Below are 64,673 nucleotides of genomic sequence, written 5' to 3'. Positions count from 1 at the left end.
TTTGGACTAAGGAATGAATATGGACAACCCAATAACGGGCCGAAGTCTCAAAGCTGAAAAGCCGTCTGGATCCAAAGATTTCGGTCTTGACAATAAAAATATAAATAAATAAATCTTTTTTATGAGTCCAAACATTTCAAGCTTTCCAACCATGAAAAAAAATCATTACAATAACAATTGATGTAAATCGTTGAATAATGACATTATGCCTCAGCAACTCAACATCAAGTCATAAATCCAACAACACAGAAAGATTAAACAATATGAAGCATTATATCAGCTTTATTGCCGACGGAAGGGAGAAAAGGATGAGTCCAATCATTTGAAGCTTGCCAAACATGAAAAGAAACCATTACAATAACAATTGATGTAAATCATTGAATAATGACATTATGCCTCAGCAACTCAACATCAAGTCATAAATCCAATGCCAAAGGTCTTGTGGCTGAATCGGTACCTCCCCATGTACAAAGTGTTTAGAAATCTAAGAGAGAAAGGGTTCGAGCTATGAGATTAACAGTATGTTGTAATTATTTCTAAAAAAAAGGGTCATAAATCCAACAACACAGAAAGATTAAACAATATGAAGCATTATATCAGTTTTATTACCGACAGAAGAGAGAAAAGGAAATGGTTTAGGTGACCCATTACCCATACAATGATTCAAAGGGTAATTATTTAGGTGACCCATTACCCATACAATGATTCAAAGGGTAATTATGCACAATATTTTAGGCCAAGAGGAAAGAATATCTAGTGTGCACATAATACATATTGAGAGAGGGGGATTGTATAGAGACCTTAGTCGAAACCCACTTCCCCTACCTTTTTAGATATTTCAATTAGAGGATTGTATGGGTAGGATTGGGTTGGGTTGAGGAGTTTTTTCAATCCAATCGACCATGGTGGGTTAAAAAAATCCAACCCAACTCAACCCATGTGAATTGGTTTGGGTCGGGTTAGACCCATGGATTGGACAATTTTTATTATTATTTTAATTACTAGTTGTAGGGACTAGGGCCCAAAATAATGTATTGGGCCTTGGGCCTTATCCGAGAACACTAACAAGTCCGAGGAGGAGAAGATAACTATTAAATGACTCCCATTAAAAGTCTCATTAGTGGGGGATAAAGGGAAGGAGGTCCAAGGAGGAATTCCTCCTCGGACACGACAAATGCAGACAAATTGTGTACTCTAGCAATTGAAATGCGCCCCATGAACGTGTGAGAGGGAAGGAAACTCGAAATATCTGAGGAAAAGCTGCTACCACCGCATTAAGTGCACTGCAGCTACTTTCAATGTGGAGAGGACCTTTGAACAGTGCTGTCCTGTGTTTAGAAATCTAGGAGAGAAAGGGTTCGAGCTACAAGGTTAGCAGTATGTTGTAATTATTTCTAAAAAAAAAGTCATAAATCCAACAACACAGAAAGATTAAACAATATGAAGCATTATATCGTTTTATTGCCGACAGAAGAGAGAAAAGGAAATGGTTTAGGTGACCCATTACCCATTCAATGATTCAAAGGGTAATTATGCACAATATTTTAGGCCAAGAGGAAAGAATATCTAGTGTGCACATAATACATATTGAGAGAGGGAGATTGTATAGAGACCTTAGTCGAAACCCACTTCCCCTACCTTTTTAGATATTTCAATTAGGGGATTGTATGGGTAAGATTGGGTTGGGTTGAAGAGTTTTTTTAATCCAACCGACCATGGTGGGTTAAAAAAATCCAACCCAACTCAACCCATGTGAATCGGTTTGGGTCGGGTTAGACCCATAGATTGGACAGTTTTTATTATTATTTTAATTACTAATTGTATGGACTAGGGCCCAAAATAATGTATTGTGCCTTGGGCCTTATCCGAGGACACTAACAAGTTCGAGAAGGAGAAGATAACTATTAAATGACTCCCATTAAAAGTCTCATCAGTGGGGGATAAAAGGAAGGAGGTCCAAGGAGGAATTCCTCCTCGGACACGACAAATGCAGACCAATTGTGTACTCTAGCAATTGAAATGCGCCCCATGAACGTGTGAGAGGGAAGGAAACTCGAAATATCTGAGGAAAAACTGCTGCCACCGCATTAAGTGCACTGCAGCTACTTTTAATGTGGAGAGGACCTTTGAACAGTGCTGTCTTGGCTACCATAACTCACAAAAGGTTGAAAGGGGTGTCTGATGGGATGGGTACTCAAGTGGGGATTCAGATGATCAACAAGTGTAAGGTCTAGATGATTAGAAAGGAGCTATATAATGTAGAAGAACCCCCCTGAGTGTGGGGTGGAAAAAGAGGGAGAGAACACTGTAGCATACTAAATTATCATAATATTCAATTGTGATCAGTATACGTTAAGCTTTGGCCTCCTCGGACTAAAAATCCATTGACACCAATGTCTTTTATTTGTGCTTGATTGTCTCTTAACTCAACATTAGCCGTTGCCCAACTCATTAAGATCTAGTTCTTTGACCCATACTCTACAAATTCATTGTATTGGGCTTGTTAGACCAGAACTCCATACATTTGGGTCTGGGCTCCAAATCGTGCCCTTACACTAGTATTATTATTAAATTGAACATTATAACAACACCAATAAGAGCAAATTTATATCCAAATAATCATGAGCATTACACCAAATAAACACAAACTATATGAAGAGAACTTAGAGTTTGAATTTTATTTAGGAAAAGTGGCAAAAAAGTACATAAAAAAATTATATAATATATTTTTTAAAATTTTAAATATATATTAAATATAGGTGGGTCGGGTTTGGTAGATTTATGAATCTAATGACCCGAACCTAACCCTACTCATTGTTAAAATTTTTTTTATAATCCAACCCAACTCACCAACCCTTAAAAACTGACCTAAGCTTGCGGGTTGAGTTGGATCGGGTCAGTTTTGGCGGGTTCATAGGTTCGCTACACACCCCTAATTTCAATTTTATGTTTGATTCATTGAAGATATTTTTGGGAAGTTTGCCTCTTTGGATGCCAATGTTACAATGTATTACATAAATTTATTTTTTGAAAAAGACAAGAAGGAAAAGGCTTCTTTCCCCGAAACCCTTCAAACTTCTTATATTTTTTTTTTATTAGATGTAAATTTTGAAAATCTAACCATTGAATTGCATGTTTTTTATATTCTTAACATGCATGTCAAATTTAGTTTAAATTAGATATTATTTACTATTCGATCCATAAATTTATTTTTTATTTGTAATTTAAGATCACAAAAATTTGAAATTTAAACATTTGAATAATGGCATAGTTATTGTTTTTTGATCTTCATGAAATTTCACAAGCATGGGGGATAAAATAAGGACATGCAATCCAACAGTTATATTTTCAAAATTCACATCCAATAAACATATATAGGAGGACTTTGAAGGGTTTATTTTCAAACTAGTTTGGAAATAAACTTTTTCCACAAGAATTAGAACGAAAAATACCTAGGACCATTTCTTAGAATGATTTGGACTCACTAGGAGATTTCAACAAGTTGAAAAACAGTCATAGACATCAACATATCAGAGCAATGTTATATATACAAAAATTTTACAATAATTAAATTGATAAGTTTTTATTGGTTCTCATTTGAACCTACTGCAAATACTACTTTTTTACCTACCACTAACAATCCGTGTTAAAATGTGAAATTTTTTATGTCTATAATATTTTGTATAATGTATTTTGTCTTGGAAAATGCTAAAAGAATCCATTTAGAGGAAATGAAATGAATTTTATGTGGAGCAGAGGAGACACTTGAGCAATTTTTTCATAGGCTACCCAATATAAATAATCATATGGTCTCACTCACTGAATACAAACCTTCTCCCCTACTTTATAATTCACCAAATCAATCACAACTGGTCATGTAATTGATTTTTTTTTCTTATTAAATTTGGTTATTTTTTAAGTAAAGTCAAATGAATACATAATATGTTGTAATTGGTGAAATATAAAATGGAATAGAAAGTTTGTATTCCTCACCATGGCATATTAGATTCGAGTTGTTATCTAAAACCTTCTCCCCTCTCGCCTTGTGTGTGTATGTTAAAAATACTTAAGAGCCGTTCGGTAACATTGTTCTAGTAATATTGTTTATATTTTTTGAAAATATGTGTGAGTAAAAATGTGTGTGAAAATGCATGTAATGTTATTTGAAAACTGAAAACATGTGTTTAAACATATGTACCTTTAGTATTCTCAAAAAAAAAAAAAAAAAAGATTCGAGTTGTTATCTAGTCATGATTTTTAGTACAACTCTCCGGCACTGTGACAAAATATTTGTCACTTTTTCCTGAATTTATCACTTTTTCTCACCTCTCAGCCACGTATTAGAGTGGTCAAGCTTGTGACACTAGATATTTTGATTTAGATTCTTTGCAATTCTTTGAAACAAAGTTCATCTCCATACGCAACTACATCAAAATGGTCATTGAACTAGAAGACAGGACCATTTAACTAGAAGACAGACCAGGGGCGTCGCTCTGTGTATGGGTGGAGGGCCATCCCCCCACACCACCCACCCCCCCCCCCCCCCCCCCCCCCCCCAATATTTTGAAATTTTATAAAATATATATATAATTATTTTAATGTTTCAAAATTTAGTCTAAAAAATAAGAGTTGGTTCTTCCAAATATTTGATTTAGTCCAATGATGCTCTTAAAAAAAAATAATTGATCTAATAGTTATAGAGACATAACATTATTTTTCACAATTCTATTTTTTATTGTAAAATATGCTCTTATATTTGTTAAATATTTGATAAATTATGACACCAAACATGTTTAGATCTATATCTTTTTCAACCCGTTATGTGACAATTAACAAGTCATTGACTCATTAAAAAAATATTGTCACTAAATCTACACATAAAATGTTTCTTTAATTATCACATAATATTAGAGCAAGATAGCTTTAAATATATTTAGAGCTTAACATCTTCCTCCAAACTTTAAATCATTCATATTTTTAAAAATTTTATTAGTTCAATTGAAATTATTTTACTTACAGTATAAATTTTGATAATTTGTATTAAAAATGAAACTTTTTAAGAATTTCACTGTAAAAATGGTAAAAATGAATTTTATTTTATGAAAGATCGTCATCAAACATAATTTTAATTGAAAATACTAAGTTTAATTTTTTTTGGTGTGTATATATATAACTTATCAAATAAAATAATGTGTATATAATAAAAAAACGTGTATATATATGTGTAGAGTTGTCTTGATAAATATATTAATATTGCAACTTAGTCCCTCAAACAAAAATTTCTAGCCCTGTCCTAGACAGACTAAAATGCCTTCGAAAGAAATGGGAAGATATTTACTCTATGGAAAATGTTACCAAGTAACGTGCCGTGTTTGTTAAGATTTCCCTTATTTTCCTTTTTGAGCCTCACTTAACAAAAAAAAAATTTGTCAAAAAAATTACCAAAAACTGCCAAAAAATCTGAAAAGTTGCCAAGTTGCCAAAATATGTGTTGTTATGTAAGGTGCCCGGTTAACACAACCCTTATTCTATTTACAATAGTACGTTGTGACACTAGGAAAGTTGCAGTAGGAAAGTTCACTACTTACCCAAAAATTACAAGAAAGGGATAATGTTAATTATTTCTTAGCTACTATGTTACATGACCTCGAGCTAATATTTTATATTGCAAGAGTTGAAGAGTTAATATTAAGAAGCTGCAGTTAAAGGAGAATGGTGAGACGCTCCTAGCAATATATGTGGTGGATAACTGTGCTCAGTTCCATGTTGATTCTCTTCATCCTCCTCCTCTTCCTCTTCCTCTTCAGCATCCCAAAGAAACCGAGCATATGAAGCTAAGACATAACTGCAAACAGTAAAGAAGTTTAGATATCAAACTTGAACTTGAACACCAAGCATCAAAGGTCAACTAGAAAAGTACAGGCCACCAAAAAAAATATCTCCTCAGTACCCAAACTATTGTAGAGCCCACTTGGAAAAAAAAAAATCCATCTATAACAGTAATTTGGTTGTTATTAGATCAAAATAGTTCAATACATAAACTGTAGAACTTTATCAAAGCTTTGGATTCAACTTCTAAAACAAATTCATCAGGAGCTTTCAATTTTTTCAAACTTCAGGCAAGAACTAACAATTTGCTCAAACAAAAAGCTTCAATTTTCACTCAGACAAGGAATTATATATTAATCCACTCACAATATAAGCATCAAAATCTACTACTGCCAAAATCTAAGCAAGATAAGTTGAGGCCTTCTTTACCAATCGTCTGGGGCAGTTTTAACAGCTTGATCAAAATAAATCTCAGCTCGATCAGCATCCTTATTTGTTTGCCATATCAAATCAGCATAAAGAGACAAGACATTTCCATCACTTGGGTTAGCCAGAATTGCTCTTCCACAATACTCCTCTGCTTTTCCAAAATCTCCACGAACCTATTCACATGTTAAAAGAAACAATTAAATTCCAAACAAAAATTTTACTTTATATATTGGTCTCAGTGAGTTACATGATCATTTCTTTTATCACTCCTAAATTTTTGTAGCAACCAATCAAAGAAAGTAGTCAAGAACTTAAATTCTAAAAAAACAAAAAACTTGCAAAGAAGCTCTTTTTTATATTACCTCTTTCAAGAATTTTGCATAGTTTCCGAGCAAAAGTGCATTGCCAGGGTTTGCTTCAATCATATTTTGGTAGTAAGCATCAGTGCTATCACTACCATGATCATTACTTTCAAAAAACCCTGAACCACCAACATCACCTCCATCTCCACCATCTGATCCTCTCCCACCACCACCACCACCACCACCACCACAAATCCTACCACCATTGCTCCCAACTCCACCACCCACAACCAGAGTCTGCAAAATACTATCTTTTTTCCCCGTAGGAGAACCCTCATCATCCAAAACACTCTCACCCAACCCAGAGCTTGAAAAAAGTCTCTGAATTGAAGAAGATGATGATGATATTGAATTGGGTTTTAGCTCTTGTTCCATCTCATCACTTTCTTTGACTGTGAGTTTTGGTTGTTTTTTAAGGTTATGAGATATGGGGTTCTTCTTTTTGGGCTTTGGTGGGGTCAGGAAGTCTGATTCTGATGAGTCTCGGGTCAGCTTCTTTGTAGAGACATCAGTGAGAGAATGAAAAGATGATGATGCAGTTGTTAAGGAAACTGATCTGGTTCTTTGAAGCTGGAGAACTTGGTCAGACTCTGGGGATGATGAGTCCTTCGAGTGAGGCAGCCATGAGTTCGAGATTGGTGTTGAGGAGCTTCTCAGAAACATGGTGTATGATTTCAGAGAGAGTATGGGACCGTTTAGTTGGAACTTATTAGAAGAGAAAAAAATAAAAAAGCTTATAAAAGAGATGGACGCGAGAAAAAAAGGAGAGGTTGTGTAAAAAAAAAAAAAAAGCTGAGGGAAAAGGGCTTTTGAGGAAAAAAAGAAAAAAGAAAAGAAACGAATGAGTAAACAGTGAAAAAGTACTTAAAAAAAAAAAGGAGTGAGAGTGATTAAAAAAGGCTGTTGAGAAGAAGCAGACAAAAAAGGTAGCAGTTATTAGAAGTAAAAACTTGTCAAAGTGGGTTGAGACTTGGAAGTGGCATCTTGATGATCTTATAGAAACTGTGAAGAAAGTGGACATGATGAATGAATCTGGGCCGTACAATTAGTAAGGACAAATTAGACAGACCAGTGCATGTGGATTAGTATGTGTTGTCCGCACAGTCTAAGTCCACTGATGAGGCAAAAGTACAGTATCTAGTACGCGTAGCTTTACCACCCCCTTTGGGATCGACACGTTCAAGGTGTCACGTGAAATTGTGACCCCATCACCATCCACCGCTGCTTTTTTTTTTTTTTTTTTTTGAAAATTTTTGGCCCATTTAGAACTCTAACTCAAACACATGTTTTCAAATACATGTTTTCAGTTTTTAAGTTCATGCACCAAATACCCCTTTAACTCTCACAACTCATAACTCCCCCCAGTTGTGAACGGTAGAGATCAAATCATATGTCCACATTTTCACTATTCACAAATCGCAAGCTATGATAAAAATAAATCTAACACCACAATAAAACCCACAACCCATGACTTGTCAGCATGACGATGTTGTGAATCTATGTGAGTTTATAACTCTACTATTCACAACTCACAACTCACAACTCACAACTTGCCACAAGTTGTGTTAATGATAAAGAACAAATGATAAATCCGCACTTTCATTACTCACAAATCATCATGCATCATGTAACAAGTTGACAAGTTGTGAAACTTTATATTTCCTTAACATTACTCAATTTCTTATTATCAAATAATACTGACGCCGTAGCAAAACCCACAATCCACAACTTGTCGGCATGACCCACGACTTGTTGTTGTCGGCATGATGAGGTTGTGGATATATAACTCTACTATTCACAATTTTTTATTATGCAAAAATGGTGAGTTTTGTTATATTACTAATATTATTCCTATTTTTTGTCAATTGGTTTTGGGTTATTATCATTTTATTTTATCTTTTAAAAAATTAGTTTTGGATTGGTGATGGGCATTTGGATGAGTCATCGATCGGCCCAAGACGATTTTAGGATATACTGATAAGGAATATTCGTGCTATGTCGTCTTCAGTGTATAAAAGCAACGGAGGAAACAGCACAGCCAACACTGTTCTAAACGCCAAAGTTGAGAAAGTTGTAGCCATATATATGAAAAAGAAAACAATGACTGATTCATAATATAATATATAAAAATAATATTATTTTTATATTTATTATTTTATGTTTAAAAATTCAAGACTTAGCAATTATTGTTATTATTGTATTTTTAAAATTAAGGAGAAAATTTGGCTATAAAATTAACTATACCTTAAAGCAACAACTCAATTAGACAGTTAACATGACTACATATTTTGAAAATCTAACCGTTAGATTGCATATTCTTTATGTTCTTAACACACATGTAAAATTTCATGCTAATTGAATTTTATTTCCTATATGATTTATAAACTTATCTTTTTATGCATAATTCGGATTTCATTTACTATTTGATTTATAAACTTTTTTTTATGCATAATTTTAGACTACAAAAACTAAAAATGTAAACATTTAATTGATGACATAGCTATTGATTTTTGATCTTTTGAAAATTTTGCAAAAATAAAGAATATAAGAAGAAAATGTAATCTAACGGTGAATTTACCAAAATTCACATATCATATAAAGATATTGAGTGAAATTGTAGCCTTAGGCTATATCTAAACAACTAAGTTTATTACCAAACTCTGTCCAAAAATTAATACATCATTTTTTTTATTAAAAAAAAAAAGTTCCATTTGGAATAGAAATCTGGAATATTGCTAGCATTACTGTATAAAACAAATTGTAATTGTTTTTAGGAATAATAGTGAAAACCTAAAGCACCAGCATAGGTAGCTAAGTAGCCTCCGCTTATCAAAGTCAAAAAATACCCTAGAAAAAGGGGGAAAAAGAACTTGACCATCAAAAGTAGCCTGAATATTTTAAAGTAGGCTTAAGAGATAAAGCTTGATGGGTCCATTTGGATATAGCTGAAAATTGAAAATTGAAAATTGAAACTGAAAACTGAAAAACACTGTAGCGAAATAATTTTTAAATGTATAAATAGTACCGTGGGACCCATTTGTAATAAAAAAATTGCTGAAAAGTGAAATTTATGGGTTCATAAACAGTACATGATGTGTACTGATTGGTCCAAAAAAAGTTTGAAAAGTCAAAGTTTGCGGCTACTGTTCATTGAACAGTGATGAACAGTAGCCGCAATCTGAAAAACGCGTGAAAAAAAAAAAAAACAAAACGCAGACGTATCAGCCCAATCCAAACCAGCCCAATCCAAACGCAACTTTCATCTATACCTCTTTCTTTTAATTAATTACTTTAGAAAAGAAACACGACAAGGTAGCTTTACTGGTAAAGTATTTTGTAGTCGAATAAATAATTTGAAGTTCAAATCTTGTTTTGATATCTTGACCTAATGATAAAAAACAATCACTTCGATTTGACACCTTAAGTTAAATTTCTATCGGATTTATTAAAAACAAGAAGAGGGCAATGCCAGGCAAGCTCCTGTAAGTAGGTTTGGTTTGGTGTAATCTTGAAAGTAACCTAGCATGGCTGATGAACAAATTGCCAATAGGGTATGTAGGATACATGAAACACCAAATTATAAACAGATGAGATGGTGTATGCCTAAACCATTTTCTTTCTATGGGTTTGTGGGTCTGTCTAGTGTCTACAAGTGTCTGTTTGTCTCTTTACATTAATCAACCAGCTCCAACAACCACATACTGACTTTCCAGGTGGGCAAAATTATTCAAAAGAAAATGACAAGTTGCGGCTCTAGCATGTTCTGTTCAATGAAAACTGAAAACCCAACCCAAGAAATGCACCATGTCACATACGAGCTGATCTGCTCCAATTATGTATTCTGCTTTTCAATCTTTCTTTTTTCTTTTTGTTTCCCTTGTTTTCGTTCCTTAAAATCAAATCCATATTATAATAGCTATATGGTTTAGTTGCAATCCTATGGCTATCTTACTTTGGATAAATCCACCTATTTTCCTCTACTAGCTATATTACTAGCTAATTTTTATACGTGGGCTCCAATTAACTTAACTAGTAAAATCTCTTGTCATCAAATAAGAAATCTGAGACTCGATCCCTGCTTACACCAAAAACCAAATAAGTATCTTAGTCTGATAATAAAGAACAATCATCAGGAGCAAATGTCATGACATAGGATGTTACTATTTTGCTATCATCTTCCTAAACCTAAACCATATTCTGGGCATAGTACAACTCAATGGAGGCATATCTCCCCAGGCCTCGGTCAATAATCAGTGTTCGAATATCTTTTTAGGAGTTACTGGTTCTATCCAAGTTTGTTCATATTGCATTTGTAGTTCAGAATAAAGGAATTTACTGTCTAGGCTTTCCATAATATACTGATTATTCAAATTGAATAAGCTTTGGATGTTTTCTTGATTTTAATCCTGGCTCTACATTTTGTCCAAGTCTCTTCATCTCAATCCTAAAATGACTTAGAGTGGCTGCAACCTTGAGGCTGATCAAAATCTTTTTAAGTTCTTTGGGTAACTCCTATCCAGTCATTTTGAAATGGGTGCATTATATTTTACGAATTCATCAATATTTGAAAATTCTTGATTATTATCGTGTTAGTATCTATTTAATTATTTATCATATGAAAAACTCTAAACCACTTATTTCCAAATTGATAGATAAATCTTCTAAACCAATTCAATTCAATTTTTTTTTTTTTTTTGGGGAAATTTCCCACTAATGCTTTCAACTTGGTTAAAAAGTAAAAAGCCTCAATTTTGTTACAGCTCAAAATAAATCAGATAAAAAAACTCAAAAAAGCAAATAAATTAACGCAGCGTTTGGCAGCACAGAATAGTGTGCACAGAGTGGGAATATGAATTGTGATAAGTAGTCAATAAAAAGATTTAAAAGCACATACGCACAAACAAACCCTATGGAAATGTAATTAATTCAAACTAATTGAATTGAATTATTTTAAAGACTGAATCCGAACCTGGGGGCGGGTCGGAGTCTGGGGGAGGATCCGGTGTGGCGGACGCGTGGCAAGGACGATTGGGGGATGGACGGTGGAGATGAAGCGAAGAGGAGAAGAGGTGATTGGTGGAGTGAGAACGGGTGCAGGGGAGGTGGAAGAGAGGGAAGGCCTGGTTTGTGGATGTGAGTGGTTTATAAGCGTACAGAATGGAACTTGCGTGTGAATGTGAGTGAGAGAGAGAGTGAGTTTCCATTTTTGGGAAACTAGTAGAATCTTTCTTTTGATTCTTGGTTCTGAGAGCTTGAAGGAGTTTCCGTTTTTGTGAAATTGTTTGGGGGGGTTTTTATAGCAAAGGAGTTTTGTAGTGGGTTTTAGGTTGGGCTTATGGTGGATGTGGGCTTACAAAAACAAACCTTTTTATTTTTATTTATTTATTTTTTTAAGAGAATCAACACAGAACTCTTTTATTAAGTAGTTGCAGAATCTAAAATAACAAGTTGTTCTATGTAAGATGGAACATGCTCCATCCACACTAATAAAGGAAAATAAATAATTACTCTCTTGGCTAAAGTATGGGCTACACAATTTCCCTACCGCCTAGTATGAGAGAAAGAAAAGGTTCTAAGCGAATCCACAATAGACAAAGTGTCTTTGATAATCTGAACAATAGACTGGCGGCCCCAATCTGCTGTCCGCAATGCCTTGCACACCACCTCTGAGTCCCCCTCAAATTTAGACAAAGAGATACCCAGTTCAACAATAAATTTTACAGCCCTTCAATAATAAATTTTATAGCCCTTTTTGCAGCTAAGGCTTCTACCATCTCCACTGACCCCAGATAGGTGATTTTTTTAGCAAGGGCCGCAATTACCTCCCTTTTGCATCTCGAACTACAACTCAGATACTTGCCTCACCTGACTCACTGAACACAGTCCCGTCATAATTTGTTTTATACAACTCACCCAAAGGAGGTCTCCATTTTATACTTCCCTTGGAAGGTTTAGTTGGAACTTAATAATAATAATAAATAAATAAATAAATAATAAAAACCTGAGGGAAAGGGCTTTTGAGGAAAAAAAGAAAAGAAACGAATGAGTAAACAGTGAAAAAGTACTTAAAAAAAAGAGGAGTGAGAGTGAGTAAAAAAGGTAGTAGTTGAAAGAAAAATGCTAAAACTACGATAAAATATTTAGGAGTGATGTACTAAAGAGTAGGATAGGTAGATTACAACAACCTAGTAAATACATATATTTATATTTTTATGTGATTTGGTGAAGTAAAATTTGTCATACTCATAATATCTATAAATTAGTATATTGCTGTAAATGAAAATGAAGTGCATGAAGCCTGGAATATAAAGAAAAATGGCTTTTGATGCCAAGCAGGAAGAACAGGGAAAAACCGTTTTGAGAGAAAAGTAGAGTGAAAAAACTTGTTATTAGAAGGAAAAACTTATCAAAGTGGGTTGAGACTTGGAAGTGGCATCTTGATGATCTTATAGAAAGTGTGAAGAAAGTGGACATGATGAATGAATCTGGGCCGTACAATAATTAGTAAGGACAAATTAGACAGACCAGTGCATGTGGATTAGTATGTGTTGTCCGCACAGTCTAAGCCCATGGATGAGACAAAAGTACAGTATGTAGTACGCGTCGACGCGATAGCTTTACCACCTCTTTGGATCGACACGTTCAACTTCAAGGTGTCACGTGAAATTTTGACCCCCTCACCGCCGCTTTGTCTAATTATTTTGGGGAAAATTTTAACTCTCACAACTCAAACTCCCTTGAGTTGTGAACAGTAGAGATCAAATCCCACATTTTCACGGCTCACACATCGCAGTGTAATGAGTTGCGACAAAAATTATAAAATTTTATGTGTTTTTAACATTACTCAATTTTTTATTATCAAATAATACTAACACCACAATAAAACCCACAACCCACTACTTGTCGGCATGACAAGGTTGTGGATCTACATGAGTTTATAACTCTACTATTCACTACTCACAATTTGCCACGAGTTGTGAATAGTAGAGATCAAATAATAGGTTCATACTTTCATTACTCACAAATGGCCACATAACAAGTTGTGACAAAAATTGTGAGAATTTATATATCCTTAATATTACTCAATTTTTTATTATTAAATAATATTAACACCACAACAAAACTCACAATCCACGACTTGTCGGCATGATCCACAACTTGTCGGCATGACAAGGTTGTGGATCTATAATTCTACTATTCACAAATTTTTTTTTATGCAAAAATGGTGAGTTTTGTTATATTACTAATATTATTTAGGGATGACAATGGGGCAGGGTGGGGCTGAATGATGGGGTCTTTGTCCTCGTCCCGCATGGTTTTGTTTTGCTCCATTCTCGTCCTACCCCACATGATGGGAAAGACTTTATCATCTCATCCCCGTCCCTTGGGGCCCCGCGAAGTCTCGCCCCACCCCATAAAACTTTACTTTTTGTTAATTTGGGCTACAATTAGTACAATTTTTTTTAATTAAACTTATTTCATTAATGAAATGCTAAAATGCAAAACTGACCCTCTAAGTTTCACCTTTTGTCATTTCAGTCCTCTAAGTTTCAGTTTTGTCATTTTAGTCCTTTAAGTTTCAAATTTTGTCAATTCTGTCCTTCGTTATCTTTCTGTTAGGTGTTACCGTTTATTAACCAAAATGACGTTGTTTTGGAGGATTTTTTTTATAATTTTTTAATTTAATTTTACTGAAAAACTTTAATTACCAAAAAAAAAAAAAAAAAAAAAAAAAAAATTAGGAAACAACGTCATGAAGGAGAATGCCCCTGGGACATCATCGGCACAATCCCAACCACAACCCGACCCGACTCCAGATCCCCTTCCTCCGTTGCCTCTACCCTTAGTGGTCAGAACCCGAGTCCATTTCACCAACTAGGAACACGCGATCGAAAGGGTATGATGGTTCTTCAAGCCTGCGAAATCGCCGGCGACAATATCCTAAAGGGCATGACGGTTCTTCAAGCTTGCGAAATCACCGGCGACAATATCCCTTGATTCTATTACCATAGTCGCCTCTTCATCGCCGGAAACTGCCGCATGTGCTTTGTCGTTCAAGCCTGGGAATGTGCTGATGATGTACTCGGGGCATTTTCCTTCACACGTTATTCCTCAGTTTTTTTTTTTTTTTTTTTTTTTTGGTAATTAAAGTTTTTCAATAAAATTAAATGAAAAAAAAAAAAAAAAAAACCTCCAAAACGGCGTCATTTTGGTTAATAAACGGTAGCACCTAACAGAAAGGTAACAGAGTACGAAATTGACAAAATTTGAAATTTAGAGGATTGAAATGACAAAACTGAAACTTAGAGGACTGAAATGACAAAAGGTGAAACTTAGAGGGTCAGTTTTGCATTTTAGCCTTAATAAAAATATACTTAAAATTACAGCTAAATTTATCCCATCAAATCAATTTTTAGAAAAATTTGAATAATATATCCAAGTGTTTAACAAGACAATCACAAGAAAAAAAAAAAAAAAAAAAAGGGCTCATAGATAACACATAACAAAATAATGGTAGAGAACCACATTGGGTAGAATAAAATAAGCTAATATTAATATGTTTGTTTAAATAGTAGGCTTTTAGAGTATGGAAAATTTACAATTATAACTCTTAGCAATGCGGGGACGGGGCAAGACAAGTCTATAAAGTCTAAACCCATCCCCGCCTCGCCCCGTGGTGCGGGGCTAAAATCTTGCTCCATTCCCACCCCATCACTTTTGCGGGGTGGGAAAAACCCGCACGGGACGAAGCAGGGAGGGGCGGGTTAGGCAGGGCGGGGCAAAATTGTCATCCTTAGTATTATTTCTATTTTTTGTCAATTGGTTTTGGATTATTATCATTTTATTTTATCTTTTAAAAAATTAGTTTTGGATTGGTGATGGGCATTGGATGGATCATCAATCGGTCCAAGACGATTTTAGGATATACAGATAAGGGATATTCGTGCTATGTCGTCTTCAGTGTATAAAAGCAACGGAGGAAACAGCACAGCCAACACTGCTCTAAACACCAAAATTGAGAAAGTCGTAGCCATATATATGAAAAAGAAAAAAAAAATCAATTATATTAAAAATAAAATAAATTGATATGATAATGACTGATTCGTAATATAATAAATAAAAATAATATTATTTTATATTTAAAAATTCAAGACTAAGCAATTATTGTTATTATCGTATTTTTAAAATTAAGGACAAAATTTGGCTATAAAATTAGCTATAACTTAAAACTACAACTCTCACTTAAACAGTTAACATGACTACATATTTTGAAAATCTAACAATTAGATTGCATATACTTTATGTTCTTAACATAATTATTGTTATTATCATATTTTTAAAATTAAGGACAAAATTTGGCTATAAAATTAGTTATAACTTAAAACAACAACTCTCACTTAAACAGTTAACATGACTACATATTTTGAAAATCTCACAATTAGATTGCATATTCTTTATGTTCTTAACACACATGTAAAATTTCGTGCTAATCGGATTTCATTTACTATACGATTTATAAACTTATTTTTTTATGCATAGTTCGGATTCATTTACTATTTGATTTATAAACTTATTTTTTATGCATAATTTTAGACTACAAAAACTAAAAATGTAAACATTTAATTGATGACATAGCTATTGATTTTTGATCTTCTGAAAATTTTGCAAACATAAAAGATATAAGAAGAAAATGTAATTTAACGGTGGATTTGCCAAAAACAAAGTTTGTTACCAAACTTTGTCTAAAAATTAATACATCATTTAAAAAAAAAAAGAAAAAAGAAAAGAAAAAAAGCTCCATTTGGAATAGAAATCTAAAATATTGCTAGAATTACTGTATAAAACAAATTGTAATTGTTTTTAGGAATAATAGTGAAAAGCTAAAGCACCAGTATAGCTGTATAGTTAGCTTCCGCTTATCAAAGTCAAAATACCCTAGAAGAAGGGGGGAAAAGAACTTGACCATCACAAGTAGCCTGAATATTTTAAAGTAGGCTTAAGAGATAAAGCCTGATGGATTTCATCTATACCTCTTTCTTTTAATTAATTACTTTAGAAAAGAAACACAACAGGGTAGCTTCACTGATAGAGTATTTTGTGTCGAACAAATAATTTGGAATTCAAGTCTTGCTTTGATGTCTTGACCTAATGATAAAAAACAATCACTATGAATTTGACACCTAAAGTTAAATTTCTATTGTATTTATTAAATACAAGAAGAGGGCAATACCAGACAAGCTCCTGTAAGTAGGTTTGGTTTGGTGTAATCTTGAATGTAACCTAGCATGGCTGATGAACAAATTGCCAATAGGGTACGTAGGATACATGAAACACCAAATTACAAACAGATGAGATGGCGCATGCCTAACCATTTTCTTTCTATGGGTTTGTGGGTCTGTCTAGTGTCTACAAGTGTCTGTTTGTCTCTTTACATTAATCAACCAGCTCCAACAAGCACATACCGACTTTCCAGGTGGGCAAAATTATTCAAAAGAAAATGACAAGTTGCGGCTCTAGCATGTTCTGTTCAATGAAAACTGAAAACGCAACCCAAGAAATGCATTATGTCACATATATACGAGCTAATCTGCTCCAATTATGTATTCTGCTTTTCAATCTTTCTTTCTGTTTCCCTTGTTTTTGTTCCTCAAAATCAAATCCATGTTATAATAGCTATATGGTTTAGTTGCAATCCTATGTCTATCTTACTTTGGATAAATCCACCTATTTTCCTCTACTAGCTATTTTACTAGCTAACTTTTATGTGTGGATTCCAATTAGCTTAATTAGTAAAATTTCTTATCGTCAAATAAGATATCTGAGGCTCGATCTCTGTCTACATCAAAAACCAATTAAGTATCTTAGTCTAATGAAAAAGAACAATCATCAGGAGCAAATGTTATAGGTTAGACTCTCTTAAAAATAAAAATTAAAAAAAAACCTATCTTTTATGTTTTTGGTTTTAAGTTTTTATTTGGGTCACCTTTTCATTAACATGCTCTTTTAATTATTAGGTTTTTTTTGCATCCTACCTCTGCTGAAATACAAAGCATGAGAGACATTAATGACAAGCAAAGAGTTTGTTACTATTTTGCTGTCATCTTCCTAAACCTAAGCCATATTCTGGGCATAGTACAACTCAATGGAGGCATATCTCCCCAGGCCTCGGTCAATAATCAGTGTTCGAATATCTTTTTATGAGTTACTGGTTCTATCCAAGTTTGTTCATATTGCATTTGTAGTTCTGAATATAGGAATTTACTGTCTAGGCTTTCCATAATATACTGATTATTCAAATTGAATAAGCATTGGATGTTTTCTTGATTTTAATCCTGGCTCTACATTTTGTCCAAGTTTCTTCATCCCAATCCTAAAATGACTTGAGTGGCTGCAACCTTGAGGCTGATTAAATACTACACCCTAGATTAAAATCTTTTTAAGTTCATTAGGTAACTCCTATCCATTCATTTTGAAATGGGTGCATTATATTTTACGAATTCATCAATATTTAAAAATTCTTGATTATTATCGTGTTAGTATCTATTTAATTATTTATCATATGAAAAACTCTAAACCACTTATTTCAAAATTGATAGATATAATTTTAATAACTCCATGGTGAAACTATTGTAAGAACTCTAAAAAATCCAATCCCTACACCCTATGGCTGTACAATTGTTCTAAGACAATCTCGAAAACATGAGAATAATATTTTTACTCAAAATAGTGTGACACTAACTGTAGCTCGTTGCTACCTCTCATCATGGATGCATTGAGATTTTCCATTGACAACTTATTTTGTAAGGTTTCAGTAAGAAAATTAAGGATAATTTTATTGGGACCGGCTTCCCTCCCGTTACAAAACCTCCTGTTCTCTCCATTTTTTAAACAGATGAAAGACTCGTGTTAAATGAAAGATCTAAGGGCAGAAAACAAAGCCACCTAAAAACCCAATTTACCTCTGTCAACCAAACCTTTTAGCAACCCATCTCCCTTGGTAAGCCCATCGGACCACTGGCAACTTCCTATGGCAGACCCACTGCCACCTATACACCAATACTGCAAACAAATTCCAAATGTTTTCCTTTAAGAGAATACATTAGGTCCGAAGCTGGCGTAAAGCAGCTCTTTTATGCCACCAATAATAATGTGCCACGTCAACCAATAACTTTAAACTTAATACTCCTTATTACACAAGATTATAACCCATAAAATATCCCAAAACTCCAGTGTATTCTTCTCTCTGATCCCTCTCATCTTTGTTGCTCTCTCCCTCTCATCAAAACCCAGCACTGATCTGCCAGAGCTTCTTTGACCAAAGCATTTAAGCTTTATATTCCACATTCTAACATATCATCTGTGAGCATTGGAAGGCCAAGTACAAATTGCATGTTTCCTTCTTTTTTGGACAATATAGAATCCGAATTGAGCCAGCAAACACAATCAACAAAACCCCCTAATCATTCTGTGCATCTAGCAACAAAAACCTCAACAAACCAACCAACAAAAAACCTAGCAAATCCAACAAATTTTAGCAAAAATGAAGAAGAAGAAACGAAGCCCCAAATAATAAAACAAAACATAAAACAGCCCCACCCACTCAGACACACACACTCATTCATCACTTATTATTGTAGGACTGTTTATTGTTAAAATCACTCATCTTCTTATTCTTCTTATTGGTGGCAGATCTAGTAAGTTGGTGACGATGGTAGTGAACAGGAGGCCGATGAAGAGGATGAAGAGGAGGATCTTTGCCGATCTCTACGACTTCCATACCTTCCCCACCACTACCACCACCAACACTGACGACGAGTAGCCCTTTAGAGTAAAGATGAGAGCTTTTCTGGAAAAACATGCTCACCCCACGCTCTCGCACTCTGCCACCGTGCTTCTCGATTTTTTGGACTCAGTTGTTGGAGCATCATCGTTGGGTGATGGCAGATCGGAGGTGGTGTGGGTGATGGTAGACTGGCGCTGGGTTTTGATGAGAGGGAGAGAGCAACAGAGATGAGAGGGATCAGAGAGAACAATAGGCGAAAATGGGAATTTAACCATAATTTTCCAACTATATAGTTAGTAGTCCTAGTTCCCAAACTATATAATTTACTAACATCTCGAGTCTCAAAGACTGGATTTTGGGCCTATAAATCGAGTCTTTGAGGCTCGGTTTTCCCAGTTTGATGTGGCCTAATTCCACGTGGAGTACACATGGAAATCGAGTCTCTAAGACTTGATTTCAAGTTGGGTTTTTTTCAAAATTAACGCCTCTCACACAGATCAGACACTCTCCACTCTCACTCACCCTCTCTCTAACACAGAGCAGACACTCTCACGCTCTCACTCTCACACTGAACCTCAGCCTCTCTCACTCACTCACCCTCTCCACTCTCACTCACTCACCCTCTTCTCTCACTCAGTCTCCATTCTCAGTCTCCACTATTTCACATTCATCGCCTTTGCCAAAAGATTTGATAAAGCCACAACAAGGTGTACAGAGCTTTGAGTTACTTCAGTCTACGCGGTCTCTCAAAACTAAAAAAAAGTTGAATCGCTTTGTACAAAGTTTAGTGTTTGGTTGCCGAGAAACAGTGGGAAAAATCAAAGAAACTTTGGTTTCACCAAGTTTTTTTCTATTTTAGTTTCTTTATTGAATTTCTAATAGAATTGTTAAAAAAGATCGAAGCTTTATTGTTTTTTGAGATTGACTTGGTTTGTGGGTTTGATTTATTTTTATTTTTTATTTTTTTATGGTTTTGTTTTGCGCCTTGTTCTGTTCGTGGGTTGATATCAGGCAAATTTCAAATTTCTATCTTGGACTATGCATTCTTCTGCAGTGATGATGTTAGTTTTTGTTAACTGGGTCTTTGTTAAATTAAATTGTTGATGTTAGGGTTTGTTAAAGTTGATGATTTAGTGTTTAATTGGATCCATGTTACTAAAAGTTTGATGACTTTCTTCTTGCTAAATTTGATAATGTCAGAAATGATATTTTGTTTATTAATGTAATGTTGCTGTAGTGTTATTTTATTTGATTTTATTTGCTAAGTTCTTGCCTTGCCTACATTTACTGTGTTGGGATATTTTATTTGATATTGAATTATTGTTTTGTTTACTTCTATCATCTATATCATACCAGTCCTCCCCTAATTAATTGGCTGAATAGGTTACCCTTTCCATTACTTTTGGTTGTTTTTGCTGATTGCCTGCTCTACTTAAGTTTTTATTTATATAAAGTTCTTCAAACTCTAGTAAAAAGCAATTGTGAACTCTAGGGCTGCAATTTAGACTTGCAGTAGAGTGTATGTCAGTTATTTGACAGAGAATGTCAAATTATGGCTCTTGCTATGTGACAATTAGGCATGATATTAGATTAGATCATCAAGTTATGAAATTGGTTGGGTAAGAGAGTTTGAGGTCAATGATAAAGACTGACTGTACTTTCTTGGCTTGGAGGGAATATGCCCTCATGTTGCTCATAGAAGGTTAATTTTAGTGCTTTGTTGGTTGCTTCTATGATGAGATGCAATTGTTCACAAGTCTATAGAAATTTTGATTGAGTTTATGTTTAATGGTGTGATGGCACTATGTTTTAATTAAGAGAGAAAGCTCCAGTTATTTTTTGTGATGTTTTTTTCGCCCGGTTTTTTTTTTTACATGGATGCTTAAATTGTGAATTTAAAATTGTGTAGAGGTCAGAAAAATACAATATGTTGCTCTGAAGTTCTCAGTTATTGATATGTGTTAAAAATAAGGCTGAGTTTTCAATGTACTTATATGTGAATGTTGATACTTCAAATTATAGTAAATCTAAAGTGGTTTTGGAGATTAAATTTGAAGAAGTGTTTCTTTTGTTTAGGGAGCTTTTTTGTTTACATTTTTTATGCCATAGAGCCTGCAAATTTACATTTGGTTCACCCCTAGAGAAAAGAAACAAACAAAAATTGTAAAGCAACCTCTCTTACTAGTATATAGGCATTAGTTTGTATTATATTTATATGTAGTAATGGAAGTTAGTGGCAAGATGAAAGCTATGCATGGGGTATCTTTCAATCTTTGTGCATTGCAAATTAACTGATTGGTGTAAAATGCAATTCTATTCTAAGACACTGTATGTTTAAGAATTAGTGTGATCAGATGTGCAAGTGGAATCGGTTGATTTCTCGGGTGAATTCATCCTGCTTGGGTAATGATTCAGAGAATTATAGCTAGGATTTTAATGTTTATTACCTACTGGAATTTTTTCTCCTTATAATGAACTCTCTTGCTTCATTTTTTCTTAAAAGATTATGCATCAGGCATGAGTAAACAGTGGTTACAAGAAGTAGGTCTTAAATGCAAATTTAGTTTATAGCATCACCTACCTATTTGGATTTTCCATGATATGAATACTCTGTAATATTGCTGGCAACTGATTATGTGACGCATGTTTGAATGTTGATAACCATTGAATCAAGCCATAATAAAAATCTTAATTGACAAATTGTTTCGATTTATTGCTTAATTGGTTTAGTAATAGAAATTTGATTGCTTTATGTCACTTAGCAAAAACTGGGGAAAAAAAATGAATTAGGAATAATAGTGTGTGTTATGTACTTAAATGTGTTTTGTTGTGTTGCCTATTTAATTCAAGTTGTTGAATGAGGAATTTAGTAATGCATTGAAATTATGTTAATTTGGGATAAGTTCTTCTTCCTTTTTTTTTTTTTTTTTTTTTGAGATAAGGCTATTCTCTTCTATGTGTATATTTAATGTTTCTAATAAATAATAGCATTTTGAATAATCAAAAAAAAAAAAATTGTTTTATTGTGAATGTAGATAAATAGAAGTACTCTTTTTTTCTTATTGTGATAGTAGACATAAATAGAATTTCTTTTTTGTGTGCGCATTGGAATTTATTCTTAAAAAATCTCATTTATTTATCTCTTTCTTCCATTATTTTTCATGGCAAAAAAGTGATGATAGACAAGTGGATGATAAGAATAAAAATCAGTCAACCACTTGTTTAAAAGAAAGATAAGTTTTACTTTTGTGATCATCCATTGTGCCATTCCTTTTTTTTCCTTTGGAAATTGAGCCAGCTTGGTCCCCATTAATTGGACAAGTTTGTCAACTAGAAGAAAGCAAGTTCATCATATGCTCATCAATTCATCATTGACCTTGTTTGGGGCCCTAGTGTTTAATACTGGTTTTATATATATATATATATATATATATATGTATGTATGTATATATACGCCTAGTGTTTAATAGTTAATACTCTATCAAGTAACTACAATATGAATATCATACTTATCAACAAACCAAAAAAAAAAAAAGTAAGTACAATGTCAAACTTTGTTATTTTTGCTTGCATATGAGGATGGGGCTTGATTAATTACTCATTACCAGAGGAAATGATAATTCTTAAAAAGGTATTGTAAGGGAGTGCCTTAAAGTATAGGTTAAGAAATTATATACTTCCACTCATTCATGAGCTCACATTTTGATAGAAGAAGGAAATGTACTTGTTAATAATTCATTAATTTATAGGCACGATGTGATTGTGTAGATTTCTTTTTTGAATATATGTATACAATTTGATTTTTTATTTCTTGAAAAAAAGCTCCTTACCATTGCCCTTAGGGCATTTATTCTCAAAATCATTTATCAAGCTTAATTTGTAATTCAAGCTATGCAATTACTGAAAGCTAGACATAGTACAACAAATTTAATCAAATAACCAACACAACATCATCATCATCATTGTTGAGTCAGTGGCTATAATTTGGTCTAACATAGAGTACTTGTTGTAATATAGCGGTCTATAGTAACCCTTGTGCTATGTTAATACCCTAGCTGACTTAATATATATACATATATTAAGCTAGTGCTGCGGCAATTCATTTAGGGAAAAGTAGAATTAAATTGGGGTTTGGGTCGAGAGTGCTTGTGTTACTATTGTAATCTTCTTATTTTATAGTGAAACTTTCTTTGTCACCGCCAGTGGATGTAGGCATATTGCGAAAATTCTCGTGTCTATTTTTCTTCTCTTTTCTTTAATCTTGCCTAAATGGGTTTATTTTCGCAACAATCATCTTTAATAGGGAAATGATAAATAATCAAGAGTAGAATTTGATGTTTGGGAAATGGAGACTTTAACTATTTGTACAATTATTACATGTAGCATGGTGAAGTTTAGATTTTGATCCAGCCAACTCTTGCATCTTGCTTCCTCCCCTTCTGTTGTGTTAACTTCTGTACATCTCTAATCATAAAGTGATATACAAAGCCTAATAAGCTGTGTTGTCTGTGGCTTGTTTTTTGAGAATCTTTCTTAGATTTTTTTTGTTTTTGTTTTCAATAATATATATTACGTGCTAACTGCTTATCATTTTTCTGCAGTATGGCTGCTGCAAATGCTGAACGGATTAACTATGCAGAGCTTGGACCCATTGACGAAGCGGTGTTGACACAGCAGGCCAACCATCGATCCGAAGCTATTTGGAATCGGCAGGTAAAATGCAACACTAAATCTTTAACTAATGTACATGCATTTAATTCATACAATGTACATGCATTTAATTCATACAATGTACATGCCACAGTTGTCATATATTAATCCATGGTTATGTTCTGTGCAGGATCTAGGGACCCTTACCTTCCGCAGTCGTAGTTCAGAGTTCTCCAATCGAGAGTCAATGGTGGACGACCGAGTCGTTAACATCATTAAGGCACTTGGTTTGGATGGACTCTTCTGGGTCTCGGGTAGAGAGATTGACCATGACCTAATAACGGCCTTAGTGGAGCGATGGCGGCTCGAGACTCACACCTTCCACATGCCACATGGTGAGGTCAGCATCACATTGCAGGATGTGGAGGTTCTTCTCGAGCTTCCTGTTGATGGTGATGCTATAACAGGGAGCACGTAGAAAACCTGGACAGAGGTGTGCGGGGACTTCCTTGGGTTTCAACCTATAAATCAAGAGCCGCATAAGTAACTCACTGGCCAGAGAATTTTCATTAGCCGACTTTTGGAGCAAGTTGCTAGTCCATTGCCGCCTAATGTTGAAGAGGACGAGCTGCATAAGTACACACGATACTACATCCTAGTGCTACTGGGGGACACAATATTCGGGGACAAATCCGACGATAGGGTGCATCTAATGTGGGTACAGCAATTGGAAGACCTTCGCAACCCACAAATGTACAGTTGGGGAAGTGCTTGCCTTGCATGGTTGTACTGAGAGTTATGTAGGGCAAGCGATAGGGGCACTAGTCAGATCGCTGGGTGCTTACTATTGGTCCAATATTGGACATGGGCTAGGTTCCCTTATTTGTGCCCAACAGTTGAGCGTGGCCCGCCAGTGGGTGCTTACGGTCCTCCAGTGTGTGGTCCACTGTCCCTAAAGTAAGTCTCTCTTGAATCCCATCCCCACTCCCTTTATTTTGGACAGACTACATCCTCTCTCCCAAAACCCACTCCACCCTGTTTTTAACTAATAATTATTGTTTGGTGATTTTTTTTTTTTGTTTTGTTTTTTATAAAGGCATTTTTGGGCAACCCTTGATGAATTGAAAAATGTTTGAAGAGGTTTGGATGCTGTGAAAATGTGCTTGGCTATGAAAAAATAGTATTTTTAATATTTGTTTAGTGATAACTGATAACTTTTACAACTTTGTTTGAATTTTATAGGGCATTGTATAAGAACATTGCACAACTGGTCTGCTATGTATTGTTACATATGTGGCGGTAAAATTATGGAATTAAAGCAATATACTTCCTCCTTAATAAACCCAATTTTCTGCCAATGTTGCAACATCATCCAAAATATTGGTTTTGTGTATACACAACATACTCTACATATTTTATGCCAAGTTTGTTGATTTGAGTGTTATTTCAGATCGGTAATTCTGTCAAAATGAAGTTTTATGAATATTCTAACACAATCTCATGTCTACAAGTTTTCATGCATGACATGTGCATGCACCCTTGGTTCTTCTCAATGGGTTTTCCACACTTTGGACATGGCTTGGTATTGATTAGCATCCATGTTTTATTATGAGCCTCAGAACTATTCTTCAATTGCCACTTAGCCATAGTCTCACAATTCATTGGCCTATGTGCATCATCCATACAATTCCAACAAAACCCATTGATTCTATTTATTTATTTTAAAGGCTTCTAGGAATTATTTATGTCAACATAAATAAATTTCAAACAGAGGTTCAATATATATGATTACGTTAATATACTCTAATTTTGTGACTGTCATGTGGCTTGTATGTGCTCTGTTTTTTATAAGGACTGTTTCTTGTTCGTCTGATATTATTAATTGAGTAAATATCTATAAAATTATCTTAGTTGTTATATGTGATTACATTATAGTTTTAATCATAACATTATCTTAGTAGGAAAGTTCTAGATATTGATCCCTTGTTCTTGATTGTTGTAGGTGGTTGTGGGTCCCAAACAAGAAAAATAAGCCTGCCCACATCTTCAGGGACAGGTATCGCGAGCAAATAGCTTCAATGTTGCCAAGCCAGGTATGAAAATGCCCTATTTACATGTTTAGGAACAATTTTATAGGTTTGGTGAATTTTGAAATATAAACATTGTTGCCTAATGTGTTGTGTACTTGTTTTTTGGCTGTTGTAGGTAGTGTGGCAGCCATATGAAGCTGAGTTAGAGGACCTTCCGCCGTGGTGCATTGCAAGGAGGGTCATGTGGACGGCAACAGTGTCGTTTGTATGTTTCCACATAATAGAGAAACATACATCGGATCGTGTCGTTCGTCAATTTGGGATGATCCAAGAAATTCCCCGTGATGTTGACACTGATACAATCCTTCATAAAATTGATTTGAGGGGGAAGGTCGGTGTTAATTGGATGTGGAGACATGCTGTGCATATACTCGACTGGGGTAATCGCCTTCAACGGCGTTTTGAAGTAGTGCTTGGTGATATGCCTCCACAGCATGAGTACTTCAGCTGGTTCAACAGGATAACTTGGAGGTTCATCGATAGGCCAAGTGCTAAATTGACTAAGATGGTAAGTTCTCCATGTCTTCTACATCTTACTGTACTTCTTAGCATGAAACCACCGTTTACAGAACATGATATATGTTACTACATTTTCTGCTTAGCACTTGCTCTCCCTATAATTTGCAATTATTACTAGTAGAACTAATTCAGAACTAACATTTATTTTATTATCGATTGGCATTGTTGATGATTTGCCCATTACTATTATATGTGGGTTTTCCATGTGCAGGTTTCACTTGTCAACCGTTTGTTGAGGCATCACCCAGTGGGCACGGAGGACCACAAGGACATTACTGATGTGCTGACGGCAGTGCATGAGATTGACCGTGTACAACCTCCCATCCTTGAGGCCCCGAATGAGGAGTTAGCTACTCTTGCGGGCCTAAGCACTACTGAGGGCCCAAGCAAGAGCACAGCTCCGACCAGATGTCCCTCTCGTCCGCTTGTTGCTACCCCTCGGGTTATCCCTACCCCCGATCCCTCTCCATCCACCCCACATCCATCCCCTAGCCCTACCATTCCTTCATCCACCCCACATCCATCCCCAAGCCCCACCATCCCTTCACCCATCCCACATCCATCTCCTTGCCCCACTATCCCTCCACTCACTCCACATTCTTATCCTGGGTTTGACATTCGTCCACCCACCCCACAGTCATTTCTCGAGCTGTCACCCATTCCATCCTTTGACCTAGGTATTGATCCAACCCCACCTGACATGCAGCAGGAGCCACCCTCCCATAGTACGTCTATTGGCCCTTCTTCAGCCATTGACCCACCCCATGTTTAGGTTGAGCAAGCTGTTGGATTACCTGCAGTGGTAGAAGGTCGGCCGAAATACATATCAAAGGTAACTCCTTGTGGGACAGGGGGCACAAACATGGACACAACGTTGGGCCCAAGGCATCTGACAAAGGACATGCAAGACCTCCTCCTCATTATACGAGACAACATAAGGTCCAAAAAAGGTAACTCAAATGATACATTTTCAAAGTTTATTTTGCAATATATGAGCAACTAAAAAGCATTCTTTGTTCTGATGGTTAGTTCATTATCATGGTTTGTTCACTTGTTACTTTCATCAAGATGATGATGCTATGAAAAGGCTGGAAGCACTGAAATTCAAGTTCAACACAATAAAAGCAGCAACAAATAACTTTTCTAATGCCAATAAGCTTGGAGAGGGCGGATTTGGTTGATTTTGAAGTGGTTGGTAATGATTCTAACTTATTAATGATTTTCAAGTGTCTGGTAATCCTCTCTTCATAATAAAGAAATATAAAATTTCGTTCAAGCTGTTAAGCATTGAATATCTTATATAGACATACGAAATTAGTGCAGCTAATTGATGCATGATTGCACTGTAACTGCACTTAGTTATGGGATTTACAAAACAGATTTTCCTACTTCGGGCCCAAACTGTGTTCTGTTTATTGACATTGTTCATTGTGATACCCAGGTCTCTATTGCATCATTTGAGGCTAGGGATATGAGGATTTGATTGCAGGCTGTTGGTTTGGATCGTTCAGTAAGCTTCCTTAGCTAATTTATTAATTTGTGATGTATTTAACTGCGGCTAGTTAGAGGGGCTGAGCCTCATGAAGTTGGGGAGTTTGAAAATGTGCTCTATGATTATGTTTTTTATCAGGAGCTTATCTATTTTTGAACTTTGCTCAGTACGTAGGGTCCAAAGAAACTGATGAAAAGGCTGATGAGGTTATAAAGTTGGATATTTTGGATTGTTGGACTCCAGAAAGTCACTATCGATGGTCTAAATCTAAATGGTTACCATTTCTAGATTTAGACCATCAATAGTGATTTTCTGGAGTCCAACAATCCAAAATATCCAACTTTAGAATCTCATCAGCCTTTTCATCAGTTTCCTTGGACCCTACCTCTAAGGTCCATGAAAATGGAGCTTGAAGAATCAGTTTCTAAAGATGTTGGAGCTTATCTGAATGAAGGTTTTGATACCTTTATTCAAAAAAAAGGTATGCTTGTTTCCCAAATATTGCAACCTTGAATTAGCATAACGAGATTTCTATTTGGAAAATATTGAAAATTTTATTTTTATATATGCATTTATTTTTGGGTTGTACGTGTATGTGGCTGATGTAAGAAGGCAACTCTTCCCTTCCCACCACCCCCCCCCCCCCTCTCTCTCTAAACCAGATTTGGGCTCTGAAACCTTCATTGGTGATCTTCTTGGTTGCATAAGAGACAAAAATATTCCACTTCAAAACATGCATTTTGTGGTATGAATGCATTATAACTCTAGCTTTCATAAGCCTATAGTGTTTTTATTGAGGTTATTTACTAAAGGTTTTTCCTTCTCTCTCCTTTCTCTGGGGTGTTTTTGCAGACTTTTCGTAACAACCTCAATAAGGTAAGTCCTAATTCCTTTGACCAATGTTTACAACTGGTTTTATGTTCATTATTATTATTATTATTATTATTATTACTTTTTTACCTATCAAAAAAATTATTATTACTTTTTGTATCCTTGGATGGCTGATGCCAGGAGATATACTCAAACAGCATTTGAATACCAAACACATGCACATGGACATGGAAGAAAAAAGAGATAAACTACACAGAAATTAACAATGAGGCATCCTTGATAAGGAAGAATAGAAGAGATTCATTAATTTATAGAATATTGGAAGTGAATATGCTTTCATTTAATCATAAGAATGTTACTAGAATTTATCTACTAGTCTTTGTTGGTAGTTATGATTGGTCAATTTTTCCTGGTATTCAACCCATGAACTTGGTTAGGTTGATGGGCAGCATCTAATAGTGCTTCAACTGCTTTTTCATCTTTTCTGCAGATCTTATCTGCTGCTTATCTTCGAGAGCCTTGGGAGATGGGTGTGCTTATCTTGGCGTTCTTTGATGAAGGATGTCACAAAATTGAAGGAAAAATTAAGTGATGTCTGCCCAGAAGCAGCTGAGATTGTGCTGGTAAGCTGACCACAATAATGTTGCATTTTGTGTTTGTGTCTTGTTGTTCATTTCTTTTAGCCAGATCCTGTAATGCACTTTGGGCTTGATTACTCTTTTGTTGATAATAGAAGGAGAGCAAGAATCTGGAGAATTTCATAAAGAGCATCAACTTTCATTACTTTGTGAGAAGTCCTTGCTTTGGATTCATGGGGGTCATCCATTCTTGCCACCACCTTCTGCTAATTTATTTCATAAACAACATCAACTTTCAGTACTTTGTGAGGTACTTTGGCCAACAAATTCAAACTCACGGGTGCCAGGTATGGCATTCTTATTTACTGTTTATTAGGTTGCTGTGACTTAGGTTGTTGAAATCTAATTGTCAAAAATGAAAAGAAGTTAACAATTCTTTCAAATTATTTAAGTGAATTTTTCTCCCTTTGTTGAATATGTTTGCTGTAGCAGTGAATAGAAGTCTGATTGAGGTTGTTGCATCATCAAATCCCAAACTTCGCTTTCTTGCAATGCAAGGTAGAATTTTCAGATTCTTCTATGACCATACTCCTTTGACATAATATTGGGATAATATTCGAATATGTTGGTCTTGTAGTTTTAAGTTTCATAAAGTTTAATGTAATGCTTGTTTGGTAATGTGTTATTTTATTATTTGGTATGTTTTAGCCTATGATTTGGGACTTGTTCACATACTACTCTTTGATTCTACAATGCAAATGTGATTTCTTTTTCAATTCCAAGATTATGCAGGTGTTTCCATGTCATTATATATTATGGGCAGATGTAATGATATTGAAGATGATGTCCCTGTTGTTCAGCAGTTGGAGGAGATGCATTAGGTTTGTCCTTTACGTTTTCTACAGTTACTGCTATGGATTTCTTTTCCCTTGTTTGGGGAATAAATTTTTCCACTTGCAGATGCTTTCGGAAAGATTTAAACAAGAAAAACACAAATTGGAGGCAAATTTGGGTTTTAGTGAGCATCTAAGTTCTGAGGCGAATTCAGCTGCTTCTTGTATCTTCTGCCCTGAAATATTGTGTAGGAAGTCCGGGTTTGATAGCTGGCAAGACACTCTTCCTTTAATTGACAGAACAAGTCTTTTCCTTGATATAATGTTACTTCAGAAGCTCTCATCTTTCCTCTTGCTTGATCCCAAAAGATTACAGCTGGTATGATCAATTAAATAACAACATTCTTGGTATGATGTTAGTACTTGGCTGCTGAATGTAATAGAATTGTATCCTATGATGGAAGTTCACCCCCATATCACTAAATTTAGTAGATAATAATGTTTTCTACTTTGGTTGCTTTTAGATGGACCAATTCATAGACTTTTGAAGTCGAGAGGATCGTATATCATAATTGCAATGTCCTAAGTTTGGTCATGAGTATATTTTTGGCCCTAGTTCAACTTAAAATATGGCTTCTCTAACTGTACATTTGCATTTCAATGATATTTGATTGTAGGGTGCCAGGTTGTTCAATGATATTTGATTGAATGATTTTCAATTTAAATAGTTCAATTGGTACTAAAATTGTTTTCATCCATAGAATTTTATTTATTACATTATGACAAAATTACCAGTTAATCCCAAAAGCTTAAGCCCTTAAAAAGGGTTATCACTTTAACAATATTCCAAAAAATTCAAATCCATTTTGTTTGAAGTATATGGTTAAAGGATTAAATTTACCATATAACAATGGCTTAAGCTTTTGGGAGAATTGATTATTTAAATTGGTATCCGAGCTAGAAGTCCTGAGTTCGATCCTTGTTTCCTCCACTCTACCTCCCATTTAAAATCCCATGTGTTGGGCCTCACCTATAAAAGGGTGTTTGAGCCCACATGTGAGGGGGATGTTAGAATTATGTGGTTAAATGAATAAATCCACAATTTCCTAATAGTTTAAACTTTTGAGAGAATCGGTAATTTAACACTTTTTTATATCTATTTTTGTGCTCTTCATTTATTTTTTCGCTAGTTACAGTAATTAGTTCCACGTGTTCGTTATATTATTTAATATGTTATTTTCTTACTTTTCATTAATGACAGGATTTGGGTACTGTAACCAACCTGCTGGAGTCTGGCTTGAAATTTTCCTTGACCTTCTCATCAAGACCTCCCCAAATGTTTTTACCACATCAAAAGATCTTGTGGACAATGGATGCATGGACTTCAATGGATGCAGGTCAGTGCAGCGACAAGAATAAAGTACAACAGGACTTGAAACTTGGTATTCTGTTGTCTGGATTGTACATTTTTTCATCATTTACTAAATTACCCTATTTTAAAGATTTGTTATTTTTTACCATTTATTATTATGTAATGATGCTGGTGAAGTCTTCTTTTTGATGTCACACTTGCATATCTCATTTCTCTCTCTTCAAACTGCTACTAGATATATGTTACAACTTACAAGAGCCAGTAGGCATACAACTCACGAAAGTCAAGTGAGCCCTCAAGCTTTATTTTTCCTTTTTCTCTTCTCTCTCTCTCTCTCTAATTATTGTAGGGTCAATTTTGCTCAGTTTGATCTTCTTTAAGTTTTATACTTCTGATTAATTAGTTTTTTTTTATTATAAGTCTTCTGATTAATTAGTTAATTTTGCAACAGAGCTCATCATGTAACTCTAATGCAATAAAAGACTCTTAATGACTCATACTTTGCTACTGTCATCTCCTCCCCTGGCAAGTGTTAGGTGGAGGGTGAGGTCATGAGTTCAAGACCCACTGAGTGTATGTGTGTAACTAACCAACCAATCAAAAGAAAAAAAAAAAAAATTGCAACACTAACCACACCAAGTTTACCAGTTTGGTCAAAAAGTTAAATTAACTCCCAGTCTTGTATGCTTTGTGCTATATGTTTCTATCCTTGTATCTAGATTTTTTTTTTCAATGTACTTGATGTCATAGCATTAATATAACACTTCTGGATTATTATCTTATGCCTAAGATCTTATTAACATGTCCAGAATGCTTTGACTGATCTCAACGTGTCCGAACTCCTCACATCATGGAATACTGGAAACCCTTGGCTGAAGATGGATGTATCAGCTGGAATAGAAGCTGAATATCACCACAAAAATAGTCGGGTGAGATTTGGTTCTTAGAACTTCAGATTTAAAGTAGGTTGATGTTACCCAGAAGATGGTTGTGCTCTCAATACAGATTATGTTTGTAACTATTAATTGCCAGAAATTTCATGTGATGTGCTAATTAAGGTAATTTGTCCTTTCAAAGGTTTTACCTTGTGTTTGGATCTAAGAAGCATGGACATGCCAAAAACCATGGTGTTTCCATGTAGGACATGGACACGTCGCGGACATGGCTGCATGCATGTCCCAGCAAAATTATATCTCAAACACGGTGGCAATGCGGCTGGGACACAACCACTAATTATATCTCAGATTTTTGTTTTCTACTAACTGTTGTGTTTTTGTCTTTTGACCAATATTTTTCTTTACCAGCTTTATTATTTAAAACACAGAGAATTATGTTATTACTTATAATAACTTCCTGGAGATGTGTGGCCTTAGATTCCTTTTTTTTTTTTTTTTTAATAATAATTTAAATAAAAAAAAAATGTTTGCTATTAAGAAAAACTTAACAAAAAGATAATTATTATTGAAAATTTCCATTGTTATTAAAGAGAAGTCTGTTATTAAGAAAACTTAACATACAAAATTTTTATTATTAAAAAAAAGTTCCTGTGGTTATTAATGGTTACTAAACATTTATGAATATAAATGTTTTTTTTTGTTGTTGTTATTAATTATTGCTTCAAAATTAGTTATAGATAAGTTTTCAAACATTTTTATTGTTATTACTTATTTCTAAAACATAAAATATGTTTAATAATATTTAAAATATAAATAAAATATATGTTTATCGAGATATTGATTGTCATGTCCCCATTGTGTTGTGTCATAATGTTTCTAGAATAGCAGTGTCTTGTGTCGTGTTTGTGCACTGTAAAGCTTGCATTTTAAGTAGTTACAGTTAGTAGTATTGACTGCTGGCCTTCAACTTGATATTGAAGTGTATTTTACTCTCAGAAAGGTTTATCATATTCTTTTGCAGGTTTATTGTTGGAAAGGTCTTCGATTTTCGGCTCGACAGGACTTGGATGGATTTTCTAGAGTATGTTTAATTTTAGAACCTATGCCTTTTTACTTTCATATAGTAAAAAAATCACAAAGAATTCACGTAAATATGGATTCATATGGTTGCAGTTCACTGATCATGGTATTGAAGGGGTTTTTTTTTTTTTTTTTTTTTTTTTTTTTGCTGAATAAATACTTTATTGCTCAAAAAACTCAACCCGAAACCGGGGAGAAACAAAAAGATCGGGCCTGGACCCATCTCTAACAACAGCCTGAGATACATGAGAAGGCAGAAAGGAGATGGGAACCGGCTCAGACCAGTTTACAAGAGCTGCCCATTGAGCAAGCAAATGAGCAGATACATTACCTTTTCTATGTACAAAAGAAAATTCAACATTGGAAAAACTATTAACAAAGAACACAATATCTTCTAGGATAGAGTTGATACTCCAATGTGGGGTTATATTAGATTTTTTCAATGGCTCAATGACATTCCAAGCATCACCCTCCAAGATTATATTCTGAAATCCTTCATTCACAGCACACTTCATGGCAAACCAAGCTGCTCTCGCTTCTTCTAGTAGGGAATTTCCACTCTCAAAGTGCTCTGCCCATGTCAACAAAAGGTTGCCATTATCATCTCTTCCCACAACTACAACTGTGGTTTTCTCTTCACGGATTGCCACATCAAAATTTATCTTGATCCAGTTCTTTGGAGGGGGAGACCAGACCACATCTTTGAATGGTCTCTCATTTTGCTCTTTCCAAGCATCCTTATGCTCCATGAAGACTTTAAAAATCTGCTTGGAAAGATCAGCTGGATTACTTTTGGAACCTTCCACTCTAACTTTATTTCTAGCCATCCATAAATGATCACAGAGAATGGAAGCATAAAGCTGGAAGTCTCTGACAGACTCTTCATTCAACCCCAACATGGATTTTGGATTTAAAGTAACCTTAATCCAGTCCAAAATAGATAGAGAGGATAACTTACTCATATATATAGGCCACGGGGCTAATAACCAAAGCTGAACAGCCCAATCACACTGCAAAAACAAATGCTCAATATTTTCAGGGGCCTTATTACACAAAAAGCACTTTAAAGAAGAAATATTAAAGCGACTATTAAGAACAGAACAAGTTGGAAGGATGTTCCAGCACATTTTCCACAAAAGGTTTTTCAACCTGGCATTTACTTTCAGCTTTCATAAGTCCTTCCAATCTTTACTAAGCATATGGGGGTGGCTTTGATGATTCAGCCCTCTTATCGCATTATAAGCGGATTTCACTGAAAACTCACCTGAATGAGTAAGACACCAGAATACTTGGTCATTCATAGTTTGATGAGATAGATGTATATTTAGGATTTTATTAACTGTGGGAGGATCAAACAGTATTGAAAGTTTACCTCTATCCCATTGTCTGGTATCCTGATTAATCAAATTTGCTACCAAGTGAACAGCAGTAGATACACCACTTCTTATTTGGGGGATGAACCCTGGCTCATTAGGGACCCAAGGATCTTCAAAGATCCAAGTGTTAAGGCCATCACCAATTCTATGGCACAAGCCCTTACTAATAACCTTCCTGCACTCAAAGATACTTTAAGTAGCCCAAGAAGCACTCTTTGGATTAGGCATTTTCATGAAATTTCTGTTCCGAACATATTTCTTTTTGAAGACCACTACCCACCTTTTATCACTATTATTGACCACATCCCAAGTCATTTTAGCCACCAAAGCTTTATTCATATCTGCTGTTTTTTTAATGCCAAGTCCTCCAACATTTTTAGGAGAACATATTGAATCCCAGCTTTTGAGATAGCAACCTTTCTTACTATCATCCATTATACCCCACCAAAATCTTCGGTTGAGGGAATCAAGCTTTGAACAAACTTCATTAGGGAGGATTAGGGATGAAGCTTGGTAAGATGGCATGGAAGAAGCCACAGATGAAATGAGAGTTGCACGGCCTGCTTGAAGGGGTTGTGCCTTTAGAACTTTTGCCACTTGATGTTCGGTCCAAATACCAAGCAAAACCAAATGACAAGTCCAAGCGTGCTAAGAAGGGCGAATCCAAGGGTGCTGCAGCAGAAGCTGAGGAAAATCAGGTATCTTTGGAAATATCTAGCTCTGCATTAATTTATTGCAAAGTTTAGGTCTTTTCTTTCAATAAATGGAGGATCGTGAAATTGACATGAATTATGGGTTTGACATGTGCGTAGGTTTAAGTAGCAATGTATAAGGTGAAGCAACACTTTCTAAATCAATTATATACACTAAACAACCAACTAGAGAGTGAGGAGAACCTTACCTGACATGAGGATGTGCAAATGTACTGCTAGGATTGTATGAGAGTGAGAGGGGGAGTCAGAGAGGGAGACTACAATGAATGTTGGGCTTGTATGAGAGTTAAGAGAGGAGCAATGTTCTGCTGTTGAATGTGTATGAGAGTTGAGAGAGGAGTAATGTGCAAATGTTCTGCTGAATCCCGAGAGACCCAGATCAGACAAAACAAGATGGGACTAGACATGACAAAACCAGATGGGAAACAGACATGACCAGCCCACGTGGAGCAATAATTGACCACATTTAAAAATTGAGTTTCTGAGACTCGGTTTCACTTTTAGCAAACCGAGTCTCTAAGGCTCGAGATCCAAGTGGCGTCTCAGAGCACAGGTGTTTACGTCTACGTGGCGTCTACGTGGAACTTGAGTCTCTAAGACTCGAGTTCCAGGTGTACTCCACGTGGAATTAGGCCACATCAGATCCGATAAAACCAGGAAAACCGAGCCTCAAAGACTCAATTTATAGGCCCAAAATCAAGTTTTTGAGACTCGAGATGTTAGTAAATTATATGGTTTGGGAATTGGGAGTACTAACTATATAGTTGGAAAATTATGGTTAAATTCCCATTTTCGCCAGAACAATACAACTTGAGTTTTGGGATATTTTGTGGGTTATAATAGTGTGTAATAAGGTGTATTAAATTTAAAGTTATTAGCTAACGTGGCGCATTATTATTGGTAGCTTAAAAGAGCTACTTTACGCCAGCTCCGGACCTAATGTATTCTCTTTCCTTTAAAAGTTTGGAAATCTATAATTTTGGAACTGACAAACCCTTCAGAGACACCAAATTTACAAACCCATGATTCGTGTTTCTTTCTTCATTCATTTCGTCTTCTTTTTCTTTAAAAATTTTCGAACATTAGGTTTTTTCTTTTTGTCCACTTTCTATGACTTTCAACCTTTCATCCTATAGTACTGTTTATTGTCTGTTTGTATTAATTTAGTACAAACCCACAAAAAAAGCAATTGAAGCTAAAGAGAATGTGAGTTACAAAAACAAACCAAGCGAATCCAACAAACAATTTTAAAGCCGAAGGAAAGAAATTGAGAAATGGGAAAAGAAAAGCAGGAAATTACGTGGAAGGAGGAAACAAATCCTGAAGAAATTTTGGTACTGGGTAACTGGGGATTGTCCTTGAAAGTGGTGAAGCAATCTGAGAGAAATTTGGTGAGGTCTAACCTGGTGCCTTCCTTCAAAGTGATGAAACAGTCTTGGTGTATGGGCAGCAGTGGGTCTGCCATGGGAAGTTGCTGGTGGTCCGATGGGCTTACCAAGGGAGATGAGTTGCTAAAAGATTTGGTTGAGAGAGAGAGAGATAAATTGGGTTTTGAGGTGGCTTTGGTTTCTGCCCTGGTGCCTTCCTTCAAAGTGATGAAACAGTCTTGGTGTATGGGCAGCAATGGGTCTACCATGGAAAGTTGCTGGTGGTCCGATGGGCTTACCAAGGGAGATGGGTTGCTAAAAGATTTGGTTGAGAGAGAGAGAGATAAATTGGGTTTTGAGGTGGCTTTGGTTTCTGCCCTTTGATCTTTCACTTAACACGTGTCTTTCATCCATTTAAAAAATGGAGAGAACAGGAGGTTTTGTAACGGGAGGGGAGCCCGCCCCAATTTTATTGGCCAAACCTTTAGATTCTTAAAGTCCCTTTTTCCTTTAGATTCTTAAAGTCCCTTTTTCTTTTTCTTTTTTGCTTTCTGTCTAGCCTCCACATTCACAAAATTTAGCAAGAATTGTCATTTGAATTTAACTTTGATCAAATGCTTCATTTATTTTTTTGATAGAAAAATAGATGTTGACATTAATCAGTTCTCTGTAAGTTTTGTATGAACTTCTAGACAAGGCAGTCAAATAAATTCACCTCTTAAAACAAAATTAACAAATTCTTAATAGCCGTTCTAGGATAACCATGCCAAAAATATTCAAAGGCATCATTCAGAAAAGTCCTCAGACAAAATTAAATCTGGAATAAGAATTCATTACAAGATGGGACCAAAAACATGAATTTCAATCCATGGTCTTTTATTTATTTATTTATAAATAATTATCCAAGAGGGAAAAAAGAGGAGTTTAGGAGAGATGCAATAACATTTAAAGCATCTCCTTGTTGATAATTCCATAGTCAATGGGGGGAGCGGGGATTATCTATGGTCATTATAAACATAACTTCATAAAAAATTTACTATTAATATACCTAACTTTGAGCTTGCTTAACCAAATTGAAAAACTTACAAACTTCAGGGACCTCCGTGAATTTAACACATTGTTTTAATGTGCTTTAAGGGGCTGGCTTCACAAGAATATAAAAATTTAAACACGTCAGTAACTCTGTTTATCTCTCATGTTTTCCATGCAGCATAAAAAGAACCAGTAGTCATTGACAAATTATCATATTGACTGCAATAATTACAGCACTTTAAATTTAATATTATAATCTCACCCTAGTTTATTCATTTTTCTAATTCAAATACTTCCTGCTTGACGTATATTCTAATCCTATTCCCCTAACCTAATAATATACAAGATGAAAGCTTACTAGGTTATCTTCTAAATCGTGATCCCTTGTTTGGTCTATCTCTCCCATCCCATGCTGAAGCCCAGAAGAATAAAGACATCCAGAAAAGAACTGCTAAGAAGATCTGTACTCTGTCTTGAAATTTGGACAAAGATGCTGCAAGTCCTGTTCCCAAAAGGATGAGAAGAGTTGAGTGAGTACCAAACTTCAGGCACTTCAAAAACATAACTATAACGTAATCCACACAAAAAAGAAATGATTTACAACATCTAACAAGCTCATATCATCAAGGCCATCTAGTCATCATTCTATTAAAAAAAAAACAACATTAAGTATTTACACAAGCAAAATTTTAACATCTCTAACAGTTTAACCAATACCATTACATAAGAGTATTAAAAAAAAAAAAAAAAAGACCACTACATGAGAGAAAATATTTTTTTCACAAGGAGATAGAACACAGTTACACAGGAGGAAAATGGACAGAGTGGAGGGAGCTAGGAAGAGGTTTATCCCACAGCAGCCAGGGGAAAAGACATCAACCAAATACTTCCCAGTTCCCAACCTGAGAATCATACATTTACATGCATCAATCTTGTTGATATTTTGGAAATACCATCCACAAATTGATGTTTGTCTTTAACATTCGCATTTATTTGTGATCCAGAGCCAGCCTAATAGTATACATACAAATGAATGAGAGCTTCATTCTTTTGAAAAAGTAAAAAGTCTCATACTAATACATACAAATGAGAGCTCCTTCTTTCAATGGGGGAAAAAATAGATAATGTGTTATTCTATTACTTGTTCATTTTGAATAAAATTTGACATGTACACTCAGTGTAACGTCTACTGGTTAACGCAACTGAAGTCATTTAGAAACTGTTAACGGGATCTAAAACAGGAATTACATTTGGCCCTTAAATTTTAAAATGTTCAAATTCATCCTCCATGTTTTCATTTAGGAAAAGACGAAATTGATGATGATACCGTCACCAAAATTGAGGCAGAAGAACCACATCGCCAAACTCTGTGATGGCATCTTTAGTGTGATCAAATTTGTTACAAGTATCATTGCACTAATAAACTACTTTGTTCAAAATTAAAAATTTAAGATCTATTATGCCTAAAGAGATCATTAATACATACACAGATATTTTTCCTTGTAACACAAAAGTCTTAGACGGTATGAGCAGATGTAGGGACATAATTGGAAATTTTTTGAAAATCCATGGAGCAAATTGCAACCTACCACAAGCTCACCTCCAAAAGAGTACTCGAGATCATAAACAATGCTTGAGCAAATAAATAGACACAAACAGATATAGACAATATAGTTTTGACCATGTTGTCGAAAGAACATGTGTGTAAAATAGTACAACTTTTAGCTTTATTTAAAAGCTATGAGAGCCATAATTGATCCATTGGTACATGCAATCAGATGTTACTCAATGCTAAACATTATTTTCTTTAACCAAATTACAGAATTCAAGGTGGTTTCAATATGCAAATCTGGATTCAAACGAGACAAGTTCTAGAGGAATTGGAGACAACAAAAAAGAGCTTCTCAGACCTTCCAACTAAGTAACAATGAGCTTGTGTAAAAAAAAAAAAAAAAAAACTATTAATTGTGAAGCCAAAGGAAACTACCTTCAATTCCGGGAAAAAATTCACAGTGGCGGGAGCTTTCAACATGCAGCCCCACACTGATGCATTTGGCGTGGAAAGCATGCCTTGGTATCAATTCCTAATATATTTTTTTTCAAGATTCATTCCCTTTTTTCCTCTCTTCTTTTCTTTTTTGGTACCAAAAAAAAAAAAAAAACTAGAGGCCAAATATCATATGCCACAAAATGCACTCAGCGTTACGCCACTTTAATTTTTTTTTTTTTTTTTTGATAATTTAGGGAACCTTTTTAAAGAAAAGCTCTTTGAACTCGCCTCTAGCCAGTAAAATAAAACTAAAACATAATTCAAGTGTTGGATTAGGCATTCTCTTTGTTCTTAACATGCACGCCAAAATTTCAATTTAATCAAACACTTTACTCAAACATTATTTAATTCTAAGCCATTAACTCATATTTTTGTGAACAATTTTAAAGCACAAAAAAAAAAAAAACCCCTTGAAATTTACATATTTTCATAGACTGATATCTAATCATCTGCGAATTTTGCAAGCATGGAAATCCAATTTAATAGTGTAACATTGAAAAAAGTGACACCAGGTGTAATATGAGCTTATATCTTAAATCAGAAAAGCCCAAAATCCTCAGAGTAACTAAATTTTGTTACAGCTCAGAATAAATCAGAAAACAAAACTCAAAACAAATCAATTAACGCGGCGTTTGGCAGCACAGAATAGTGTGCACAGAGTGGGAATATGAATTGTGATAAGAAGTCAATAAAAAGATTTAAAAGCACATAAGCACAAACAAACCCTATGGAAATGTAATTAATTCAAACTAATCGAATAGAATAGAATTAAAGACTGAATCCGAACCTGGAGGCGGGTCGGAGTCTGGGGGAGGGCCCGGGGAGGCGGACGCGTGGCAAGGACGAAGGGGGGATGGACGGTGGAGATGAAGCGAAGAGGAGAAGAGGTGATTGGTGGAGTGAGATCGGGTGCAGCAGGGGAGGAGGAAGAGAGGGAAGGCCTGGTTTGTGGTTGTGAATGGTTTAAAAGTGTACAGAGTGGAACTTGCATGTGAATGTGAATGTGAGTGAAAGAGAGAGAGAGTTTCCATTTTTTGGGGAAACTAGTAGAATCTTTTATTTTATTTTTTTGATTCTTGGTTCTGGGAGCTTGGAGGAGTTTCTGTTTTGTGAAATTATTTGGGGGGTTTTATAGCGAAGGAGTTTTGTAGTGGGCTTTGGGTTGGGCTTATAGTGGATGTGGGCTTACAAAAACAAACTTTGTTTAAAAAAAATAAAATAAAATCCTAAGAAATTTTCAGCCAACTTGGGGTTTTCCCTTCTATTTTTTGTGGGGTCACCCATTTAGCCAATGACAAAAGGGTATGCTAAGATTGACTCTAGACAAGTAAACTGCACGGTCCATATCGTCCCAACAAAACCAATTTTATCATATTTTCAATCACCTTAATTCCCCACTTGGTTTTGAGCTTATGCTATTAAGTTACAGGTAAATGATTTGTATGTGATAAGATAATCATAAAATTTTGACTAATATATCTTACAATTCATATTGTTTGTTGACCATAATCCATAACACTTGTTATCATAGGGAACATATCCTAAATATCTATGAAAATTTTTATGTTTGCTTCTTTCCCTTGTTTGAGGCAAGCTATAAATATAGAATAAAGTATTTCCTTACACACAACAAATTGAGTTGGAAAGAAGTTGTTGATAATAGATTACCGAGAGAAATAGGTAAAAGAAATTTCTATCCCATATGTAATAGTTGGTCCCAAATTTAGGTATAGAAGTGCTAAATTGAGTATATCACTACACATTGGAATTCAACTACATACTTGTAATTTGGGCAGTTGCGTGAACACTTATTTTGATACCTTTTTTGTTATGAAAATTAACATTTAAAAGAGGTATTTAATAGACATTCATGCTTTAATTCAAAAACTTATTTCGTTATAGGTTAAAATATATAAATTAGTCTCACTATTTTTCACTATTTCTTGAAGTGGGCTTCACATTCACACTAGACTCGAGAATGTCCCTCATCACTTTTTCACTACTGCTTGACATGGACTTAACACTCACACTAAACCCCAACATGGCCGAATATGAAAAACTTTATACACCATTATAGTAATACGTTGTAGTCAGATTCTCTTCTATTAATGACCTTACTTTAGACGCATGTCTTTCTCTATATTTAAGATTAAGGTGGTGTTTATTTCACAATCCACACTACTTGTTGCACACAAATGTATATGCATAATCATTTTTTGCACTAAAATCATGATTATTTCAAAAAAAATTAAATAGTCATGATTTCAATGCAAAAAATGTATATGCACAATAAGTAGTATGTACTAATATTTACCTTTATAAGGTTATAACTTATAACAATCATATGACAAACCGTCCTTTCACATCTAATATATATAAATAAATAAAAAACCAAGCTCAACTTATGGACCAAGTTTATATGTACTTTTTTCTTGGAGAATGTATCGGAGTTGTGGACTGAAGAACATAAAAGGGCATTTCAGCAATTTAATTGAAGAACGCGAATAGCCTTGTAAATAAGTTTGGAATGCTTGCGAGTCCATTAAATCATGAGAAGTACGCAATGCATTAGTTGAATTGCACCAAAAGTCTCACTAACTTGTTGAATAAAAGATATATTTCTCATCTATATTAGACTCTTCCAAAATCTAGCAAATGAGCTTAGATTGTGTTTGGATGGCAAAATTTGGATTTGGATTTGGATTTGGATTTGAAATCCATTGATTTTATTTGGTTCTTTAGAGAATTAGAGAATTTCTAAAACCAATTAGCTTATGCACTATACAATAGTCAAAACACAGAAAATTTCTTGTATTTTTTGTGTGTGTATGCGTATCTCTTATGTTATACCATATCATCAATAAATAAATAAAAATTTTCATTTGGTATTGTTATTATCATATATCTCTTATGTTACTTTGTATATTTTACGCCATTATAAAATAAAATATATTATTTAATTAAGAGTCTTACTAACGAATGTCCTTAGGGCATTTGTTGTTTAACCATTTTAGAAAATTTTTACTATTTTTATTGGAAATATAAAAAGTTATTAAAAAAGTTAATTACTTTTTTTTTCTTTTTGCATAAAAAGTTTCTAAAAATATTTGCTAAACCTATCATTTTACTCTTTTTCTATTAGAGTATCCATTAACTTTTCCTTTTAATTTATCTAAAATTAATTTTTTAATATACATATGATGTTTTCTAAAACTATTATTATACTCTAATGTCTAATCTTTAATCTATTTAACAAAAAAGATTTTATTTACAATTTTTAAAGAATGTTGATTTTGATTAATATAATCTAAAGGAACATTACATATGACTTATTAAAAAAATCTTTGTTTTGAACATGGGCGGAGCTACGTTGGTGATTGGGGGGGCCATGGCCCCACCAAAAGTTTTTAAAAAAATTTTAGAGTAGGTAAAATTGCATACTTGAATCATTTTTCTAAGAACTAGCCCCCACATGAAAAATTATTTGGCCCCCCCCCATTTGTCCACGTTTAATATTTTCCCTCATTTATTATTAGTTTTTAGCTGAAACTCCTTCATATGTCAGACCATTGGCTTGATTAGAAGTTCTACTTTTTCAATTCCCAAGCTTCAATATATTTTTCTGATCTAGTGTGAGCTGATATCGCTCTTTATTGTTATTATATTGCTCTATGTTGTAAGCTGAGATTGTTGTCCGCATTTGTTGCTACTTGCTAGTAAATGTTGCTCTCTATTACTGAATATACCTGTAGCTATTTTTCCTGCTTTGTTTTTTTTTTCCTGCTCTATTTTGGTGTGGCCATTCTTTTTGGCTTTGTATTCTTTCTTTTCCTTGCATAAAATTTATAATTTTGTCTCAAAAAAGAGTGCTGAGCTTATTTGAAACTAGCAAAAATGACTTTAAGATCTTGAGAAGTACTAGAGTATTCTTCTCCTTCTATTTTATTTTATTTTTATTAAACCAATTGATAAGATTTATTCAAAATACCAAAGTCATCTTGTATTTTTATATATAATTTCAGATTGGCTTATAAGGATTTTGTCATTTTTAATTCTAAAATTTTTATATTTTCTTGTAGACGTAATTATTATATTTATATCTAATTTCTTGAATGGTTGAACTTATGGTTGTTAAAAGGACTAAGAGAAACTTAGAAGGGAAAATGAATTTAAGATACTTAATTGGTCATTTAGTTTTTTTAAGTGCTAATAAGAATTACATTGATTAAACCAATGCACAAAAACATATATGTAGCATTTTGAGTTTTTCTTGAATTGTGACTTACTACAAGATAGTTTAACCTCGGTCCCCCTAAACCAAAATTTCTAGCTCCACCCCTGGTTTTGAATTATATAAACTGACTCATAAGTTTTTCTTATATAAAATAAAACATTGAAATGCATCATGTTGATATAAATGTATGTGTATTGTTTTAACTTTTATGGATTTAAAAAAAATATTGATATTTAAATTTAAAATGTCTGAATTCGTCACTTCTTGTACTGTATTAAAATGTTTTATAATATAACTTTTTTAATTGGTTAGAAAATAAATTTATTAGGATATATTGACCTTTATATAGTTTTCACATTTCACACATTCATGAGATGAAAAATTTGAATGTTAGTGTATCGCTTTTTCGGAAAACCAATGTTAGTATATCTTAAACTATATATAGAGGTTTGGTTGTTTTGGAATTATAGGAACGTGTTTGGAAATAGTTTATTTTTGTTAGCTTATTTGTATACTATTTATTAAAAAATATAATTTTTAGTAAGTTTTATGTTAAATGTGAGATTAAAATATATATATATATATATATATATATATATAAAACAAATAAGCTGGTTCTTTTGGCTTGGCTGTCTATGGTCTCTGTTGGTGCTTTGTCCTGCTGTTGTAACAATGGCAAAGAAGGAGTTGTTGAAGGAATATGAAGGTGATGAGTCCAACAAGAAGGAAGTGTCTCGCAGTGACTTCCCTCCAAACTTCTTCTTTGGCGTGGCCACTTCTGCCTATCAGGTGGAAGGAGCCCACAAGGAGGGTGGTAGGGGTCCAAGTATTTGGGATGCTTTTTCACACACTGAGGGAAAGATCATTGACAAAAGCAATGGTGATGTGGCAGTGGATCAATATCATAGATACAAGGAAGATGTTGAACTTATAGCCAAGTTGGGACTCGAATATTATCGCTTTTCCATATCATGGTCTCGTATCTTCCCTGATGGTTTAGGAACCAAAATCAATGATGAAGGGATTAATTTACTACAACAATCTTATTAATGCTCTTCTTGAAAAAGGTATCCAGCCTTGCATAACTTTGTACCATTGGGACCTTCCTTTGCATCTTCATGAGACAATGGGAGGGTGGTTGAATAAGCAAATTGTAAAATATTTTGCAATCTATGCAGACACTTGCTTTGCAAGTTTTGGTGATAGAGTAAAAATCTGGATTACAATTAATGAGCCCCTTCAAACTGCTGTGAATGGATATGATATGGGGGGATTTGCTCCTGGAAGATGTCAAGGTTCTTCAATAGAACCATATTTGGCTGCGCACCACCAGATCTTGGCCCATGCAGCAGCTGTTTCAATATACAGAAGCAAGTATAAGGACAAGCAAGGGGGACAAGTAGGCTTGGTGCTAGACTGTGAGTGGGCAGAGGCTAATTCAGAAAACAAATAAGCTGGGCCAAAGAGGCACATAATCATTCATCAAAAAAAAAAAATATAAAGAGGCACATAATCACATTGATATATAATAATAAAAAAAATCAATTTCTTAATTATTCAAAAATTCTGTAGACATGTCCAACAATTCTGACTTCAAGAAAGCGGTACTTCTTTTAGGATGAAAGCTACTTTACCCGTGGATACAAAGGCAACCACACGAGGCAAAAGCAGCTTGCGTATGTATGTACCCACTAATATTATAGATGGAAATCATAATCAGGTCGTGGAAACATGACGTCTCCATGTATGCTCTTCTTTTATTATAAGCTGGTCCCATCTCTGATCAATAATGAGAGAGAGATTGAGATTGAGATTGAGATACATGCATATAGCACTATTTCCATGATAGATCGTAAACTAGAACTAGATGGACACTCACACTAGTAGCTGAAACTAGTGGAAACTGTCTATTGCCAAAGCAAAAAGATTCTTGCTGCTAAGTAAGTTTCTGTTTTTGAGTACATAGACATATCTTGTATATGGACTATCTCAATGCACGTTTAATAATGAGAATCCTAAAAGCAACAACAATCTCTCAATTATGACATACCCAATTTTTTCTTTTTTGAAAAAAAATTGAAGAAATGGATGTTGCAGTGTTGCACAGTACACATCAGAAATCAGAATCATTGCTAATTCTAATATTTAATTACATAATCTTTTTTCACAGCACACTATTACAGAGAGAGAACAACCACCTTGACACACTAAATTTCTTTTTGATCTTCCAGTAATACTAACTGCTGGTAGTGTCTCTTTAAGGTTAAGATACTTTTTAGAATCAAATATTGCACGTCTACACAAGAAGAGAGAGGTTTATAACTTAATGGACCTCTCTTTAAAATAATTTTAAAAAAAAGTTTCTACATAGAGAAATTAACTAATGGTGATCAGTGATTGAGAATATGAGATCATGGTTGATAGAGCTTATTTCCACATCTGCATTTCCAAGAGAGGAGATAGTAGCTATCATCTTCTCCCCGAGTTTTTGCACTGAAACCATTCCTTTCGTGAGGAATAACTAGAGTAGCCATGCAAGGTCTGCAATTTAAGCACTTGTTGACACAACCAGGTGGCTTTGATCCCAACACCATTTCACTTTGCTCTATAGTCTCACCATAGCCAGAAGACAATGATTCAACTGCATGCCAAAACCACAAGAAACAAGCAACACCAACAACAGTGAAATGGAAGATGTAGCACAGTGCAGTGATAAATTCATAATGGCACAGATAGAGAGCAGTGAGATCAAGAAAGAAATGAAAAGGGGAAAGGAAAGCTTTCATATATACAGAACATATAAAGAGACAATACAATTAATTTGAAAGATGCATGCACTTTGGATTTTTTTTTTTTTTTTTTTTTCCCTTCTAGTGTGAACATGAAGCAAAAAGCTGTAAACAGTATTTTTTACTGAAATGGGCTGGTTTTGCTTTACCTGATTTGGGAGGTAGAATTGTGATAGAAAAGATGAAAACCACAGTGACAGCAACTTTCAGGCCAAGTAGATAGGTTATTGGGGCCATTAGTTGTGATAAGTCTGAAAATATTTACTTCTGAATCTGATGTATGTTACAGTGAAGAATGGGATGTTGAGAAAGAAGAACAGGAGAAGCTTTAAAAGGATTGGATCATTGGGGTGGTTTGATAGATAGAAGAGAATTAATGGGTACAGTATTTATATAGTAGACAGAATTGAAGTCTGTTTCCTGTAGAAGAGACATTTCTCTGAAGCCATGGCATGCTCACCAATTAAAAAACGTTTTCAGTAGGAAAATGTGTTTTCTTGGTTGTTTTGGGAAACTGGTGTACTGACTTTAGGTGATGAATGACTGAATTGACCATTTGATAATGTTTAGGTGACTTGACTGAAATAATCTATAGTGACAGCTAGTAGTAACCCAAGTTACCTTTAATCACTAGGAAATTAAAATGCTTGCTGCAGCACCAATTAATGGAATTGGATTTTCTTTCTCAGGAAAAAAAAAAAAAAAAAAGTAATTGGATTTTCTTTAACTTCCTAGGATGTCTTATTTTTGCGATTGAAAAAGTGATTTTGTTGTCCTTGTTTACCATTTAAAGGCAAAAATAAAGACAAATAGGAGTAATTGTAGTTTGTTTTAGATGACGAAGTTAATTAAAATCAATAGGAGGGTCCCGAGGAGCACGAGCAGGCACAAATGACTCCAACTTGTAAAGAGTTTTTAAGTAAAAAAATGAGGCTATTTTGGGTAATTGGATAATTACAAACTACTAATAAAAGAATATATATATATATATATATATAAAAGATAGGTATATTGATATGATTTGAAAATTTTCACAACTTTTAAGATGATTTGATTGATACTAATAAAAATAGGATTTTGTTAACTAATATCCAAGGGCATTCGTCTTTTGTACAATAAGTACTTTTAAAAGGTTTTTATAAAAAAAAAATATACAATTGATTTTTTAACTGTTTTTTTAATATTTTCAATAAAAGTGGTATAATAAATTGGAAAATACTAACGGATGCTCTTAAGGCAATGGTTTACAATCCATTTAAAAAAAATTTATGGGAAAAGAAAAAAAAAACAATTAATATGTTAACAACTTTTTCCATTTCGTATAAAAGTGGTATCAAAACTTTCCTAAAATAGATTGTTAACCATTACCCTAAAGGTACCCGTTAGCATGACCCCAATGTTTAAGTAATTATACCAATAATTATGAATATTATTATATTTCATTCTCAAAAAAAAAAATTATTATATTTAACATTATTGTATATATACTTTCCCAAAACTATCTCATGCTCTAAAGTATACATTCAAATTTTTTTGTTGGGACAGATCAAGTAACATCTTAAATAAATTTATGTTAAAAGAAATTTTGATCCCTAAAATTTAGATAAATTTTAATTTTTGATAGATATGATAAATTTTGATTTTATGATTTCCCGTTAATGGTAATTTTTTTTACTATTAAATAAAATTCTAATATATAATTTTCTTATTTTATGTAGACAGGCTTATTAATAATTTTTGCTTTTGTTTTTTTATAAGTTCTCAATCCTTAATTGATTAAAAGATATTTTATCACTTATATTTACAGGGATTGATGGTCATAAATTTTAGTTTGATTTTTGATGTGTAATTAAAAAGTCAAGATCATCCATACGAGTTGTCCAAGAAAACTGCTTTCGTCTAATAAGAAGAAGATCATTGTCCAGAAGGAAATAGCAAAGTAGTATTACCAAGAAAGAGCAAGTTTGTGTATGTAAAAGACACTTACTAAATCCTAAGGTGTTCTCTACAAATCAAGAACAGTTACACCACGATTCACTTTTCCAATACATGGGGTGAATTCCTCGAAATTCACTCCAGTCTCTCCACTAAGTTCACACATCTCTCACGATGATAGTGACATCTAACAAGTAGACTGATTCTAAACTCTCTATAAAAGAGACTAAGGACTCGTTTGGTAAAGGAGTCTGAGTAATATTATTTGTAGTTTTTTTGAAATACGTGCATGTGAGTGAAAAAGTGTGTGAAAATATATGTAATATTGTTTAAAAAATGAAAATATATTGTTTAGATAGTCTACCAAAAAGGGCCTAAATCCAAGCAAAGTTATGCACAACCATTCATCTAATTCTCATACTTGAATCCTTGAGAGATACAGAGTACAGACTTAATTGTCAAAGGTCTTTAGCTAGTTCCACCTCGGGGAAACTCTGATAATCTTTCTTCTTTTTTCAGGTTATTGAGCCACTTTAGTATACGGAGTTTGCAGCCTGGCTACTGGTTTCATCAATTTCTACTTTAAATTCACATGAAATGATGAGATTTTTCATTATTTTTCCAATGGTAGCATGCATGATGGAATAAACTGTTTAAATGTACGGACGGAACTACTCTACTGAGTCGGTGACTGTGAAAATAGTAGGTATTTTAAAGCTAGACTCTAACACACAGTTTAGCACTGTTTGGGAGATTCTCAAATAAATTAATAAATAAAGAAATAAAAACAGTGTTTGAGGAACGCACTTGCTATCTAAAGTACGGGTGGCGTCTTCTAATCACCATAAAGAGTCATACAGAGACATCCAAAACGCACTGTCGTATTCAAAATGACAATACTGCCCCTCCACATACGTAAAAAGAGAAACGGTTAAAAAAGCTGTGGGCCTGGACCTTTCCAATTTCCATTAACTTTTTCTGTGTTGCTTTTGGACTTTCTCTCTCAGCTCAGGTTCTTTATTTATTTATTTATTTTTCTACTTCAAGATGTGGAAAATTAACTGCCTCCTAGGAAAACTGCAAAGACTTTCTTTTAATTCAATTCAATCTCTGGCATTCCCAATGAACTATATTCAATTTTTGTTTTTGTTTTTTTATAAATAAATATTTCATGTATTTGTGTGCATGGAAAAAGTGGAAAGGTCATACTGGAATTTTTATATATATTTTAAAAGACCTTGTTATGCAATGTTAGACAAGTTGTGGTCCAATTTTAATGCTTTTTTTTTTTTGTTTAGTTAATGGCCTAAAAATTAGAGATGATAAAATTCAAGCCCATCAATTTCGTATCTATTTAGAATTCGTTTATTTTGTTGGAATTAAAATTTTTTTTGTTGAAAGTATTGTAAATAAATGTAAAAGTTAGCTGAAATAGTACAGTTAGACTTACAAATAGTATCAAAGAGTACAGTGAGACCTACAAATAATAGCAAAAATAAGCTAAATAGTAAAATAAGTTGATAAAAATAATTTTTGCCAAACACACACTTCATTGCAGCTAGCTAGCTATTCTAGATTCAATCAATCAGTGACACTTGCATTGTTTTACTACAATTTGCTACACATTATAACTCTACCCTAAGAGCATCCACAACAATGAAGTTAAAAATTAGATTTTTAGCTCCACCAAAATTTACTTTATCTATTTTACTTACATACATGCTATAGTAGTGGATCTATTTTAGTTTTCAACACAATAAAATAATATAAACACCACAATAAAATAATATATTCCTACAATAAAATTATATATCCCACTATCCAAAAAACATCCACAACACCAACCACAACCACCTCTACCATCAGCCACAATCACAACCACCACCACCACCATCAGTCCATAGTAGCAAAAAAAAAAAAAAAAAAAAAACCACCGATCGAAATCTCCAATATTTTTCCTCAACCCAGACCAAACAAAATCACCAATCACAAACAAAATAAAAAATCACCAATCACAGAGCTGGGCTTCGGTGAGAAGGACAGTGTTGGCGTGGGTCTGATCAGTGGAAGAGAAGTGGGTCTAAGGCGGATGGGTCTGATCAGCGAAAAACCAAAGCAATGGTCTAATCAGCGTTAGGTGAGCGTTAAGATGGAGGACTGGGCGGAAGTATGGGTCTGATCAGCGGAAAACCAAAGCAATAGTCTGGGCGGAGGTGTTGAGTCAGATACGTGGATCGACAGAGCATGATTTAGGGTTGGGTGAGTGTTGAGATGGAGGACTAACAGAGGTGTGGGTCGGAGACGTGGATCGGTGGCTTAGGGCTTAGGTCGGCTTGGGCTGGTGACATTGAGGTCGGCGGAGGCGTGGGTTGGAGATGTTGAGAGAGAGAGAGAGAGAGAGAGAGAGAGAGAGAGAGAGAAAGACTTTTTATTATTTTAATCAACCAGCAAGAATAAAATAAATTTTTTTTTTAGCTCTCATGAACAGTGCACATCTATAAATAGATGTGCACTGTAGCAATGGAGTTAAAAAATATAGATTTAACTCCACTGTTAGAGCATGATTTTGGTGTTTGAGAAAATAAAATATAGCAGTATACTAATATAGCACTACTGCTGTAAATGCTTTAAGGATAGTCTATTACTCACTTAAAGGGTTAACAAAAAAAAGAACATTAATAGTGGAATGTAAATTAAGTATATAGTGTAGATAAAAAAATTATTATAAATTTTCTCAAAAAATGGAAAATATTGCCATTTTAATTTTTTTTTTTTTTTGCATTAAAATGTACATTTTACATTCCACTATTCATATAATATATAAACATTTGTCATATCAAAAACTAACTAACATAAGAGTTATTTTATTTATTTGTAAACTCTAAATGGTCCTGTTGTAAAATAATTCATAAAATAAAGATGAAAATTTTTTTATAGATTTTTAAGGTGGATGTAAGTCATAATCACATCAAACTTTGATCTCTATCTCGTTCATTATTTACTCTAATAAGTTCATTGTATCCATTTGGATTTTTTTTTTTTTTTTTGGGTAAAATGAAGTTTAGGTGAGGGGAAGGCTACCCATATCAAGATTAGGGCAAGCTGCAGGCCTCAGAGAGAATTTACGTTGAACTTATAGATGGCCCACTAAGGAGGATTGTTGACAATAAGACTCAAATCTAAATTTTTTGAACAAAATATTCAAGCCTTACCAACTAAACCAACTCAGTTAGCATTCATTTGGATATTGTTGTATCTAGAAAGTAGGTTTTTTTATTCATGCTTTGATGGTCTTCAAAGCATGTTACATAATTCGAGAAGCCGCCTCTAGCTTGCATGTTGAGCGAGCAAGTGAGAAAGTCTGTTTCCCTACTCCCTAGCGTCCCACAGGGGCAAATCAATGGTGCGAAAATTGAGTGCAAGTTGCTGTATACCTGAGCAGAGAAAAGGAGGCACAGCCTAGGCGTCATTTGCTGCAACAACGATCGATGACACAACCACCTGTGAATCACTCTCACGGATGATATATCTCGCAGGCAAAGTCTGCAGCAAATAGAGATTTCCTTCCACCGTGCTGTCATTCATTTCAGTTGGACCATATCGCCCACTGCACGCAAGTGAGGTAACAGTAGCTAGAGTATTTAACTTTTTATCCTGGCATGTGCTCATACAAACTGTGAGTTCAAAATTTGAAGATATTCAATATGTAGTTAAAGTAATCAAGTGATCAAGTTGAAATCACAGGATCCCCATTGATGCCGCTATGGAGTTCAAACCTTCACAAGGTTCTTAGAGTTAGTCGCAAGTTCCAGCAGTGAAGTGTGAGTGTATTATCTATGAGCGTCTATATGATTGAACAATTCAAGAGTTTTGAGTTGTTAAGAGCATCCACATCAGTTCATGGATAATCTTACAAAATACAAAAAACAGCTCTTTTTACACATTTTGATAAAAAAAACGCCCACATTAGTGGGTGTAAAATTGTGTATAAATATACAAAAGCTACAGTAATTGTGCATATATACACGGTTACTGTAGTTCTTCTATACATTATTTTAATAATTTCTAATTTTGCTCCTTTTTTTCTCTCTTCTCCATCTACAAAACCAACGCCCTCATCATTTGCTTCTTCCTCTTATACACACACTCCCACAGACAAAATCAACAAAAAAATCACCCACAAAATCAACAACAAAATCACCCACAGACACCACAAAACCAAACACACCCACACATGGACACACCAACGGAGACAGAGAGAGTGGATCGACGCTTGTGGCGGATCAACGTGCGTGGATCGGAGTTTTCAGATCGACGTGCTTGGATCAGAGTGCTTGGATCTGCGTGCTTGGATCGGAGTTCTTCTCGCCATGCTTGGATCAGAGTTTCAGATGAAAATTTCAGATCAGCGTTTGAATTTCATATGCAAATTTCAACTTGGATCGGAGTTTTAGATCGGCATTGTGCTCCTTGCTTGGATCAAAATTTTAGAGAGTTTGGAATAGAGAGGAGTTTCAGAGAAGACTCTAGAATAGAGTCTTGTGAGTGGAGAGAGAGGGTTTGAGATAAAATAATAATAAGATAAGTGAGAAAATGATTATTTAAATAAAACAGATGATAAAATAGATAAATTGATGTGGATGTTTTATAAAAATGAGTGTGTAAAATAGAAAAAGTATGTTTTTAGTATAAAAATGGGTGTGTATAATACACAAACTGATGTGGTTGCTCTAAGAGGATTTTTTGTAGTAAGTTTATTTACTAAGTAAGGGCGGAGCTACATGCATGAGTGGGGCTCTCCAAGATTTTAAAAATATTTTAATACCATATATAAATATTTAACATTTCAATTATTAGCCTATAAAAATCGGACTTGGCCCCCTCAAATATTTGAGCTAGTCCAATGATACTCTTAAAAAAATTGTCCAATTGGTCTAGTGTTATAGAAAATGTTTTTTTTTTTTTTGCTTTCTCACATTCATTTTTTATTGTAAAATGTGTTTTTGTATCTGTTAAAGTTTTGAATCATTCATGTCGTTGAATATTTCATTAGTTCAATTGAAAATTTTTTACTCATTTTGGTTGATAATTTGGTAACTTATATTAAAAATGAAAACTTTAAGGACTTATTATGGAGGATACTAAGTTATATGTGTGTATAGATATCTGTGCTTATACATGTTTATAGAAGTTTGTATAAGCTAATAAATTAATATCATAAGTTGACCCCCCAAATAAAAATTTCTAACTACGCCCTTGTTACCAAGTAGAGCCCAAGGACAAAGGTTTTTTTATTTTATTTTTTATTTTTATTTTATTTTTTACACTGGATCGGTAAACTTCTCTTAATTATAATGCATTATTTATTTGGGAAATGTTTCTCCTGTAGTAGTTTTTCTCTTGGAAAAGTTTTCCACTTCATTACCATATCATGTACTTTCCCTTATTTATTATGTTTGAATACTTTACCATATATGGGTGACAACATAGGTGTTGTTTAATTGTTTAATACCTAATTATTAGAAAAGTGTTAAAGAGTGAATAATAAATTAACACTTAATGTATTCACTTAAACATGGTATTAAAGTAGTAAAAATCCTTGAGCTCTACATAGAAAATGAAAAATATAAAATATAAGTTCATATGCTTATGGTTGGACATTGGATTGTGCTTTATGCTTGCATGGACTAACCCTCTTGTCCAATTAATAATATTTTATTATTTTATTTTTGAGTATGTAAGTCATTCCTAAGAATTATATGAGAAAATTTTTTGTGCATAAAAATATAGTCAAAAAGAGAGGAAGAAACATGCTGATAGGTGTCCAAGGGACAAACTGGTCATGTGCATATTATACATGACCATTGTACACTTGTTGCTTTTTTTTTTTTTTTTTTTGTCACCTAATCTTGTATGGTATATAACAAATCTTTTCCCTTTATTATATACTAATCGTAATATATTATTGTGGATTCAAATGAATTTGTTGTCATTGAATAAAAAATTTTGAGATTAAAACCTGCATAAATTGAAATTCTATTAGGCTTCCAAAAAATAAAAATCTATTACATCTTAAAAAAAATTATAAAATATTTGACGTTTAATTTATTGTTTTTGTTATTCATAAATAAATAAATAAAAAACCTTACTATTTTTGTTTAATTTTATTATCTAGAATCTCATGAGTGTGGATAAGGTGTACGTACGGTGCACCATATCCTATTATCTCTAGGTAGACAATTTACAAACTCCGCACTCACTCACTCAGTAAGTACTTCAACTACCCAACTAATTTCACTAATGATACTTTTCAGAACTCAGTATCAGTACTCACTCACATAAACATGTATGTATATATCCACGCGTGCACGAAATTTGAAGACCTTCTTTATCTTTCTTTTATGATCTTATCCCTGCAGGCAGGAACGTACAGACCAACGGCCCTGATCCCACATCACCCTATCTTTACTTTGCTCCTCCAATCTAATGGCTGTGATGGCTTTACCAGTGTGTCCCTCTAGCCTCTGCTATCTGGGGCCTGCATCTGCATGGTCGGTGTAGCATCTAAAAGGGAAAAAAGGTATACAAGATTAGACCTACACCTTTAACTTCCTGATGCGTACGTACTTTGCTTTGCAATAATCAAGTACTGTTCAAATCATTAACGATAACGTCATCTGCTGCAAAATGGACCACTCACAGACTCAGACTCAGACTCACTGGTCATTTCATGACTCAGGTTCTGCTCCCAGATGTAACCAAACCAAAGGGCCTTTTTAGGAGCAATACAGATGCTACGTTCCTAAAAGAATTACCAAGTTTTTACTGATCCTATTGAACCATTACTACTAGGTTTTACTAATATTATTATTTTACCGATCACTATTAATTAACAATATGCCATATTGATTATGAGTGAATTTTTTTTTTTTTTTTTTTTTTTATGTTTATAGGCTTTCTCTTAACTTAATATATGGTGAATTGATTAAAGTTGAGTTTTTTATCAATCAATATCCGTAAGGAGTCGCACAACATTCAATTAAAAGAGTATTTGTTTATGATTTTTGTTAATGGGAGTTATTGTACTTATGTTACAGAGAAATTTATTGGATCTCACTGCATTAGAAAGCAACAAAAGCAAATAAACAATTATTTTTTTAACCAACTTATGTGCAACTACACCTAAGTAATCAATTACAATAAAATAAAATAAAATAAAATAAGTTGACCTTAATCATTGTCATATTCATTAACTAAACCTTGTGTGTGTATGTTTAATTTTTTTTTTCAATGCAATAGTTTGATAAAAATACTTTTTGCGTATTTCTCCTTAAACACTTAGGTTTAATTTTGTTTTCTCCTTCACGAGTGTAATCAAACACTTGTTAACATATTCTATTAAAATATGTACTTTTTATGAGAAATGGTTTGATTGTCCACAAAAGTTGTACGACTGTTTTGGATATCACATCTTTAACAACTGCATCTTAGTTTCTAACCTTTTGTTTTGTAGGGTTGAAGGTTGCTTCAAGTTCCTAGCTCACAAGCAACACGCCCTTGAATATTCCTTCAAATATCCCTCTCGATCTCTAGAAATTTGGGCAGAGTGACACTAATGGTCTGTTTGGATTGAGGGAAAGAAAGTAGGAGTGGAGTAGAGTTAATCCAAAATTAGTATATTTTCAGCTAACTCTACTCTACTTCCCTCTACGTACTTTGCCTCCCTCCCCCCTCAATCCAAACAGACATTTATTGTTTACTAAGCGACTATTGAAGGCTAGGGTTAATTTAGCTTGATGATGCTCCTGGTCACTATGTCTTTAAGTTTGGGAGTTGTGGAGGGGCTTGCGCATTAATTTGAGGTATTTCTAAGGCTTTGGGAGCCAAGGTTGTTGTTTTTGAGAGAAGGTGTTGTTGACAGACATGACCAACAATTACTTAACGTCTCTCTTCAAAATCTTTATTGAATATGCAAGTGTCCCTTGGAATTGAGAAGTTGCGAACCCCTTATATATTTAAAGAGGGGGGAGTCAAGGTTGTTCTCTTTGAATCAATTTCAAACTCTCCAATATTGGAATTGTAGCATTTTTTTTTCTCCCATAACGATTGGAAAAAGTACTCATATCAAAAAAATTGCAAAAACAAAAATAGCATCAGGACATTGAATAGTCAATTGGAATTCTTAATGTGTTGATTGGCACTCTAATTTGTTTTTTCAAAGTATCGATTCACAGTTTGACTCAAGATGTCTGATCTTTGTAAATCTGTTTCAATTTTCTTCGATTTCATGATCATTTTTTAGGATAAATATGACTTTGGACTTGATTTTTAGCTTATTCGAGGTTAGATGTTATGAATATTTAGGAACTTTTAAATTTAATTAAAAAGCTTATTTCCAAGTTAATTAACAAAAAAATATAAAGGAAAAAAAAAAACCAAGTGATTAAATAGAATTAAATTATACTATTTAAGCATGTGCATCCTTATCCTAAGCTTAAACTAACAGAATTGTGACACACAATCAATTATAATTAATCATTTAGAGAACCAATCATTATTCATTAGATAATCACAAGTGTACGATTTTAATTGCAAAGATGTACATTAATCATTAAAATCTTGATTATGCTTAATTTTGCAAATCGGTGGTCAGATTTAAGAACATGAGGTTTTTTTTTTTTTTTTTTAATTATATCATTAAGACTTATAGATTCATTTTAAAAAAGTTCTTAATTATTTAATAGTTACAATGATGAATTAGCCTTTTTGTCATATAATGACAGTTTTGTTCATAGTACACAGTGAAATTTAATGAATGTTGCAAAATGAGATGTCTACACCAACCCAATGGTCGTTTTTTACTATTTCATGAGATAGAAGGAACATTTTAGCTATATCCTTTCCAGGATGAATGTTGTTGGATTATGGGATGGCTATCATATGTGGGCTAAGATTTTAGTTATGAATTTATAAATTGTGTTGCAGTAGAAAATATGTCGAAAAATCCCCATAACTGATGGATTTGGCACTCTTAGGACTAAAGTGCGGATTGTGGTCTTCACTCCCCCAACAAGATTTCCTATAACCCCAAAGAATGAAAAAAAGAAAAAAGAAAAAGAAAAAAGAGAGACGAAAATGGATGGCAGAATGCAGATACCTCATCTTCTTGAGTGATAAGAGAAGCCTTCTTAAAAAAAAAAAAGACTCATATATATATATATATATATATGGTTATTGCGTGCATTAACACACGCACTGTACACACATGATTTTAACTAAAATCGTGACCTCTTGTGACAGATTTCACTCTCTTTTTCAAAAAAAAAAAAAAATATATATATATATATATATATATTTTTTTTTTTGGCCATATGATGGATTTTACACATCACATCCGAGAAAAGCTTCTTGTTTGAAACACCAAGATTCTGCTAGAAGTCCACTGTCAAGTGTCAACTCTTTGATCTGTCGAGGATCTCCGGCCATGTTCCTGCGTTGACTATAATACAATCAATTGTGATGGAATTACTCACATTTGTAATCTTTACAACTCTATAGAAGAAGGTAGTATTAAAAAGTTGGGAAATGTTAAGGGAGATGTTTAGTATATGCAATTAAAAATATGTGTTTTGTTATTTGAAAATATTTGTGAAAATAGGTATGGGTGAAAAAACATATGAAAATACGTGTAAAATTGTTTAAAAACTGAAAATGTGCTTGAGTGGGTGTACCAAACACCCCCTAAGAGCATCTTTAGCAATTTTTTCAAATTTTTGTACTAGTGAGTGAACAGTGACTTTTACTTTTTATCTACCTAGTTTGTAAAACATATTTTCCAACAGATTCTCTATATTTTCTCTATTCCATTAAAATATTATTTCTTCATTATTTCTTTAATATTTTTTTTAATTCTTCCCTTATTCACGCTGGCACAAAAAAGTTAGCTTTGGAATTTTTTAATGTGATAAATTCTTTTCCTAATTTACAGTAACTCATCAAGTTTGATGAGTTACTGTTTATGAGCAAAAAACTTTTTGAGATATAGAGAGATTGTTAGATCAATGAATTATGGTTTCATTCTCTATTATAGAGAAAATTTTGGGTTTAGCTACACTGTTGAAAATGCTCTAAGGTGCTTGTTAAGGTGCAAAAAGGACAAAAAAAATTGTTAGAAAAAAGTCTAAAAAGACATCAAGCAGTACTTATAAAACTAAAAAAATAAGATAAAACTGTAAAAAAGACAAAAAAAATTATCAGAAAAATTTCAAAAATGTTATTGTTAACACAACCCTAAAAATAAGTTTGGCCATTTATTTCTAGTTTCTTTCTTCATAGGCCTCTGTAGCCGTCCTTAAGGACAAATATTCGTGCATGCATTCCCTTTTTTCTAGTATAAACTCAACTTGACCACAATGATGAAAGAAATATTCCTGAGCATTTTCAAGCTTCATTCTAGTATAAGAGACCTTCTGAAATAAATAAGCAACCATACACCTCTTTTTTTATCTTCTTCTACACTTTGAGATTGACATATAATCTGTACAATGGAAACCATGCACCTTTACTTCCTAGGCTTATAATGCATCAAATCTAAAAACTTACCATTAACAGCCTGATAATTTAGGAAATTAAAGGGCTTTAGGCCATAGCTCTTTTTGATGGAAAAATATATCCTGCATTAGGTATATGTTTCCTCTCTTTCATAACTTGTGGATCTCATAATTTAGGAAACTGAAAGGCTTTAAGCCATAGTTTTTCTTGACAGATACTGGAACTCACTAGCTGTGAGAGAAATGAAATATATATCCGATGCAGGGTATACTTTTTTCTTCGGACAAAACTTAAGTACAGTACCTTATATGCTGTTCTTTAAGTTCTTCTTTTCAAATTCAGCCATGTGGCTATTTAACTAAAAAATACACTTCCAACCCATGAGAAAAAATCTACATGGTAGAATTTTAAAAAAAGAACCTAAAAAATAGCATCTAAATACTGTACCTAAGTATTCCCTTTTCTCTCTTAACACCAAGTGAAATCAATGCAGGTGAATGATATGATATACCTATTAAAGAAGTCAACAATAGCCTGCTCAAATTGTGAAATCCATTTCATATTTCCCATGACCCGGTCCAATTTCCTAGTTATAAAGACCCTACCCTATTTCCTACTTATAAAGACTCCACCTTATTTAATTAAAAAATACACTTCTAATCCATGACAAAAAATCTACATAGTAGAATTTTAAGAAGGAAAATGCTAACAAGTGTCCTTAGGGCACTAATTAAGAATCCAGTTAAAGAAAGTTTTTATTGGAAAAGAAAAAAAAAACAATTAATGTTTTAACAACTTTTTTTATTTCTCATAAAAATGATGTCAAAACTATCCTAAAATGGATTGTTAACGAGTGCCCCACTCGTTAACATGAACCTTTTAAGAAAAAAAACTTAAAGACCAGTAAGTAAATATTGTACCTAACTATTCTCTTTTCCCTCTTAACACCAGGTGAAATCAATGCAGGTGAATGATATGATATACCTGTTAAAGAAGTCAACAATAGCCTACTCAAATTGTGAAATCCATTTCATATTTCCCATGATCCGGTCCAATTTCCAAGTTATAAAGACCCTACCCTATCTCTTATTACACCAAGTACAAAAACAACTAATAAAGGGTATTCCATGACTGCAATGATGTACATGCATGCATTGTCCAAATTCATTTGCATATACCAAGCCCCTCTCCCATCTTTCCATCAATATGTTTTCAACATTAAGATCTCCGGTCAACATCCATACTTAGTCCTGTACCTGAGCCCTAAAGAGCTCAAGATCCCTCTATAGCTTTCTTCTTTCAACCCTATTGTTGGTGATGTAAATTAGACAGCACAGACATTTTTTGAGCAGAGAAATTGCCAGAAATCATTTAGACTTTTTACATTCCATCCTAGAATTTTCATATTAAGGGTCCATTTAGATACCGCTTATTTTATTGAAAACTGAAAATTGAAAATTGAAAATTGAAAACACTGTAACAAAATAATTTTTAAATGTGTGAATAGTATCGTGGGACCCATTTTTAATAAAAAATTTGTTGAAAAATGAGGTTTATGAGTCCTGTGAACAGTGCACGGAACCCACTGAACAGCCATAGAATGCGCTTCTCAGCACCCAAAAAAAAAAAAAAGATCAAACGCAAGATGCTGGCATTATAAGCTGTATCCATACGCTGCTTAAATGATTAGGAGGGAGTCTTTACTCTCTCTTCACCAAATTCACCCTAACCACTGATATTTTTGCTTCCCTCCATCTTTTTTTCCCTTGCTATTTCATAATGCACCACCCAAAGCAGACTTATAACTTTGGCTACTTGAATTTAATTTCCTGGTCTCCTTCCGAACTAAAATTAGTGATAAAAACTTAAAAGAGTACTAAAAAGATAAACTTATCTCCTCCATATGCGAAACTCACACACATACAAATATTTGCTAAAATGTACATATATACCGCCCTGTGGCATAATACAGATCTATTAATGAACACCCCTCCAATTATTCTAATCAATCAATTCTATCCACTTCCAGTCAAAGAAAATTAGTCACATGAAATGGACGTGCTACGCTACCACACTAACTTTTCCACAAAAAACTTCGTGAACTTTTCCACTCTCAATTCAAAAGCCTAGATAAGTCAAACCCCATTGTTTCTTAAGGAATAAACACAAACAAACCAACCTGGTGGAAAAACCTTCACTCACTAGTCCCCACCGCTACCTTATATTGATCATACAAACAAGAAGATTCATCATTGACCAGACCATTCTATGATTGTATAATCTTCCAGATGGGTTCACAGTCACATTGATATGTATCCATCGTGCGACATGGCTTTCGCTACATAGAAATTAATCACTAGAACACTACTTTAGAGGCTGTGATTACCAGCTAGCATGAATATCAGTTACAAGATGAAGTACTCCTTGAGAAATATTCTTACTGTTGTATTTCTTTTTGACTCTTTTGTCCTTGTTGGGGTCTTCAATTTTCGGGATAGGGTGCATAGAGTGCAACAACAAATCAGGTCTTGTTACCAAGCTTGATCTTTTAAACACATTTATGAACTCATGGCTCGGTGCCGGTGGTGAGATTAAGATAAGTTCTTCTTTGATTAACTTGAAATATTTAAATTACTTGGATATGGGGGGATTATTTGAATCCCTGAAGGCATTATTCGAATCCCTGAATTTTTTGGCATGCTAGAAAACTTGATGTTTCTCAATCTCTCTTTTGCAAACTTTTATGGGGAAATTCCTCATCATCTTGGCAATTTGTCGAGACTGTTACGTGCACAAGTTGTTGCAGGGCAGGTGGGATCTTTGAAGATTGGTAGCTGTGGTGTTTCCTTGATTTGTGCCAAGATAGTTGGTATTTGAATGTTATGTCAGTTGTAGTTTTTTAACGTTGAGTTATTATTTTGTTCTAGCTTTTAGGATTTGGAGTCTGTTGTTATTTAGTTCTATTTTTTAGGAGTTGGAGTTTAAGAGGATCACGATTGTGTAGTGGTCCTGATTTTATGCTTTGGAACGTTACCATCTACTTGTATAAATTCAGCAGCTATTGGAATAAAAGTCATCAGAAAATTTATCATCCAAACTTATCTTTTAAGGAGGCGGATTACCTCGAATCAATCCAGAAATTATCCATTGTTTCCTATTTAAATTCCACAAATAAGCCATCATAGGTAACGATAAGGAGATATACATACCAGACTGCAAGCTGAAAATTTGGATTGGCTGTCAAGTCTCTCTTCTTTGAAGTACTTGGATACGGGGAGACTAAATCTTAGCAGTGTGGGGGCAAATTGGCTGCATGCAATTAATATGCTTCCTTTCCTTCTTGAATTATATTTAGATTTGTGTGACCTTGAAAGCTTTCCACCTTCCTTTCCATTCGTTAATTTTACTTCTCTTTTTTTCCTTGATTTATCAAGCAACCACTTTAACACTTCCATACCTCAGTGGCTATTTAATCTTACCAGCCTCACAAAACTTGATCTAAGCTATAATGCTTTACATGGTACCATTTCATACGATTTTGTGAACCTAAGAAATCTTGAGCACCTTGATTTGCAAGATCAATACATTGGAGGTCAATTGCCAAAGCTTTTTTGGAAATTTTTGTAAATTGAAGACTCTAGATCTTTCATTTAGCAATTTTAGCGGCACTATGGATGGATTCTTAGGTAATTTCTCAGCATACATGAACAATAGCTTAGAGTCCCTAGATTTAGGTGATAATTAGCTGGTAGGAAACATTCCTGGTTCATTCAGGAGACTTGGAAACTTGAGATACCTCAATCTCCAATACAACTCTATTTGGGGTTCAATTCTAGCTTCTATTGGCACCTTGTCATCCTTGCAGCAGTTGGACCTCTCTTTTAATAAGATGAATGGAACCATTCCTACAAGTATTGGACAACTTTCAGTGTTGATCAATTTAAATCTCCAAGAGAATTCTTGGAAAGGTGTTGTCATAGAAGCCCAATTGATGAATCTCACAAGACTAGAAGAATTTATACTAACAACAGCTACAAACCAGTCTCTAGTTTTCAATGTGACATATGTTTGGGTTCCTACATTTAGGCTCAAATATCTTGAACTAGAAAGTTGTCTCATTGGTCCCAAATTTCCTGTATAACTTCAAGTTCAAAGTGAGCTTACCTCTGTCACTCTTAACAATATTGGCATCTCAAAAACCATACCTAAAGAATGATTCTCTAAGATATCTTCTCAACTCACTCACTTGGATCTATCCAAGAATCAGATCATGGGGAAGTTGCCGTACCAATTACTATTGTTAGAACATATGTAAATCATGTTAGGAACATATGTTAATATAGAATTAGCTAATCTTTTGACAAAATGCACTTTACTTACAATTGGATAGATTTAGGATGTGTTTAATGTTTCAAGGAACAAGGTTTCAAATTCAAGTGTTAAAGTCATGCAAGTCTGTTCAAAAATCAAGTGAAAAAGTGCTGGATTTTAAAACTCGATAGCTAGTATATATCGAGGTTTAAAAAGCTATTTCAGCCCGATACTCGACAGCTGCTCGACAGATAGGGTATCTATCAAGATTAAGAAAATTAGTTTTTCAAATCTAATTTCACTTCAATCCGTGTATAGATGTTTAGGCTTTCTTTTCTCACAACCCTAAACATATATAAGGATTGTTTTAAGGACCATCATAGCTGATGCACCTCAATGCAAAAATTTTTCACTAGCATATTGTGAACCGGAGATATATGCTCTAGTTCGTCTTTCTTTTCAAGAAGCTACTGTGTTTGTACACCGTATGGTTTTGTAACCAAGGAGTTTTGTGATCTTCATCGTGTTGATGAATTGAAGAACTTTGCAGCCAACATCTTTCTCAAGTTG

At 34.0% G+C, this 64,673-nt stretch overlaps 3 protein-coding genes, 3 long non-coding RNA genes and 1 pseudogene across 8 annotated transcripts; 4 read left to right on the top strand and 3 right to left on the bottom strand.

The window, feature by feature from the left end:
- Positions 1–5,562: 5,562 nt before the first annotated feature.
- Positions 5,563–7,391, bottom strand: LOC126725691 (uncharacterized). The gene is made up of 3 exons (XM_050430527.1): positions 6,621–7,391; positions 6,259–6,431; positions 5,563–5,845 (listed from the first exon to the last, which is right to left on the bottom strand). Exons 1-3 carry the CDS (start codon positions 7,281–7,283, stop codon positions 5,689–5,691), a joined length of 993 nt encoding a protein of 330 aa, XP_050286484.1. The 5' UTR covers positions 7,284–7,391; the 3' UTR covers positions 5,563–5,688.
- Positions 7,392–11,591: 4,200 nt separating this feature from the next.
- On the top strand, positions 11,592–41,238 carry LOC126725695 (uncharacterized). Its single transcript, XR_007655568.1, has 2 exons — positions 11,592–11,722; positions 41,207–41,238. It is a non-coding gene; the product is annotated as an uncharacterized LOC126725695 (long non-coding RNA).
- LOC126725693 (uncharacterized) lies at positions 29,762–31,703 on the top strand. The gene is made up of 5 exons (XR_007655566.1): positions 29,762–29,911; positions 30,057–30,122; positions 30,357–30,445; positions 30,525–30,776; positions 31,659–31,703. It is a non-coding gene; the product is annotated as an uncharacterized LOC126725693 (long non-coding RNA).
- Positions 32,599–33,865, top strand: LOC126725694 (uncharacterized). Its single transcript, XR_007655567.1, has 3 exons — positions 32,599–32,698; positions 33,687–33,746; positions 33,839–33,865. It is a non-coding gene; the product is annotated as an uncharacterized LOC126725694 (long non-coding RNA).
- Positions 33,884–36,615, bottom strand: LOC126725692 (uncharacterized). Of its 3 annotated transcripts, XM_050430529.1 has the most exons (3): positions 35,118–36,615; positions 34,895–35,009; positions 33,884–34,755 (listed from the first exon to the last, which is right to left on the bottom strand). In XM_050430529.1, the coding sequence occupies exons 2-3, from the start codon at positions 34,916–34,918 to the stop codon at positions 33,907–33,909; spliced, it is 873 nt and encodes a 290-aa protein (XP_050286486.1). In that variant the 5' UTR covers positions 34,919–35,009; positions 35,118–36,615; the 3' UTR covers positions 33,884–33,906. The 3 variants fall into 3 exon arrangements, with proteins under 3 accessions (XP_050286486.1, XP_050286485.1, XP_050286488.1); XM_050430528.1 differs by having other exon boundaries at positions 33,884–35,009; XM_050430531.1 differs by lacking the exon at positions 35,118–36,615 and having other exon boundaries at positions 34,895–35,068.
- Positions 41,239–45,188: 3,950 nt separating the features above from the next.
- LOC126725689 (beta-glucosidase 42-like) lies at positions 45,189–45,971 on the top strand (annotated as a pseudogene).
- A 674-nt stretch (positions 45,972–46,645) lies between these two features.
- LOC126729053 (EPIDERMAL PATTERNING FACTOR-like protein 8) lies at positions 46,646–47,773 on the bottom strand. The gene is made up of 2 exons (XM_050434797.1): positions 47,456–47,773; positions 46,646–47,158 (listed from the first exon to the last, which is right to left on the bottom strand). Exons 1-2 carry the CDS (start codon positions 47,541–47,543, stop codon positions 46,929–46,931), a joined length of 318 nt encoding a protein of 105 aa, XP_050290754.1. The 5' UTR covers positions 47,544–47,773; the 3' UTR covers positions 46,646–46,928.
- Between the last annotated feature and the right edge of the window lie 16,900 nt (positions 47,774–64,673).

The sequence above is a fragment of the Quercus robur genome, chromosome 5 (genome assembly GCF_932294415.1).
Source record: "Quercus robur chromosome 5, dhQueRobu3.1, whole genome shotgun sequence".
NCBI lineage: Eukaryota > Viridiplantae > Streptophyta > Magnoliopsida > Fagales > Fagaceae > Quercus > Quercus robur.
The sequence above is the reverse complement of the archived record's forward strand: the minus strand, read 5'-3'. Positions and strand labels throughout refer to the sequence as shown.

What these genes read in the sequence shown, in the direction of transcription:
- LOC126725691 (XM_050430527.1), bottom strand. Translation starts at nt 7,283, where the DNA reads ATGTTTCTGAGAAGCTCCTCAACACCAATCTCGAACTCATGGCTGCCT. An exon ending in ATGCAAAATTCTTGAAAGAG is followed by an intron (nt 6,432 to 6,620) that starts GTAATATAAAAA and finishes ACATGTGAATAG; the next exon opens with GTTCGTGGAGATTTTGGAAA. An exon ending in AAAACTGCCCCAGACGATTG is followed by an intron (nt 5,846 to 6,258) that starts GTAAAGAAGGCC and finishes TACTGTTTGCAG; the next exon opens with TTATGTCTTAGCTTCATATG.
- LOC126725692 (XM_050430528.1), bottom strand. Translation starts at nt 34,872, where the DNA reads ATGTGCTGGAACATCCTTCCAACTTGTTCTGTTCTTAATAGTCGCTTT.
- LOC126729053 (XM_050434797.1), bottom strand. Translation starts at nt 47,543, where the DNA reads ATGGCCCCAATAACCTATCTACTTGGCCTGAAAGTTGCTGTCACTGTG. An exon ending in AATTCTACCTCCCAAATCAG is followed by an intron (nt 47,159 to 47,455) that starts GTAAAGCAAAAC and finishes TTTGGCATGCAG; the next exon opens with TTGAATCATTGTCTTCTGGC.